The sequence below is a fragment of the Hevea brasiliensis genome, chromosome 16, assembly GCF_030052815.1.
Source record: "Hevea brasiliensis isolate MT/VB/25A 57/8 chromosome 16, ASM3005281v1, whole genome shotgun sequence".
Taxonomy (NCBI): Eukaryota; Viridiplantae; Streptophyta; class Magnoliopsida; order Malpighiales; family Euphorbiaceae; genus Hevea; species Hevea brasiliensis.
In genome coordinates this window covers 44,534,722-44,606,810 of record NC_079508.1, presented here as the reverse complement: position 1 = coordinate 44,606,810, position 72,089 = coordinate 44,534,722, and the positions used below count along the sequence as shown (strand labels likewise).

At 33.0% G+C, this 72,089-nt stretch overlaps 1 non-coding gene and 1 pseudogene across 1 annotated transcript; one reads left to right on the top strand and one right to left on the bottom strand.

Annotated features, from left to right (window-relative positions):
• Positions 1-20,505: 20,505 nt before the first annotated feature.
• Positions 20,506-20,612, top strand: LOC131175060 (small nucleolar RNA R71). The gene has a single exon (XR_009145220.1). It is a non-coding gene; the product is annotated as a small nucleolar RNA R71 (small nucleolar RNA).
• Positions 20,613-56,867: 36,255 nt separating this feature from the next.
• LOC110640907 (probable terpene synthase 6) lies at positions 56,868-59,733 on the bottom strand (annotated as a pseudogene).
• Positions 59,734-72,089: the final 12,356 nt, after the last annotated feature.

Below are 72,089 nucleotides of genomic sequence, written 5' to 3'. Positions count from 1 at the left end.
ATTTTTATGCTATAAGTTTAAAGACGATGGAGAAAATGATGATAGAAAAATTTACGTAAAATTCCGTTTCTAAAATAAATATTAGATAACATTAATTGAATTAAAATTAAAATGTGGTATGACATAATTAATTCAAATAAAATTTAAAAAATAAGAATTCTTGTGCTTTTGTAATTCTTATGCTAATCTCTATTGCCATTTATAACATAATAGAAGTGGGCAACGTCTAAAAAGTTGCAATTTAATTTAAATTACTTTTAAAATATAATTTATAATAAAATTTAAAATTTAATTTATGTTAATAAGTTAATATTTAAAAACCTTTTTAACATATAGTACTAATCAATAAGTAATAAAAATATTAAATAAACACAATTGCAACAATAGTGTCATTTACATATTGAATAAATAGCTGCTAGTTTATCTCAAATTGAATGACTATAACAAATAAAAATAATTGAAGGCTGAGATTGCACAGCTTGTAACACATACATGTTTTGAGGGATGCTGGTCGTTTCGAATTGCTTTCAAGCGATATGAGGCTTACATATCAGGGATGACAACAGTAAGATATTAACGAAAATCGTTCATTAACCTCTCTTCACTGTTACTTTATTAATTAGTTTCTTTTCTTTCTCTTTTTTCTTAGGTTTTAATTATTTTATACATGTCTTTTATATTGTTGTAATTGGGCTATAGAATTTTGATTGAAATTGTGAAATTTATTTATATATTTCTTTATTGAAATTTTACAATTTCTTAAAAAAGTTGTTTATTACAATTAGAACTCTCTCTCTCTCTCTCATTTCCATTGAAATTTTTTTGAGCAATATAATTTCTATTTTGGATTTTTATATGTATATATATTTTATGAGATTGGACTATCGAAACTTGGAGAATTTCTTTGAGATTATTGTTCAAATATTGAAATTAGAGGTAATTGTGATTTTGTCCTTTTGAAAAAAGGAAGAACAAGAAAACAGAAAGAGAGATAAGATATGTGAAGAGAGAGAGAGAGAGAGAGAGAGAGAGAGAGAGATAACACTATGGTGCATGAAAGGTTGAGATAATACTTGAGAAGAGTACTTGGCAATCCAGTGGGCTTCAAGCAATCCTCAGTTTGTGAGGGCTGCTAAGTCATTTTCCTGGCGAGAAATTAACCCACAAGCATTGACAATTTTTGCTTCATTTCTATCCACTCGAGCTCCATGATCATCCCTACAATATTTTCCACTCCGAAGAAGGATGTTGCCGGAAAGCTCCATAACCGCCGGTACTCATCAAATTCTGATATATGTCCATCATTACATCACTGTACCCCAAAGAAGTTCTTTGAACTAATAATACAAAAAAATAAATTTATTAAATTTATAAAATAGATAATCAATTATAATTATGATAGTAGTATTGTCTTTAATTTTTAAAATTAATTTCTTTTTAATAATATATTTATTTATTTTAAAAATATTTTTTATTAAAAAAATATCACCACAAAATTAGGATCCAAGGGGACAAAATAGGAGACTATTCATTTTGTTGTTCCCTATCAAATAATAGTAAATGAAATAAGAGACAAAATAAATTATTGCCCCTAATCAAGTTTTAATTTTTGACGAAATCACTGAGTGATTTTTTAGATAAATATCAACATCAAAAGATGCTTTCACAGTAAAGCAAAATGATATCCACAATTTTATTGTGATAGCATGCATGTGTGATTATTTATTGGAAATTGATATAAAGTTTAATTTGGACTTATAATTTAGAGTAAATTATAAATTAATTTTTGAAGTATGTTAAAAATTATAAGTTAGATTTTATATTTTTATGAGAAAAAATTATTCTCTAAAGTTTGATTCCATTAATAAATTAATTATTGTCATTTAAATTAATTTAATTTGAAATGATTTAATTCCTTAAATTTTATTTTATTAATAAAATGTATAAATAAATAATTATATTTTTTATAAAGTATTTAAATTTTTTATAGTTATAATTATTTAATAGAAAATAAAGTTTATAATTATTTAACTAAAGCTTTAATCTTTTAAATATAATTATTTTATTTTATTGCATTTAAGTTAATAATTAAATTAATATTACATGTACATAATTAGATTAATTATAATATATACCTTTCCATAAAACCATTACTTAATTAAAGATATAAAATATGCATGAAAAAAAATACACAAAGTACATAATTAATATTATTAATACAATAAAGCATTAATAATGCCTATAATACCTTTCCAAAAATAAAAATATAATATTATAAAAAAACTCATTATCTCAGTTGGAGCCAATAATACAAAAGGACTTTTCTAGTAAAAAACTCATTATCTTAGTTGGAGCCAATAATACAAAAGGATTTTTTTTAGTATAGAGCCGATCCACTATATATCTAAAACATAAGATGTATAGTGGAACTTACGAGTCTTACATGTTTATGTCTTGAGTATATAGTAGATTGAGTCTAGACAAGAATTTTTCAATTGAAATAAATAAAATAAAATAAAATAAAACCTATTTTCTTAAGTCGAATCCATAACATGAACAAATACATAAGTTGAATCCATTTTCTTAGAGAGGCGTTTGGTCAAGGAACAATGATGCGATGTCATCTTTCAAACATAAAGCATAGGTGAAGTGATCACCATTCGTATAAACAAATTGTATTGTGCGTGCAAGGATGAGATAATATCTCAATTGGAGCCAATAATATAAAAGGATTTTCCTAGTATAGACTTGGTCTATTCTAGATTTAAACACAAGACGTATAGTAAAACAAGAATTTGTTAGAATTATGACTCAAAATCCTAATGGGATTTGGAGAGAGATCTTTTCCTAATTTGAGTGAGAGAAATATTCCTCAATAGGATGGAGGAATGTTTCCTATAATGAGTAAAACTCTTATTTTAGTACTATTCATAAATTAAGTGGGACTCCTAATCAGATAAGGATTGAGGGAATTAACACTATAAATAGAAGAATGATGGAAAATGTTATTTGGCTTTTACCCATTGAAGAGAATGGCTTTCAGCCCATGGAGTGAGGCTTTCAGCCCATGGAGTGAGGCTATCACCCATTATAGAGAGGGACTTTGCCAAATGCTGAGGATTTGGCTCTGCCCATTGATGAGGGGCACTTGCCCATTGCAGTGGAGAGAGGCTTCAACCTAAAGTGGACTAAGGACATAGAATTCAAGAGGAAGGGATTCTTGTCCATTGATGAAAGGGCTCTTGCCCATATAGTTGAAGACACCCTTTGTGGTGTAGTGTTGTAATAGTAAATATATTAGGTTATGTCTAGAGGAGACTGAGAGGGACTAACTAATATATTTACTATGAGTAGTTTGATGTTGTATGGGTTCTCTTGGGTGTAATTGGATTGATAGGTAGTATAGTTTAAGCTTGTAATTGATGATTTATTATTGATGATAGTAGAAGATGGTATGCCCATGGATATAGCCCTATGTTGAGAGGGTGAACCATGTAAATATTGGTATTTTGTATGTTTTTTTTTTATTTCTTTACAGTTGTGGAGCTGTTACGACAATTAGAAAATCGCATATGTAATAATGGTGGTGGTGGGGAGTTGAAATTGAGGCGGAGCTCTTGATGCAAAATCAAGATGGATGATAAAGTGAAGATTTTTTGAAGAACAAAGCAAGTTACACCCAAGATGAAGATTGAAGAATTGATGATTTGAAGAGTTCAAGCTTAAGCATAAAGATTTGATGATTTGATGACACCCAAAAATTTGAGGTATGCAATGGTTGATGGATTTTGAGTTAAAGTGGAGATTGTTAGAATTATGACTCAAAATCTTAATGGGATTTGTAGAGATATCTTTTTCTAATTTGAGTGGAAGAAATATTCCTCAATAGGATGAAGGAATATTTCCTATAATGAGTAAAACTCTTATTTTAGTGTTATTCCTAAATTGAGTGGGACTCCTAATTAGATAATGATTGAGGGAATTAACACTACAAATAGGAGAATGATGGAAAGGTTATTTGGCTTTTGCCCATTGAAGAGAATGGCTTTCAGTCCATGGAGTGAGGCTGTCACCCATTGTAGAGAAGGGCTTTGCCAATTGCTGAGGATTTGGCTCTGCCCATTGATGAGGGGCACTTGCCTATTGCAGTGGAGAGAGGCTTCAGCCTAAAGTGGACTAAGGACATAGAATTCAAGAGGAAGGGATTCTTGTCCGTTGGTGAAAGGGCTCTTGCCCATATAGTTGAAGACACTCTTTGTGGTGTAGTGTTGTAATAGTAAATATATTGGGTTATGTCTAGAGGAGACTGAGGGGGACTAACTAATATATTTACTATGAGCAGTTTGATGTTGTATGGGTTCTCTTGGGTGTAATTGGGTTGATAGGTAGTATAGTTTGAGCTTGTAATTGATGATTTATTATTGATAATAGTGGAAGATGGCATGCCCATGGATATAGCCCTATGTTGAGAGGGTGAATCATATAAATATTGATATTTTGTATGTTTGTTTTATTTCTTTACAGTTTACACGCTTCCACGATGCATAACAAATTGGTATCAGAGCATGGGGATGAACTTGGTGAGTTTGGTTGAAGGTAGAGTTGTTATGACAAGTAGAAAATCGCACATGCAATAATGGTGGTGGTGGAGAGTTGAAATTGAGGCGAAGCTCTTGATGCAAAATCACGATGGTTGATGAAGTGAAGATTTTTTAAAGAACAAAGCAAGTTACACCCAAGATGAACATTGAAGAATTGATGATTTGAAGGGTTCAAGCTCAAGCATAGAGATTTGATGATTTGATGACACCCAAGAATTTGAGGTATGCAATGGTTGATGGATTTTGAGTCAAAGTGGAGATTGTTAGAATTATGACTCAAAACCCTAATGGGATTTGGAGAGATATCTTTTTCTAATTTGAGTGGAAGAAATATTCCTCAATAGGATGGAGGAATATTTCTTATAATGAGTAGAACTCTAATTTTAGTGTTATTCCTAAATTGAGTGGGACTCTTAATTAGATAATAATTGAGGGAATTAACACTATAAATAGGAGAATGATGGGAAAGGTTATTTGGCTTTTGCCCATTGAAGAGAATGACTTTCAGTCCATGGAGTGAGGCTGTCAACCATTGTAGAGAGGGGCTTTGCCAATTGCTGAGGATTTAGCTCTGCCCATTGATGAAGGGCACTTGCCCATTACAGTGGAGAGAGGCTTCGGCTTAAAGTAGAGTAAGGACATAGAATTCAAGAGGAATGGATTCTTGTCCGTTGGTGAGAGGGCTCTTGCCCATATAGTTGAAGACACCCTTTGTGGTGTAGTGTTGTAATAGTAAATATATTGGGTTATGTCTAGAGGAGACTGGGAGGGACTAACTAATATATTTACTATGAGCAGTTTGATGTTGTGTGAGTTCTCTTAGGTGTAATTGGGTTGATGGGTAGTATAGTTTGAGCTTGTAATTGGTGATTTATTATTGATGATAGTGGAAGATGGCATGCCCATAGATGTAGCCCTATGTTGAGAGGGTGAGCTACGTAAATATTGGTGTTTTGTATGTTTGTTTTATTTCTTTGCAATTTACACACTTCCGCGATGCACAATAGAATCTATAGTGAACTGGATCTGGAAAAGAATTTTCCAATAAAATAAAAAACCCTATTTTCTTATGTTGAATCCATAACACGATCAAATACATAAGTTGAATCCATTTTCTTTGAGAGGCAGTTGTTCCAGGAACAACGATGCGGTGTCATCTTTCAAACATAAAGCATAGGTGAGGTGATCACCATTCATATAAACAAATTGTATTGCGCGTGCAAGGATGAGATAGTATTTGAGCAGAATCCTTGACATAGCAGTTGGCTTCAAGCAATCTTCATTCATGTCTTTCCATGCATTTTCACACATTTTTTTAATTTCTCCAATCGCCTTCTTATTGGATTATTTATTTGTATCGGGTTGTGGATTAGCAATAATCAATTGTTAGACTTATTGATAGATTAAATAATGATATCAAATAATAAGTTTAGTAATTGACTATCTAAATGGATTGGGTCATGTGATTGGACAAACTTGTAATGGGTCAAGCTGTCCATAAGCCCCCTAAGGAAAAGGCTCAAACTCTCAATCCTATATATATATATATATATTCTAATAACCCCATTTAATATCAGATAGAATTTTAAAGTTGTGGATATTAGGAGTTGTGAACCTACTCTTTCGCTTCTTTTTCTCTATTCTTGATTGTTTATAGAAAATCATGAATACAAGCGTATTTCTAGGTACACATATTCTCTAATCATGTAATCTATAACAATTTAATTTTTATATATAACAATTGGTATCGGAGCCTAGTTAGGGATTGCTTTTTTTCTTTTTTGTTAATTTTGTTATTGTATGTTTGAATATTAGTCTTTCATGGTTTGATAAATAGTTTTTTTTTTATGTTATATATATATATATATATATATATATACACACACACACACACACACCGAAATAACAATTGGTCCTTTCATTTGTCGGCCATGATGATCAATTTCATGCTCCCTTCATTTGTCAGCCATGCACCAATCTTATCAATTTCATGCGTAACACTCTCACTGTAGCCATTCCATACATTCTACTGTTCAGGTGATCGGTGTTGGTCCGGACAGCTAGAACGTCTGAAAAAATATTTAGACTAGAGTGAGGAGTCATAAATAACTTAAATATTAATAAGAAAAATTAAGAAAAAATTTTAAAAATAAAATACAATCAAGTTAAATGAGCTGGTGCCCTAGCGATGGGTAACCCAGTGGGAAGTTGTGGTGCTCGCAACTAGGAGCCCTAAACCCGGGAAAAAATTCATAAAATAATTTTTGGGACTCCAGAAAAGAGTCATTGAGATTTCTATGGCATTAGAATGCCAAGAAAAGGCTTAGAAAAATTTTTTGATCGGTATAGACGATTTTGGCTCAATAAGCCAAATAGAGGACATTTTGGTCATTTCGTCTTCAGAGACGATTTTTGACCGACTTGTACAGTTAAGTAAATAATTATTATGACATAAAATATGAATAAATATTGCTAAAAATTGAATTGAAAATGAGTAGAAAAGAAAAGAAAAGAAAAATGAAAGAAATTGGGAATTATAACATCACATGATGTCATTGAAGCACTCCCACCCAATCACATTGTGACACATGTCCATAAACCACTTAAAAAGCATAAAATGGGTAGAAATTAAAGAGAAACAAATCAGTTTCATCTTCTTTCTTCAAAGTGCCGAAACCCATTTCTCCTTCCACCTCCATGGATGCTCATCCTTCTCACTAGATTTCCTTGTAAATACACCATAAAATCCCTACCTTCCTTCATAAAAACTTGATATTACATCTTGAGCAAGTATTTGGCTGCCAAGAAAAGCCAAGAAAGTAAAGGAAAAATTGAAGTTAGTTAAGGGAAAATTCTGCACACAAAGGTTAGTGCACTAAACCTTCTTCCTTTTCTTAACTAGTTGAAGCATGCTAAATTAAGTATAAATTTTATGAAATTAAAAGAAAATTTGGAGTATGTGGGGACTGAAATTTTCAGCAGCCTTGGTGACCATAAGGTCTTGATTATTTTGATTGACTTTACTTTGTTTAGTGATGATGATTAAGGATACTAAGTGTATTAGAAGTTGAATGAAGTGTGTTGCATAAATTGAAATTATTGGAGTTAGGGTTTGGGCACCAAAATTTGGATTTTTGTTTATGTATTGATGAAAAGAGGTTGTAATGGTCAATTAGTAACCATTTGATGAAATTTGACCCTAAATTGGAAGTAATTGTGGCCTTGAAATTGAAAGTGGTATGCTGCCCCCATTGTGCCAGAATACTAGACTTGAGTCCAGTGTATTCCTAGGGTTATAACTTGAGTTATGTTACTCCAATTGGTTCAAGGCCAATTGGAAATGAAACTAGACATAAAATGGCATAACTTTGATGAAGAAACCTGGCTCAAAAAACCAACCGAAGTTGCCCTAAAAATTAACCTAATCCAGGTGACCAATATGCAGTCTTTGGAAAATGACTAAATGAATAGTGTTCTTTCATTTGGTCCTTTAATTTAGTCATAACTTAGTGTAGAAAGGTCTAATTGACCTGAATTTTTACCAGTAGAAGGCTGAGACATAGACCTACAACTTTTATGAAGAAAACAAACCCAAATTTTGACCATAATATGTCCAAAAACTGACCAGTAGTCAGTGTACAAAAACTGCAGAATTGATTCTGCCTAGAAATTCTGGAAAATTGCAATTTGGCCAGTTATGGTGTTTAGGTCATAACTTGAGCTACAAGACTCCAAATGGAATGATTTAAAAAATGAATTGTAACTAGACACAATAAGGAACAACTTTGATGAAGAATATTTGGCCAAATTCTCACTGTAAAATGGCCTCATGGAACAGTGAACTCTAGCACCCAAAACTAAAATTTCTGATTTATTCACCATTGGTTAGAAGTATTGATTGGCAACTAATGCCAACACATTTGAGAACCAAAATGTGCTAAATCTATGTGATTAAAACTCATGTAACTATTATATATGAGAAAATCAATATTTTGACTTAAATGACTAAATGAATAGCAACCTTACATGTTAAGTACAAATATTCAAGAAATAACTTTGTAATATGCCCTAGTAGGCCTAATGTGATTGGTTTGAATAGGTTGGCATGCCAATAGGGTTCTGATAGCAGTACTGCATATGGCTTCATGCCATTCTGTGATATGATAGCCTATGGCTATACTGATTGTGATGTTATACTTGGCTTTATGTCTTATTGCTTTTATGGCTTATTACCCATTATGTTTGCACACCGGGAGACACATTGTGACCGATGGTGTGATGGCCCAAGGCACCTGGTACCTGATGTGACTTATCCGCAAGTATACGGGTCGTCTCAAGTAATAAAGTGATGAATCAAGTATCGTTCCCACGAGGATTTGCTGTTTGATTATTAAACTATGAATGAAGCGATTATTTGGGCTAATGATTAATGAATAAATGGTAAATGTAAATGAGCAAGGTAAATTGATTAATCCAATTGAAATGGCTAAAGAGCAAACAAATAAATTCTAATTCTAGTTCGCAATTAAACTAAAATTAACAATGGGTAATTTAAGCAAAAGTCTAATTATGGTAAAAGTGATTCCAGAGTTGGGGGTTTATGCATAAATTAGTTGGGATTTGTCTTGGGCATTCCAATTTTTAGGGAAAAATAGAGTTTGAAGGAAATTGATTCTAAATCCCTTTGATATCTTTTTCAAGCAAATCAAAGCGTATTCTAAAATAACCAAACCTACTTTCGTATGTATTTGATTATTTTAAAACCCATTAAGTTTTGTAACCAATAATTAATTCCTCTTAAAGTCCTAGTTTATTTCTAAATCTAGGTGATTTTAAGTTCCAATCCATGATTACCTATCAATGACTTTCACCTTTTGGTCCTTCAATCAAAGATTAACACAATACCCAATGGGTACCAACATTAGGCAAGTAAATCAAGCACACAAGGAAGGAATCAAAACTCATATTCATATAAAATAAGGAAATACCCAGTCCAAATCCACAAATTAATCTAAGACATATTTCCCAACTCTGAAATCTAAAGAAATTACTCACTCATGATGGTATTTACAAGAAATATTGATGGAAGAATATAGAAAAACATGATAAAAGGACTGAAATGGGAAAACCCAGGTGGAAGAACCAAGGTCTCTGGTTTCTGGAGCTCCAAACTCGTGCAGCAGCTCCTCTTCCTAGAGAGAATGGCGTCTTCTCTCCCTCTTTCTATATAATTTTCTTTCCTTTTTGTTTTTCCTCCCCTTCCTCTTGTGGCAAAAATAAGGAAATGATGAATTTATATGGTCCCTAAAAGTTGCCCTAAAAGTAAATAAAAGACAAGGAGTGGATAGGAAATGAGGTGTAAAATTATCCAAGTCAGCAGCACTATTCACGTTCTGGGCAGTCTGCTTAGGGTTCGGCTTAACCCTAAGCAGCTTTTTAGCAGATTTCAGCTTCTGGTCGCACTGTCTGCTTAAGGTTAAGCAGACCTTCAGCAAATCTCGGCAGACTTAGAGTAAAATGGACTTTTCTGCTCATGCTTGACTTGTGCTGCACCTTAAGCACTGCCGCTTTACCCTAAGCATGATCTTAAGCAAAGCCTCAAGCAAATTTCGGCTGGTTTGCTTTTTCAAGGTTTGATTTCTTTAACTTTCCTCCATGCTTAAAGAACTCCAAATTTCTTCAAATCACTTCCTATTGCACTCATTGATCTTCGATTTGCCACAAAATCCTATCAAAAACAACAAAATTACAAAAATCACATATAAAGTATTTAAATTTAACAAATAAGCTAAAATAAAGCTAAAAACATAAAATATACTAAAATATAAGGGCAAAATGGATGCAAAACTACCCTAAAATACCTATATGAAATGAGTGTAACAAATTCCCCCAAACTCAAACCTTTGCTTGTCCTCAAGCAAATTTAAAACAATTAATGCAATTTGGGGTACCTTACCTTAAATTTATGAAAATTACTTATCCAAACTCTCAAGCTTACTTTTAGCCACCAATAAACCATATACCCACTTTCAAGATGCAAAGAATTCAATCCTTACCAAAGTTATCACCGCTTAGTCTTGGGTCAATTATCCATATCATCAAGCCCAAACCAATCAATCACAAAGAATAATCATGCCTAAATAGACTATAGGGTAATCTATAAACTAAAGTGTCTCAAATAATGATGGAAGTAAATGGATGGATTTAATGATATCCCAATCCCATAGGCAATTCTCCTATTCCAATCTCCACTAATGTAGCAAAACACCATCAAAAGATCAAAAGGACTTTCAAGGGTCGTAATGGGGCTAAGGGGGTGATAATGTGGCTAACAAGAAAGGGATAAGGGTAACAAAATATGAGAATAATCAAATTATTAAAAGATTAAGACACACAAATTTTTTTTTTTTTTTGAATCATTTGGGAGAAGGAACTTTACAACTATTCACCAATGCTAGCATATAATTTTGAAGCTTTTAGAGGGACTATATAAATAATATTGACTTTGAATTACAATCGTCCCTTTCAATTCACCCCCAAACTCATTTCTTTGTATGCTTGAGTGGTGAATTACTTTACATACCATAATTGAATTTGCTAGCCTTTTTACTTTAGTCACTTCTCCCAACTAATTGTTATACATATATTTTTTTTCTTTTTCTTTTTTTTTTATGTGTATCTATTACTTAAAGGATTATTCTCATGGAGGGTAGGTAAGTGTTTGGGTTTATGGCTAGGTAGTAATGTGGGTTCCAAAGGAATAAGAAGGATAAATGTAGGCTCAAATTGGTTCCAAAGGGAAATTTTTAAGTGAGGTTGGCTAAGGCTAAAATATGGGTTTAAAATTCAAAGAATGCCTAGATCATTTCTTTTTCAAGTGTATGCTATGATTTCGCCTTGAAAGGTTTAGGAAGATTGTTCTAGGATTGGTGAGACATCAATTAGCTACTTCTCACCTTAGAGTTTTCTCTAAGCACTCAAAGTCAATGCAATTGATTGGGTGGCCCTTGGCTAAGAAGATATAAACTAAAGCAAGAATCTAATAACTTTGCACCTATCCAGAACTTTCAATCCATCAAACCTTTCTAAAAATAAGCTTAATTACTCTTCAAAGCAACTCTCAATCCTTTAAGGACAAGGTAAAAATTTATTTTTATGATATGCATGATCCTAAAATGAATGCATAAATTGAATTAAAACTAAGTGTAATCTATATGAAAACTATATGCAAATGTTTGTATATGGGTATAGACATGTGTGTGGTATATGTAAAAGTGTATGGATTATCTATATATGGATGAATGAAATGCAATAAATGAATGAATGAAAAATTTAAAAATTTTGCAAAAATTTTGCCCTCACCCCCAAACTCAAATGAAACATTGTCCTCAATGTCTAAAATGAATGCAAAGATGGGCAAAATTGTGTGAACTAATCAATTAATGAAATATATATAATTGGGGATTAAATCAATGTAAGCTCAAGTATTTCAAAATTAGCTCAAAATGATATTAACAATGAAGCTTTAGAGAGAAAAATTTGAAAAAGTATCCTAAATGTATGAATTTACAATGCTTAAGATGTTGCTTAACCTGTTGCGTAGGGTAAAGCGAAAGCATAAGCATTGGCAACATACCATAGGCTTAACTGGTGTAAGGGAAGCTGTTACCTCCAACTGATGTGGAACAGTTGCGGCTCAAAGAAAATTTGTGCAACTCATCAATGTCAACAAAATTAGGATTGAAGAAAAGATAAAGTGCAAAAATAATGTGCAAGAAAATGGAAAAGTGTAAAGAAATAAAATCTAATAGTTAAATAAAAAATTAAACCAAAAAGCATTCACAGAGTATCTATGTCCATAGCAGAAAATAAAATAGAGTAAACGAAAAGAAGGAAGTGCAGGTATAATCATAAAAACTAATTACCAAAGTATTACAACCATGACCAAAGTTTGAAAATTAAAATAAACAGATTACAAAATAAACCTAAAACAGAAATTAGAACTATTGCTACTGATCAAGCTTTGCTGTCAAGGCTTTGCTGCTGCACCAGGGTGTGCTTCATGTTCTGCAGTAGGTTCATTGTGATCCGAAGCTTCAGAAGCAGTTTCCAAGTTTTCTATTAAGTCTTTCATTTCTTGAAACATGGCTTGGCCCCAATGATATAAATTGTTGTAGGATTGGGCCAGTTTGTTGTAAAGCTCTAGCATTTGAAGTTGATGTTGCTTCAGATTCTATTAAAGAGATAAAAGTCTCTTTTTAAGTTTCTTTTCTAGCTTCTTCTTTTGGTTAACCTGCTCCTGACCCATGGTTTCAATTTTGATTTCTAAGCTCTTCAAGGTAGCAAGAATTTCTGTGGTGTCAGGTGAGGGAACAGATGGTTGGACAGTGAAACTTGCTATTCTGGATTCCAAGGATCTTAAGAGGGATAAAATGTCTGCTGAAAACTGTGGGGTAGAGGTTGGTTGTGGTTCTGCTGGTGCAAAAGTGGTGGGGTCTGCAGTACCAGTGGTATCAGGATGCTGCTGTAACAGAGTATAGGTATGGCCTACTTTCTCACAAACATCCATATGCAGCAACATTATGCTGTCTATATATGATTCCCCAGAAACTGGCAGCAATTTATATAAACTAGCATCAAAGCTAAATGAGTTTGCTATAGCAGTTATATACCCCCCAAAAACAATACTACCTTTAGTATGCTTTGTGACAATTTGGTGCCAATGAGTAGCTATGAAATGGGCTGTGCTTACTTGTTTTCTCTCCTTCATGCACCACAAGAGAAACAAATCCCCAGCACCCACAATACTGTTACTGTGTCCCCTTCCTAAAACAGTGTAAGTAATGAGCCTATGGAGGTATTTCAATACATGGTCAACTATCCTAGAGGCTTTTGCAGTCCTCTGTGTATAATAACCCCCAAAAGGTGCAATATCCTTCCAGAATTGAACAGGGTCATAAACAGTTTGCTGCCACTCAATGTTTTTATATCCTGAATCCTGAAAACCAAAAATTGCATTCATAGCAGCCATGTCTAATTCCCTATCAATTCCAGCACATCGAAAATATATCATATCTTTATGTTCAGGCACTGTTGGTTTGAAACTCAACCTTAGGGAACTCAAAAATTCGAGGGTTAGATCCTTGTACACTGGTTCCCTAATTTTAGCAAAGTCAGTCCATTATGACAAAGATTCAAATAGGCAAATACAGAGTCATAAATGCCTAATTCTTTCAAAATCTGCTCATCCATATACTTGTTTGCCAAAATAGTTTTAGAAACTAATTTCTCATAGGCCTTTTTCATATCCATATCCCTAAAAGCCCAAGGTAATGGAGAAATTACCTCCTCTATAGTATCTGCAGATGACGCAGGTGCTGGAGTTTGCAAGGAAGACTGAGATACTGGTGTTTGGGTCACTGGTGCTGGAGTTTGTGAGGAAGACCTGGTCCTTTTGCTAACTGGTTTAGAGGACAGCTGAGGTGGAGAATTCAGGTCGAAAGGGACAAAGGGTACTCATTTCCATTTTCCGACAGGGGTTTTCTTAAGTTTACTTGCAGATTTTTTTGTTTTGCCTTGGGTTCTCGTTTGAGTAGGCACAGGTTCAGGCGCTGGTTCTGGGGAATGGGTGTCGGGAATTGGTGTTTCATTTTGTGGCTCGGATTGCGGTGAGAGAGGAGTCGGTGGAATGAAAGGTGGTATTTGGCTTGGGGGTGGTGGCGGTGACTGAGGTGGTGGCGATTGAGGTAATGGCGGCGTTTGTGGTGGCGGTGACTGAGGGAGCGGCGGACTGGGGCTGGGGTTAGGGTTTGTGGGTAATGAGGATGGAATACCCATTTTTGATTTGACAGAATGTCGAAGTCCACTGAGTTTGGGTTTGTGGGAAGACCACATTTTAGTTCTTACCATTTTAATGAAAAGGAAGAAACCTTTCGGCTTCCTGTAAAAATTGCCGGAAGAAATGGCGTGAGAAAGGAGTCGATGAGGTTATCGGGAGTGTGGGTGAAGCTTTTGGAAAATTGGCGGAAGTGCTGGGCCTTTTAAAATGTGGGGTAGACATGTGGTATTCTGGGCCATGCTTAGGGTTAGGCATAAGGTTCAGCAGAATTTGCTTAAGACTCTGCTTGACAAGCAATGTCATCAGCAAGTTTCAGCAGGTTTTGGGAAAAATCGTGGTTTTGCTTACCAAAATCAGTCCAAGAGCTATGGAATGCTATTGTGACCCTCAGCAATTACCAAATACACACAAACACCATAAAATTGAGGGATTTAAGTTCATAATCTCTTAAAACTCATCAAACACCATATATTTTCATTTACCTCAAGCAAGCATTTTTTTCAATTTAGGCATCTATTTTAACTACCTTTGTACACATTTAATGAAATGGTCTCCTTTCTTTACTTATACCAAAAGCACATTTTCAGCAGCATTTTGGACAAGTTCCAATCAATCAAGAATTGCAGAAAAGATGTAGAAATTGACCTTTTTAACAGCATGAACAGTAGCGTATACAGTAACCAAAATCTGCAGAATTCAAAAATTAGCAGCAATTCCAAACAAAAGCATGCAAATTCCTATCAGACTACAAAATTATATATACACTAAAAGGTGAAACTTAACAAACATTATTTTTGCACTTCAATAAAGCTCTCATCAGTCCTAAATATCAAAATTGATCCTCATTCAAGTTGCATTTCATAGAATTTACACAAAACACAAAATCAAACATGTGCTATCAAGTAGATTGCAATATCAGCAATTTAGCACAAGTTTAATGGTGTTACTGTTCACAGGCACTGCATAAAGTGCATAATTTTGCTTATACTTGCTTCCCTTCAATTCTTTGTTTTTGCCACAAGTGGAAACTTGCCCCATCTTCATGAATGACCTACAAAAGATAAACAAATGTCACTTTTGAGATTAATGGGGGTGAAAACTGAAATGAAATTAAATGGAAATTAATTACTATAAAAGGATACGCTTGGGTTGCCTCCCAAGAAGCGCTTGTTTAAGGTCTTAAGCTTGACCTTCCACTCCAATTCTCCTAAGTATCCCTGACTGGAGAACCAAGCCATGAAACCTCTACAAACTTTTGCGTGGGTTCTCCAACAATATAGTGTTTTAATCTCTGCCCATTAACTTTGAAAGTCCCTGAGGTCTCATTGCCTAACTCAACAGCTCCATAGGGGTATACTTTTATAACAGTGTAGGGCCCTGACCATCTTGACTTCAATTTTCCTGGAAATAACCTTAACCTAGAGTTATATAGGAGAACAACATCACCTTCTTGAAATTCTTTCCTCCTAATATGCTTATCATGCCATCTCTTAGTTCTTTCCTTGTAAAGCTTGGCATTTTCATAAGCATCCAATCTAAGCTCCTCAAGTTCATTTAGTTGCAGCATTCTTTTTTCTCCTGCAGTTTTTAAGTCAAAGTTCAGTGTCCTTATGGCCCAATATGCTCTATGCTCCAACTCCAAAGGTAAATGACAAGCTTTCCCATAAACCAATCTAAATGGGGTAGTTCCGATAGGGGTTTTAAAAGCTGTTCTATAGGCCCAAAGAGCATCATCTAACTTTAGTGACCAATCTTTCCTTGAACAATTCACTGTTTTCTCAAGAATTCTTTTCAGCTCTCTATTGGAGATCTCCACTTGACCACTAGTTTGTGGATGGTAGGGTGTTGCAACCTTATGCTTCACTCCATATTTTTGCAATAATCTTTCAAATTGATGGTTGCAAAAATGAGAACCTCCATCACTTATAATGGCACGTGGAGTTCCAAATCTTGTAAAATGAACTTTTTAAGGAATTTAATCACAACTCTTACATCATTAGTTGGAGATGGTATAGCTTCAACCCATTTGCTCACATAATCTACTCCAACTAAAATGTATTTGTGTCCCAAAGACGATGGAAAAGGTCCCATGAAATCAATGCCCCACACATCAAATAATTCCACTTCCAATATATTTTGGAGGGGCATTTCATCTCTCTTTGAGATATTACCCATCCTTTGACACCTATCACATGCATTTACAAACTTCCTCACATCCTTAAACATGTGTGGCCAAAAGAACCTTGCTTGAAGAACTTTTTCTGCAGTCTTTGTCACACTCATATGACCCCCATAAAGTGAAGAATGGCAATCTTTGATAACATTCCCTATCTCCTCATCAGCTAAACATCTTCTAATCAGCCCATCTCCACATCTCTTGAACAAAAATGGTTCCTCCCAATCATAATCCTTCACATCAAAAAGAAATTTTTTCTTTTGCTGCCATGTTAAATCAGGTGGAAGGATTCCACACACTAGATAGTTCACAAAATCTGCATACCAAGGTGTTTTTGCATTCATGATTACTAACAGTTGCTCATCAGGAAAATAATCATCTATTGGGGGCTCTTTTCCCAAATTGTCTCCTTGTTCTTGCCTCAATCTAGATAGATGATCCGCTACCACATTTTCTACTCCTTTCTTATCTTTAATTTCCAAGTCAAACTCTTGAAGGAGTAACACCCACCTTATCAATCTAGGTTTAGCCTCTTTTTTCTAAAGGAGATGCTTGATAGCTGCATGATCTGTGTATACTATGACCTTAGATCCCACAAGATAGGACCTGAATTTGTCTACTGCAAATACTACTGCCAAAAACTCTTTCTCTGTAGTAGAGTAATTTATTTGAGCATCATCTAAGGTCCTACTTGCATAGTATATTGCATACACTTTCTTATCTTTCCTTTGTCCCAAAACAGCCCCAATGGCTTAATCACTAGCATCGCACATTAACTCAAAAGGTAATGACCAATCGGGTGGCTGCATAATAGGAGCAGATATCAAAGCTTCCTTTATCCTGCAAAAAGCATTCATACAATTAGTATCAAAATTAAATTCCACATCTTTACTCAATAAATTGGTAAGAGGTTTAGAAATCTTAGAGAAATCCTTGATAAATCTCCTGTAAAATCCAGCATGCCCCAAGAAACTCCTCACTCCCTTCACAGATGTTGGGGGTGGCATTTTCTCAATAATTTCTACCTTTGCTTTGTCCACCTCAATACCCCTGTTTGACACAAGATGTCAAAATGGCACTTTTCCCAATTCAAAACTAAATTGAACTCTTCACATCTCTGCAAAACCTTAGACAAATTAGATAAGCATTCATCAAAAGATTTACCATACACAGAAAAATCATCCATGAACACTTCCATAATATCCTCAATCATGTCAGAAAATATGGACATCATACATCGTTGAAATGTAGCAGGGGCATTACATAGTCCAAATGGCATCCTTCGGTATGCAAAGGTACCATAAGGACATGTGAAGGTAGTTTTATCCTGATCATCTGGGTGAATAGGGATCTGAAAGAACCCTGAATAGCCATCCAAATAGCAAAAATAAGAATGATGAGCTAGTCTCTCAAGCATTTGATCTATAAATGGTAATGGAAAATGGTCCTTTCTAGTTGCCTTATTCAATTTTCTATAGTCTATACACATTCTCCATCCGATTCTGATTCTTGTAGGTATTAGTTCATCATTTTCATTTTTCACTACTGTGATGCCCCCTTTCTTAGGTACAACATGAACTGGACTTACCCAATTGCTGTCAGAAACAGGGTAAATGATACCTGCATCAAGCAATTTCAAGATCTCCTTTTTCACAACCTCTTTCATGTTTGGATTCAATCTCCTTTGTGATTCTCGAGAGGTTTTATGGTCATTTTCCAATAAAATTCTATGCATGCACACAGAAGGATGTATTCCTTTAATATCATCAATGGTATAACCAATTATCCTTCTATGCTTCCTAAGAACTCTCAATAATTTTTCAACTTCACAATCAGTCAATTTAGCACTAACAATCACAGGATATGTAGAATTTTGACCTAGAAAAGCATACCTGAGATTTTTTGGAAGAGGTTTCAACTCTACCTTTGGTGCTTCACTTTTCTCAAGCTTTGATGATGAAGTTGTTTCTTGCTTCAAGTCCCCAATTTTTTCAATATCAACCATAGGCAATGGTGGATTTCCTTCCAAAATTGTAGCATATTCTGCAGCTTCCTCAATCTCATCCCTTTTTTTTGATGTTATGAACCAAACAAACTTCTAAGGGATCTTTAGGATGTTGCTTTTTAAGCACTTCTCTAACCTCTTCATCTATCACATCAACTCTCAAGCATGAGTTTGAATCATCTTTCTTTTTCATTGCTTGAAACAAATTAAATTCAACTTTCTCTTCCCCAACTTCTAATGTAAGTCTCCCATTTTTTACATCAATCACAGCTCCAGCAGTAGCAAGGAAAGGTCTACCAAGAATAATAGGAATGTGTACATCCTCCTCCATCTCCAATACCACAAAATCCACTGGTATGAAAAATTTTCCAACTTTCAGAGGAACATTCTCAACTACCCCAATTGGAAATTTAATAGACCTATCTGCTAACTGTAGTGATATGGTAGTAGACTTCATTTCTCCAATCTTCATTTTCTCATAGATAGACAATGGCATCAGACTAACACTGGCTCCAAGATCGCATAAAGCCTTATCTATACTGATATCCCCAATGTGACATGGTATGGAGAAACTTCCAGGATCCTTCAGTTTGGGTGGAAGCTTATTTTGCAAAATAGCACTGCTTTCTTCCGTGAGAGCTACTACAGATCAAATTCCTCCAATTTCTTCTTGTTAGATAAAATTTCCTTCAAAAATTTGGCATATGAAGGCATTTGTGCTAAGGCATCAGTGAAAGGAATAGTCACATGCAAAGACTTCAATACCTCCAAAAACTTCCCAAATTGTTTATCCAATTTCGCTTTCTGAAACCTTTGTGGGAATGGTAAAGGTGGCATGTAGGCTTTAGGTGCAACATATTTAGGTTCTTCCTCTTTGCTCTTGCTCTCCTTACTTCCTTTTTCTTCCACTGAATTTTCTTTTTCAGCTTCAATTCTAACTTTAACTTCAGTTTGTTCATCTCCTTCTCTGCTTTTCTTTTCTTCAACTTCCTCTTCAATCTTTTTATCTCCATTCTTCAATATTTTTCCACTTCTCAATGTAATAGCCTTACAATGCTCCCTTGAATTTTCTGGTTGGCTAGGAAGCTTCCCAAATGCTTTGTTACTTGAAGAGCTAGCTTGTTGAGCTATTTGATTCTCTAACATCTTGTTGTGTGTTGCCATTTGATCCACTTTAGATGCTAATTGAGAAATCATTTCTTGTTGACTTTGATGGCTCACAAGTAGAGTTTCAATCATAGATTCCAATCTAGCTGTCTTGTCTATTTGTGCTTGTTGTGGTAGAGGTGGATCAGGTGCATTTTGAGGTTTAGAAATTCCAGGAGGGGGGCCCCTATTCTGCTGAAAATTCTGATTTTGTTGATATCCAGAAGGTTGCTGAAAATTCTGATTTTGCCCTTGTCTACCTCCCCAAGAGAAATTGGGGTGGTTTCTCCATGCTGGATCATAAGTCGCAGAAAATGGGTTACCACCTGGCCTTTGATTGTAGTTCCCCACATAATCCACTTGCTCACTTGAAAAATCTTGATTAAGTGCAGAAAAATCTGCTGCACAATTGACATTTGCAGCTCCAACTTCTACTGAATTACTAGAACCTCCGGCTGAAGAATCTACTTTCATGCTCAGCTTGTCCATCTTCCTTGTCAAAGCATCAAACTTAGCATTAATCATATTCATGGCATCAAGCTCAAACATACCAGCTGGTTTCTTGATCTCATTCCTCTCACAACTCCATTGGTAGTTGTTATAAGCAATTTTATCAAGAGCAGAAAAAGCTTCATCTTCAGATTTCTCCATAAGGTCACCTCCAGAAGATGCATCAATTGTACTTCTAATAGCTGGTGAAACTCCATTGTAAAAGTGTTGAACAAGCATCCACTTAGGAATCCCATGATGTGGACATCTCCTTTGCAAATCCTTGTACCTCTCCCATGCTTCATACAAGCTCTCATCATCTCTAGGTTTAAAAGAAGTCAGCTCATTTCTCACCTTTGTCTTGCTTGGTGGAAAATATTGAGCTAAAAATGCTTGAGAAAGTTCATCCCATGTTGTGATAGAACCCGGTGGCAAAGAATGTAACCACTCTCTAGCTCGGTCCTTCAGAGAAAAAGGAAATAATCTGAGTCGAATTGCATCATCAGAAACTCCATTTATCTTCAACATATCACTGATCTCAAGAAAGTGTGCTAGATGCACATGTGGACTTTCACTTGGATTTCCTCCAAATTGTGCTTGTTGTACCATTTGACAGAGTGCAGGCTTCAGTTCAAAATTATTGGCTTCTACTCTTGGTCTTGTGATACTTGGCATGAAATCTCCAATGTTAGGATAGGCATGATCCTTCACAGAGCGGTTGTTATTGTTATTGTTGTTGTTGTTAGCCATTTCTTCTTGTAATTCCTCTTGCTCTTGTGCTCTTTCTTGTTGTTGTTGAGCCTTAATTTCAGCTTTTCTCCTCTTAGATTCTGCTCTTAAAGTTTTTGCTGTCTTCTCTATTTCTGGGTCAAAGAATAAATTGATTTCTTCACTTTTTGTCCTTCTCATAAAATAAAGCACCTGAAAAACAAAAATAAACAAATTCTCAAAGTAAAATGGTAAAAAGAAATAAAATAAAATGCCCAAATTAACCAAACAAACAATTGTTTAATATCAAACAAAAAATCAAATCCCCGGCAACGGCGCCAAAAACTTGATGTGACTTATCCGCAAGTATACGGGTCGTCTCAAGTAATAAAGTGATGAATCAAGTATCGTTCCCACGAGGATTTGCTGTTTGATTACTAAACTATGAATGAAGCGATTATTTGGGCTAATGATTAATGAATAAATGGTAAATGTAAATGAGCAAGGTAAATTGATTAATCCAATTGAAATGGGTAAAGAGCAAACAAATAAATTCTAATTCTAGTTCGCAATTAAACTAAAATTAACAATGGGCAATTTAAGCAAAAGTCTAATTATGGTAAAAGTGATTCCAGAGTTGGGGGTTTATGCATAAATTAGTTGGGATTTGTCTTGGGCATTCCAATTTTTAGGGAAAAATAGAGTTTGAAGGAAATTGATTCTAAATCCCTTTGATATCTTTTTCAAGCAAATCAAAGCGTATTCTAAAATAACCAAACCTACTTTCGTATGTATTTGATTATTTTAAAACCCATTAAGTTTTGTAACCAATAATTAATTCCTCTTAAAGTCCTAGTTTATTTCTAAATCTAGGTGATTTTAAGTTCCAATCCATGATTACCCATCAATGACTTTCACCTTTCGGTCCTTCAATCAAAGATTAACACAATACCCAATGGGTACCAACATTAGGCAAGTAAATCAAGCACACAAGGAAGGAATCAAAACTCATATTCATATAAAATAAGGAAATACCCATTCCAAATCCACAAATTAATCTAAGACATATTTCCCAACTCTGAAATCTAAAGAAATTACTCACTCATGATGGTATTTACAAGAAATATTGATGGAAGAATATAGAAAAACATGATAAAAGGACTGAAATGGGAAAACCTGTGGAAGAACCAAGGTCTCTGGTTTCGAGCTCCAAACTCTCGTGCAAAGACTCCTCTTCCTAGAGAGAATGGCGTCTTCTCTCCCTCTTTCTATATAATTTTCTTTCCTTTTTATTTTTCCTCCCCTTCCTCTTGTGGCAAAAATAAGGAAATGATGAATTTATATGGTCCCTAAAAGTTGCCCTAAAAGTAAATAAAAGACAAGGAGTGGATAGGAAATGAGGTGTAAAATTATCCAAGTCAGCAGCACTATTCACGTTAGGCGCCGCTTAGGGTTCGCTTAACCCTAAGCGACTTTTAGCAGATTTCACTCAGTCGCATTGTCTGATTAAGGTTAAGCAGACCTTTAGCAAATCTCGGCAGACTTAGAGTAAAATGGACTTTTCTGCTCATGCTTGACTTGTGCTGCACCTTAAGCACTGCCGCTTTACCCTAAGCATGATCTTAAGCAAAGCCTCAAGCAAATTTCGGCTGGTTTGCTTTTTCAAGGTTTGATTTCTTTAACTTTCCTCCATGCTTAAAGAACTCCAAATTTCTTCAAATCACTTCCTATTGCACTCATTGATCTTCGATTTGCCACAAAATCCTATCAAAAACAACAAAATTACAAAAATCACATATAAAGTATTTAAATTTAACAAATAAGCTAAAATAAAGCTAAAAACATAAAATATACTAAAATATAAGGGCAAAATGGATGCAAAACTACCCTAAAATGCCTATATGAAATGAGTGTAACAGTACCCAGTGCTAGTTTACCCATTTATCCAGTCCGGTCAATTTGTATAGGTTACTTGGGCATGGAAAAGTATAAATGTAATTGAATTGATTATTAAAGGAAGTAAGGAAATTAAATATCAAGATAAAGAACAAGAATGATTACAATAAAAAAAAGCTCAAAATCATCAAGAAAACGATTAAGAAAATGTTAGAAAATTTAATATCATAAGATATAATTAGCCTTCGACTAAACAATAAGTTAGTAATTATTTATTTCTTATAAGCACAATAACTAGGAAATTTTTACTTTTATTTGTATATTATATTTCCTTTTATTGTTGGCACCACTAAGCTTTATGCTTAGCGCGTCGCTTTTGCAACGCGTAGGTACTGAAGATTTGGACAGAGAGCTTAGTAGACCACAGACTGGGTGAGGCCGTTCACAGTTCTGCATAGTGTCCATATCACTTCACAGACTACAGTGCATTGGTAGGATACTAGGTCCTATTTTGGTATTTTGGTACTGTTTGTATTTTGTAATTAAACTTTTATTTTCTCATGTATAAATTGAAACTCATGTAATATATTTTAGTATTAATGCAAATATTTGTAATTTGTGTTATAAATGAAATTTTAGTATTCATTGATGATTTGAATATGATTATCATGTGAAATGAATGAATGTCAAATAGAAGAAGTTGTGAGAATATTGAGATTATGTTGATACAAATGGAGTTTGAGAATGATTGAAAATGTATTAGAAGTGTTTTTCACAGGTTCTGAAGAACTGTTTTCTCCATTTTTAGCCGGTACTCTACCGGATTTTCTATAAATATTTCAGAACCTCAAATGAATTTATAATTTCAATAAATGACTTAACTGAAATCAGTTTCATAAATTTCACTTAATAATTATAGATAAATAGATCAAGAATGGACAACAATAAATGAGATAAAAGATGGTGTTCTAGCACATTGTGTAGCATATCTTGCTCGGTTACACTTAGACGAGTAAGGGGTGTCACATCATGGCTATATATATATATATATATATTGGTTTTCGAAACAGTACATAATATATTCATATAGTGATTATGATTGAATTTCGTAGCCCATATGAAAACTGCATACTGTCGCATGTAAGTAATTTAACAAAAGCCAAGAGCATAAAATATTTATAATTCTGTTTGGTTATGTGTTTATTAATTATGATAATATTATGTGTTTATTAATAGTTATTGGTTTTGTTAGACTAATTATATTCAGGCATATTGAGAACATATTCATGAGTAGCAACATTATTACTATGTTCATAATATGGTGTCCACAGAAATTCTAATTATGGTAAACACTTTTATGATTATGAGCTCACCTATCGTAGGACTAGTCATAAAATTATTTTGTTAGTTTGTTTAAAAATTTATTCCATGGATTTCAAGAGTTATTTGGATTATATTAATAGTAGATATACCCATCGGTATAACTTTATTAATATAATATGTTATTGTTGGTTGTAATATTATTTATTGATTGTCTTAATATTTTTTAATACCCTATCGGTATAAAAATATTAAAGATGTTGGTTTATATATATATATATATATATTGATGAGTTCAATGAGTTTTTTTGATTTTATTGTAATTCAGGACCTTTAGGCGGGATTATAATAAATAACAGTTTTGTACATAATTGCTTTCTTAGCTAGATCTAAAAGGAAACTTTAGTTTTGTGATTATGTTACATACATAATTCACGTTTTCTGTGTTGTTTTATTTCAGCTGTAGTTTTTATGCAATTATTTGCTGTGAAAACCCTGAATGGCTCCAATTTTGATGATTGGAAAGAGTCTCTGAGGATGTGCCTAGCAATAGCCCACCTGGATTTAGCCTTAAGGGTTGATGCACCTGCTGAACTTACTAATGAATCTACTATTGCCGAAAAGACTTATCATGAGAAGTGGCAAAATTCTAATAGGGTTTGCTTAATAGCGATGAAGTATACTATAGATAAAGCCATAAGACAGGGTATTCCTGATAAGGAGACTGTTAAGGAATTTCTGCAGGCTGTTGCTAAAAAGTTTAAAAAGTTCGACAAGGCTCAAAAGAGTCATTATCTTTCTTTGCTGGAGCACACCCAATATGATGGTGTTAGTGGTGTACGGGAATATATCATGACACTTATAAGTTATTTCAACAAGCTCAAGTCTTTTGATCTTGATTTGGGAGAGAATTTTCTAGTTTAGCGCCTTCCTGAATCTCTTCCACCTCAATTAAAAATTCTCAAGACTTCTTACAACTCTCAACAAGGGGAGTGGACAGTTGATCAGTTGATAGCTATTGTATGCCAAGAAGAGGAATCTATGAGGAAAGGGAATACTCCTTCTGTTAATTATGTTTTTCAAGGGTCTAGTAGCAAGACTAATGAGAAATTTCAGAAGGATAAGAAGCCTAAAGCTAAATTTGAGAACAAGAATGGTGGTAAGCATGATCATAATTTAACAGTTAAGAAGAAGCCCTTCAAAGGCAAGTGCAACTATTGCAAGAAGTTTGGCCATAAGTTAGAGGACTGTTTTAAGCTTAAGAAGAAGCATGAGAAGGAAGGTAATAGTCCAGAACTTGCCCCTCTAGCTCTAGTATGTTTTGAATCAAATGTTGTTGATGTTCCTTCAAATTCTTAGTGGTTGGATTTTGGTGCTACCATTCATGTTTCAAATTCCTTGCAGGGGTTCAAAAATGTGAGGAAGCCAAGTGAAAAGGAAAATACTGTTTTAGGAGTAAATGGAGTTGCAGTAGTAGAACTCATAGGAACTGTTTCTTTGAATTTATCTTCTGGACATGTGTTGAAATTAAATGATATTGTTATGTTCCTTCTTCAAGGGGAAATTTAATTTCCAGTTCTATTTTAGATAAGTGTGGTTATGTGTTTCTTTAAGGTAATGGAAAAATTATTATTTATTTTAAATCTGATATTATTGGTTCTGTTATTTTATGCAATGGTTTATATATGTTGAATTTAAATTCTGTTCCTTTTCAATCTATTGATGTTCTTATCAATGTTGTTATTAGGCACAAACATTAAAGAGTTAATGAGAACTCTTCAATATTATGGCATAGACGATTGGGTCACATTTCTAGGGAATTATTAGAAAGGATGGTTAAACAAGGTGTCTTGCATAGTCTAGATTTCTTTGATTTTGATATATGTGTTGATTGCATTAAGGGAAAATTTCCTGCTAGAGCTAGAAACAAAGGGGCAATTAGGAGTGAATGTCTTTTGAATTTGATTCATACAAATTTCTCCTGTTGCTATGGGAGGTTTTAAATACTACATCACTTTTATTGATGACTATATTAGATATGTTTGGATTGATCTTCTTTATGAGAAGTCTTGTTCCTTAGATGCTTTAAAGCATTTAAGGTCAGAGTTGAACCAAAATCGGGAAGAAGATTAAATGTGTAAGGTCAGATAGAGAGGGGGGGGGGGTTGAGTATTATGATAGGTATATTGAGACTGATAGAAATCCTTGTCCTTTTACTTTTTATTTACAAGAATGTGGGATTGAGGCACAGTACACCATGCCTGGGACCCCACAACAAAATGGGGTTGCAGAGAGGCTAAATAGTACTTTGATGGACATGGTGAGATGTATGCTTAGTCATTCTTCTTTACCATAATTTTTATGGGGTGATGCCTTGAAAATTGCTGTGTAAATTCTCAATTAGGTTCCTAGTAAATCAGCGCCTAAGACTCCCTATGAGTTAATGTTTGGTAAGAAGCCCAATTTGAAAAATTTTCATGTATTGGGTTGTAAGGCAGAGGTGAGGCCATATAACCCTCAGATCAGAAAGCTAGATGCTAAATCTGTTAGCAGTTTCTTTATTGGCTATTGTACAAGTTCTAGAAGTAGTAGATTTTACTGTCCAACTCATTCTACTAGAGTGATTGAATAAGATCATGCTGTTTATTTTGAGAATGAGATGGATAGTGGGAGTCAAATACCTCGAGTTGTCGATCTTAGAGATGAGACTGTTGTCTTTCCTGTGCCTTTGCTGCCTTCCTCAGTAGATTTTAATCCTCCTAAGGGCAATGATGAAGTTCAAAATCCTATTGATGTCAATTTAAAACTATCGGTTGTAGATGCTAAGGGGCCTGATACAGTTGATGAAGTTGTACCTTTGAGGAGATCTCAAAGGATTCGTAGACCTGCAATATCAAATGATTATATGGTCTATTTACAGGAACACGAGTTTGATGGTGCTGATATTTCTGATCCTATTTCTTATCAGGAGGCTATATGTGGTCCTAATTCTTTAGAATGAATGAGATCCATGCAAGATGAACTATCTTCTATGTATTATAATTAAGTCTAGGATCTTATTGAATTACCAGATGGTTGTAAAGCTATGGGTTGTAAATGGGTATTGAAGACCAAACGTGGAGTCAAAGGTGAAATAGAAAGGTATAAGGCTAGACTAGTAGCAAAAGGTTATAATCAGAGGGAATGTATAAATTATACAGAAACTTTTTCCCTAGTGTCCACTAAAGATGCCTTTCATATGTTTATGGCTTTAGTTGCTCATTATGACTTAAAACTCCACCAGATGGATGTTAAAACAGCTTTCTTAAATGGAGACTAGTATAAAGATGTGTATATGGTTCAACCCAATGGTTTTATAAAAGCTGGTAAAGAACACTTAGTGTGCAAGTTGAAAAGATCCATTTACGAGTTAAAACAAGCTTCTAGACAATGGTATCTGAAGTTTGATCAAGTTATGACTTCTCTTGGTTTTGAGGAGAGTGATTCAAATCAATGCATCTTTCAGAAGGTGAGTGGGAGCCATTTCATTATTCTAGTATTGTATGTTGATGACATTCTTCTTGCCAGTAATAGCATTAATCTTTTGAACAAGAAAAAATACATGCTTTCTAGTCACTTTGACATGAAAGATCTTGGTGAGGCCACATATGTTCTAGGTATTCAGATTCACCATGACAGGTCTTGAGGCATATTGGGTTTGTCTCAAGGAACTTATATTGATTGAGTTCTTAAGAGATTTAACATGCACACTTGCTCATCTTCTGTTGCACCTGTTCTTTTAAGTGAGAAACTCTCTAAAGCTTAGTGTCCTCAGGATGACAAGGAAAGGACTGAAATGGAAAAAATTCTACATAGTTGTGCTATTGGGAGCTTGATGTATGCCCAAGTATGCAGTCATCCTGATATAATATTTTCTATTAGTATACTTGGTAGATACTTGAGTAATTCTGGATGAAGTCACTAGAAATTTGCAAAGAAAGTTATGAGATATTTGCAGGGTGCTAAGAATTATATTTTGACTTACAAAAGATCTAGTAATCTGAAAGTTATTGGGTACTCTGATTCTGACTTTACAGGCTGTGTAGATGATAAAAAATCTACTTTTGGTTACATCTTTATGATGTCTGGAGGAGTTATTTCTTGGAAAAGTGCTAAATAGACACTTACCGCTACCTCCACTGTGGAAGCAGAGTATGTTGCTTGTTATGAGGCCACTTGTCAAGCTATTTGGTTAAAGAAATTGATTTCTGGTATGCTTGTTATTGAGAGCATCTCAAGGCCCTTGACCATTTATTGCGATAATGCTCTTGCTATTTGCTTCTCTCAAAATCATAGGAATTTTAGTTGAACTAAACATTTTGTTGTCAAATTCCTGTTTGTTCGAGAGAAGATTCATGAATCACATACTCGAATTAAACATATTACTACGGACCGACTGATTGCAGATCCGTTAATCAAAGCTTTGCCAATTAGTGTTTTTCAGAAGCATGTTGCACATATGGGTGTAGTGAAAACTTTTGATGATGATTTGGCTTAGTGGGTGTAACACCCTAGGCAAATCTCACATCGACAAAACACAGGAGAGATGGCAAATGTAACAGCCTGGCCCACTAGTGATATTGTCCGCTCTAGGCCGAAGCCCTCACGGTTTTAAAACTCGTCACTAGGGGTTACGAACCACTAACTTATAAACCCAGCATCTCTCCCGTGTTTTGTCGATGTGGGATTTGCCTAGAGTGTTACAATCCACCCCCCTTATGGGACTCAGCGTCCTCGCTGAGGTTTGCCCCACCATCGTTCAAGGTTGCACGCGGAGTGGCTCTGATACCACAAATGTAATGGCCCGGCCCACTAGTGATATTGTCCGCTCTGGGCCGAAGCCCTCACGGTTTTAAAACGCGTCATTAGGGGTTACGAACCACCAACTTATAAACCCAGCATCTCTCCCGTTTTTTACCGATGTGGGATTTGCCTAGGGTGTTACAGTGGGAGTCTGTTTTATGTTACATTTGGGTTAGCATTTGTATGGAATACTTAGAACATTGTTTTTGGACATATCTTGTAACATATTCCATTTAAATTCAGTTTTTAGTTTTGAGATTTTGTTGGCACATATATATAATATTATTTTCCCTATCGGATTCAATGTTATTTTGTTTGCTGTTTCATTAACTGGATTTTATAGGTTAAATTACATACTTGTTATTGGATATTGTTTGTATTTTATTAATCTGTTCTTTTATTTTAATAAAATGATTACTGCTATCCAAGTGGAGATTGTTAGATTATTTATTTATATCGAGTTATGGATTAACAATAATCAATTGTTAGACTTATTGATAGATTAAATAATGATATCAAATAATACATTTAGTAATTGACAATATCTAAATAGATTAAGCCATATGATTAGGCAAGCCTGCAATGGATTAGGCTGTCCATAAGCCCACTAAGGAAGAGGCTCCAACTTTCTCTCTCTCTCTCTCTCTCTCTCTCTCTCTCTCTCTCTCTCTCTCTCTCTCTCTATATATATATATATATATATATATATATATATATATATATATATATATATATATATATATATATATATTCTGATAACACCATTTAATATCAGATATAATTCAGATAGAACTTGAAAGCTGTGAATTTTGGGAGTTGTGAAACTAACATTTCGCTTCATTTTCTCTATTCTTCATTGTTTATAGAAAATAATAGATATAAGTTTATTTTCAGGTACACATATTCTCTAATCATATAATCTATCATGATTTAATTTTTATATATAACACTTCTCTATTGATACGCAATGTTCATTCATGTAGCAATCTACATTGGAAGGACCATCTTTCTTCTTTTCATCCTTCAAATTAATGTTGAAGATCACATATAATGTAGTTTAGCACTTAATTAAACATAGAGATACGTTCAATTAGGATATACATATAAGTCAGCCTATCATGCAATCAACATGGTTAATTAAATAAAATGAAACCAAATGAGCTTTAATTTAGCTTATAGAGTTGTCTTTGAGACTTTGAATTCTCGAGTTTCGATTTGAATAAAAGTTATCTTTTATTATATTAATTTTTAATTTACCAGTTATCACATTTACTTTTCAAGACTTATATTTAATTTTCAGAGTCTTATACTCACTTTGCAATCAATCAATCAATCAAAGTATTCTTTCTATTCTTTTGGCATTTTGTTATTCGACATTTCGATATAGTACGTGGGACTCCACAATCATTTTATAGGCAATTGTACCACGAAAATAAGCACATCATAGGAAATTGGGTAAGACTCATGAGTGCTCTTTGGATTCTGATTATCCACCACAACAAACAAACGACTAATTATTATTTTTTCTAAACCTTCTAAATAAAACTCAATATTGGGACCACGAAAATCATCTTATTCCAATTATTGTACCCAAAAAATATTTAAAGTCATTTAACTATATATATTTTAATTAATATATTAAAATTTTCATAATTTTATAAAATTTTTAATTTTTATTTTTTTTAAATATAATATATAAAAATTATAAATATTATTTTACAAAAAATATATATATTTTATATTTAATTAATTATTTATATAAATTAGTTTGAACAATGATATGTAACATATAAAATTTAAATCCAATCTAAATCCATCATAATCATTATTTTTCAAACTCAAACCTGTCACAAATATAATTAATATACTATTTAAATTCATCTCATTTCAAGCACGGGCATCAAATAGTTTGAAAGATGTAACAAGTTTATTTATATATAAATATAAAATTAAATATTATATTTAATTACCTAATTTAAAATATTATAATAATTAATATTAAAATTTAATTAGTTTAGTATAACATATAAATATTTAAAAAGTTTTGATGCCTAATATTATTATTGCTCTAGATAAATTATTCCACATTTTCAAATGTTGTAAAATTGCAAAACAAAATTTCTCTATGTATGATAATTTTTTTTATAATTATATACTAAATATTAACTCAAAATTTTACACATTTTAATATATTTAATATCATATAATTTTATTATATATATATATCATTAGTGATGGTATAAGTCTTTCATTTCTAAAAGAAGATTTTATAATTTTTTTTCGTCACGACTAATATTTTAGTTCCCTAAATGATATTATAAAATGTTAGTAAAAATATAATTAAATCAAATTTTTAGTTATTTATATTATATTATTTACTTGTTATGTTGATCAAAATTCTTTTTCATGTTTTTTTTTTCATATATTTGGTACACGATTTTATGTAATATTTTCAAAATACAATTATTTTAATGTTTCAACTTTTTTAAGTGTTTGAAGTGAATCTATTAGAGTAATTAATTTGGTATTTTTCCTTCATATTAACTTTGAAAAAAAAAAGGATAAAGAAAAAAAATGTAAATTGGAAAAAGACATGAATTAAAAATTTTCAGTGCTATATAATATTAAATTAATAAAAATAATTAAAAAAATACAAAAGTGAAAAAAACCCTTGTTGAATCAATTATTGATGAAATTTTATTTTTATGCTATAAATATAAAGACGATGGAGAAAATGATGATAGAAAAATTTATGCAAAATTCCTTTTCTAAATATATATTAGATAACATTAATTGAATTAAAATTAAAATATGGTATGACATAATTAATTCAAATAAAATTTAAAAAATAAGAATTCTTGTGCTTTTGTAATTCTTATGCTAACCTCTATCGCCTTTTATAACATAATGGAAGTGGGCAATGTCTAAAAAGTTGCAATTTAATTTAAATTACTTTTGAAATATAATTTATAATAAATTTTAAATTTTAATTTATATTAATAAGTTAATATTTAAAAACCTTTTTAACATATAGTACTAATCAATAAGTAATAAAAATATTAAATAAACACAATTGCAACAATAGTGTCATTTACATATTGAATAAATAGCTGCTAGTTTATCTCAAATTGAATGACTATAACAAATAAAAATAATTGAAGGCTGAAATTGCACAACTTGTAACACGTACGTGTTTTGAGGGATGCTGGTCGTTTCGAGTTGCTTTCACGCGATATGAGGCTCACATGTCAGGGATGACAACGAGTAGGATATTAACGAAAATCGTTCATTAACCTCTCTTCACTATTACTTTATTGATTAGTTTCCTTTCTTTCTCTTTTTTCTTAGGTTTTAATTATTTTATACATGTCTTTTATATTGTTGTAATTGGGCTATAGAATTTTGATTGAAATTGTGAAATTTATTTATATATTTCTTTATTGAAATTTTACAATTTCTTAAAAAAGTTGTTTATTACAACTAGAACACGCTCTCTCTCGTTTCCATTGAGATTTTTTTGAGCAATATAATTTCAATTTTGGATTTTTGCATGTATATATATTTTATGAGATTGGACTATCGAAACTTTTAGAATTTCTTTGAGATTATTGTTCTAATATTAGAATTAGAGGTAAGATATGTGATTTTGTCCTTTTCAAAAAAGAAGAACAAGAAAACAGAAAGAAAGATAAGATATATGAAGAGAGAGAGAGAGAAAGAGAGAGAGAGAGAGAGAAAGAGAGATAACAATACTATTTTGCATGAAAGGTTGAGATAATAATTGAGAAGATTACTTGGCATTAAACCCACTATCCATTCTAGAGTGAAAATGAAAAAATATAAGAAAGGAGTTAGCATACATTTAGCGAAGAGAGCAATTAAAAGAGGTTATTTACAGACAGTAAAAGTAAATTCTATCAACTATAGAATCGTGATCTTTTTTATCCTTTTAAGATAAGAAAAACTATAAATATCAGATGAATAGTAACAAAAAAGCCCAACAAATCAATCAAGTCAAATTCTAATAATCAATTTATTTTTTACTATATTAATTTTTAATTTATTAGTTATCACATTTACTTTTCAAGACTTATATTTTATTTTTATAATCTTGTAATCACTTTGTAATCAATCAAGCAATCAAAGTTTTCAAGACTTAATGTTTCAACTTTTTTATGTGTTTGAAGGGAATCTATTAGATTAATTAATTTGGTATTTTTCCTTCAGATTAACATATTAACTTTGAAAAAAATGTGAAATAGGAAAAAGACATGGATTAAAAAATTTCACAGTGCTGTATAATATTAATTTAATAAAAATAATTTGAAAAATTAAAAAAAAAAACTTGTTGAATCAATTATTGATGAAATTTGATTTTTATGCTATAAGTTTAAAGACGATGGAGAAAATGATGATAGAAAAATTTATGTAAAATTCCGTTTCTAAAATAAACATTAGATAACATTAATTGAATTAAAATTAAAATGTGGTGTGACATAATTAATTCAAATAAAATTTAAAAAATAAGAATTCTTGTGCTTTTGTAATTCTTATGCTAATCTCTATTGCCATTTATAACATAATAGAAGTGGGCAATGTCTAAAAAGTTGCAATTTAATTTAAATTACTTTTGAAATATAATTTATAATAAAATTTAAAATTTAATTTATGTTAATAAGTTAATATTTAAAAACCTTTTTAACATATAGTACTAATCAACAAGTAATAAAAATATTAAATAAACACAATTGCAACAATAGTGTCATTTACATATTGAATAAATAGCTGCTAGTTTATCTCAAATTGAATGACTATAACAAATAAAAATAATTGAGGGGTGAGATTGCACAGCTTGTAACACATACGTGTTTTGAGGGATGCTGGTCGTTTCAAATTGCTTTCAAGCGATATGAGGCTTACATATCAGGGATGACAACAGTAGGATATTAACGAAAATCGTTCATTAGCCTCTCTTCACTGTTACTTTATTAATTAGTTTCTTTTCTTTCTCTTTTTTCTTAGGTTTTAATTATTTTATACATGTCTTTTATATTGTTGTAATTGGGCTATAGAATTTTGATTGAAATTGTGAAATTTATTAATATATTTCTTTATTGAAATTTTACAATTTCTTTAAAAAGTTGTTTATTACAATTAGAACTCTCTCTCTCTCTCTCTCTCTCTCTCTCTCTCTCTCTCTCTCTCTCTCTCTCTCTCTCTCTCGTTTCCATTGAAATTTTTTTCAGCAAAATAATTTCTATTTTGGATTTTTATATGTATATATATTTTATGAGATTGGACTATCGAAATTTGGAGAATTTTTTTGAGATTATTGTTCAAATATTGGAATTAGAGGTAATTGTGATTTTGTCCTTTTGGAAAAAAGAAGAACAAGAAAACAGAAAGAGAGATAAGATATGTGAAGAGAGAGAGAGAGAGAGAGAGAGATAACACTATTGTGCATGAAAGGTTGAGATAATACTTGAGAAGAGTACTTGGCAATCCAGTGGGCTTCAAGCAATCCTCAGTTTGTGAGGGCTGCTAAGTCATTTTCCTGGCGAGAAATTAACCCACAAGCATTGACAATTTTTGCTTCATTTCTATCCACTCGAGCTCCATGATCATCCCTACAACATTTTCCATTCCGAAGAAGGATGTTGCCGGAAAGCTCCATAACCGCCGGTACTCATCAAATACTGATATATGTCCATCATTACATCACTGTACCCCAAAGAAGTTCTTTGAACTAATAATACAAAAAAATAAATTTATTAAATTTATAAAATAGATAATCAATTATAATTATGATAGTAGTATTGTCTTTAATTTTTAAAATTAATTTCTTTTTAATAATATATTTATTTATTTTAAAAATATTTTTTATTAAAAAAATATCACCACAAAATTAGGATCCAAGGGGACAAAATAGGAGACTATTCATTTTGTTGGTCCCTATCAAATAATAGTAAATGAAATAAGAGACAAAATAAATTATTGTCCCTAATCAAGTTTTAATTTTTGACGAAATCACTGTGATTTTTTAGATAAATATCAACATCAAAAGATGCTTTCACAGTAAAGCAAAATGATATCCACAATTTTATTGTGATAGCATGCATGTGTGATTATTTATTGGAAATTGATATAAAGTTTAATTTGGACTTATAATTTACAGTAAATTATAAATTAATTTTTGAAGTATGTTAAAAATTATAAGTTAGATATTATATTTTTATGAGAAAAAATTATTCTCTAAAGTTTGATTCCATTAATAAATTAATTATTGTCATTTAAATTAATTTAATTTGAAATGATTTTATTCCTTAAATTTTATTTTATTAATAAAATGTATAAATAAATAATTATATTTTTTATAAAGTATTTAAATTTTTTATAGTTATAATTATTTAATAGAAAATAAAGTTTATAATTATTTAACTAAAGCTTTAATCTTTTAAATATAATTATTTTATTTTATTGCATTTAAGTTAATAATTAAATTAATATTACATGTATCATAAGTAGATTAATTATAATATATAACTTTCCATAAAACCATTATTAATTAAAGATATAAAATATGCATGAAAAAATACACAAAGTACATAATTAATATTATTAATACAATAAAGCATTAATAATGACTATAATATCTTTCCAAAAATAAAAATATAATATTATAAAAAAAAACTCATTATCTCAGTTGGAGCCAATAATACAAAAGGACTTTTCTAGTAAAAAACTCATTATCTTAGTTGGAGCCAATAATACAAAAGGATTTTTTTAGTATAGAGCCGATCCACTATATATCTAAAACACAAGATATATAGTGGGACTTACGAGTCTTACATGTTTATGTCTTGAGTGTATAGTAGATTGAGTCTAGACAAGAATTTTTCAATTGAAATAAAAAAAAAAAAAAAAACCTATTTTCTTAAGTCGAATCCATAACATGATCAAATGCATAAGTTGAATCCATTTTCTTAGAGAGGCGTTTGGTCTAGGAACAATGATGCGATGTCATCTTTCAAACATAAAGCATAGGTGAAGTGATCACCATTCGTATAAACAATTTGTATTGTGCGTGCAAGGATGAGATAATATCTCAGTTGGAGCCAATAATATACAAGGATTTTCTTAGTATAGACTTGGTCCATTATAGATTTAAACATAAGATGTATAGTGAGACAAGAATTTGTTAGAATTATGACTCAAAATCCTAATGGGATTTGGAGAGAGATCTTTTCCTAATTTGAGTGAGAGAAATATTCTTCAATAGGATGGAGGAATATTTCCTATAATGAGTAGAACTCTTATTTTAGTATTATTCATAAATTAAGTGGGACTCCTAATCAGATAAGGATTGAGGAAATTAACACTATAAATAGAAGAATGATGGAAAAGGTTATTTGGCTTTTGCACATTGAAGAGAATGGCTTTCAGCCCATGGAGTGAGGCTATCACCCATTGTAGAGAGGGACTTTGCCAAATGCTGAGGATTTGGCTCTGCTCATTGATGAGGGGCACTTGCCCATTGCAGTGGAAAGAGGCTTCAACCTAAAGTGGACTAAGGACATAGAATTCAAGAGGAAGGGATTCTTGTCCGTTGATGAAAGAGTTCTTGCCCATATAGTTGAAGACACTCTTTGTGGTGTAGTGTTGTAATAGTAAATATATTGGGTTATATCTAGAGGAGACTGAGAGGGACTAACTAATATATTTACTATGAGCAGTTTGATATTGTATGGGTTCTCTTGGGTGTAATTGGATTGGTAGGTAGTATAGTTTGAGCTTGTAATTGATGATTTATTATTGATGATAGTAGAAGATGGTATGCCCATGGATATAGCCCTATGTTGAGAGGGTGAACCATGTAAATATTTGTATTTTGTCTGTTTGTTTATTTCTTTACAGTTGTGGAGCTGTTACGACAACTAGAAAATCGCACATGTAATAATGGTGGTGGTGGAGAGTTGAAATTGAGGCGGAGCTCTTGATGCAAAATCACGATGGATGATGAAATGGAGATTTTTTGAAGAACAAAGCAAGTTACACCCAAGATGAAGATTGAAGAATTGATGATTTGAAGGGTTCAAGCTCAAGCATAGAGATTTGATGATTTGATGACACCCAAAAATTTGAGGTATGCAATGGTTGATGGATTTTGAGTCAAAGTGGAGATTGTTAGAATTATGACTCAAAATCCTAATGGGATTTGGAGAGATATCTTTTTCTAATTTGAGTGGAAGAAATATTCCTCAATAGGATGGAGGAATATTTCTTATAATGAGTAGAACTCTTATTTTAGTGTTATTCCTAAATTGAGTGAGACTCCTAATTAGATAATGATTGAGGGAATTAACACAACAAATAGGAGAATGATGGGAAAGGTTATTTGGCTTTTGTCCATTGAAGAGAATGGCTTTCAGTCCATGGAGTGAGGCTGTCACCCATTGTAGATAAGGGCTTTACCAATTGCTGAGGATTTGGCTCTGCCCATTGATGAGGGGCACTTGCCCATTGCAGTGGAGAGAGGCTTCAGCCAAAAGTGGACTAAGCACATAGAATTCAAGAGAAAAGGATTCTTGTCCATTGGTGAAAGGGCTCTTGCCCATATAGTTGAAGACACCCTTTGTGGTGTAGTGTTGTAATAGTAAATATATTGGGTTATGTCTAGAGAAGACTGAGGGGGACTGACTAATATATTTACTATGAGCAGTTTGATGTTGTATGGGTTCTCTTGGGTGTAATTGGGTTGATAGGTAGTATAGTTTGAGCTTGTAATTGATGATTTATTATTGATGATAGTGAAAGATGGCATGCCCATGGATATAGCCCTATGTTGAGAGGGTGAACCACATAAATATTGATATTTTATATGTTTATTTTATTTCTTTACAGTTTACACGCTTTCACGATGCATAACAAATTGGTCTCAGAACATGGGGATGATCTTGGTGAGTTTGGTTGAAGGTGAAGTTGTCATGACAAGTAGAAAATCGCACATGCAATAATGGTGGTGGTGGAGAGTTGAAATTGAGGCGGAGATCTTGATGCAAAATCACGATGGTTGATGAAGTGAAGATTTTTTGAAGACCAAAGCAAGTTACACCCAAGATGAACATTGAAGAATTGATGATTTGAATGGTTCAAGCTCAAGCATGGAGATTTGATGATTTGATGACACCCAAGAATTTGAGGTATGCAATGGTTGATGGATTTTGAGTCAAAGTGGAGATTGTTAGAATTATGACTCAAAATCCTAATGGGATTTGGAGAGATATCTTTTTCTAATTTGAGTGGAAGAAATATTCCTCAATAGGATGGAGGAATATTTCTTATAATGAGTATAACTTTGATTTTAGTGTTATTCTTAAATTGAGTGGGACTCCTAATTAGATAATGATTGAGAGAATTAACACTATAAATAAGAGAATGATGAAAAAGGTTAATTGGCTTTTCCCATTGAAGAGAATGGCTTTCAGTCCATGGAGTCAGGCTGTCACTCATTGTAGAGAGGGGCTTTGCCAATTGCTGAGGATTTGGCTCTTCCCATTGATGAATGGCACTTGCCCATTACAATGGAGAGAGGCTTCGACTTAAAGCGGAGTAAGGACATAGAATTCAAGAGGAAGGGATTCTTGTCTGTTAGTGAGAGGGCTTTCGCCCATATAGTTGAAGACACCCTTTGTGGTGTAGTATTGTAATAGTAAATATATTGGGTTATGTCTAGAGGAGACTGAGAGGGACTAACTAATATATTTACTATGAGCAGTTTGATGTTGTATGGGTTCTCTTGGGTGTAATTGGGTTGATAGGTAGTATAGTTTAAGCTTGTAATTGATGATTTATTATTTATGATAGTGGAAGATGGCATGCCCATGGATGTAGCCCTATGTTGAGAGGGTAAAGCATGTAAATATTAGTATTTTGTATGTTTATTTTATTGCTTTACAGTTTACACGCTTCCAGGATGCACAACAAATTGGTATCAGGGCATGGGGATGATCTTGGTGAGTTTGGTTAAAGGTGGAGCAGTTACGACAAGTAGAAAATCGCACATGCAATAATGGTGGTGGTAGAGAGTTGAAATTGAGGCAGAGCTCTTGATGCAAAATCAATATGGTTGATGAAGTGAAGATTTTTTTAAGAACAAAGCAAGTTACACCCAAGATGAAGATTGAAGAATTGATGATTTGAAGGGTTCAAGCTCAAGCGTGGAGATTTTATGATTTGATGACACCCAAGAATTTGAGGTATGCAATGGTTGATGGATTTTGAGTCAAAGTAGTGATTGTTAAAATTATGACTCAAAATCCTAATGGAATTTGAAGAGATATATTTTTCTAATTTGAGTGGAAGAAATATTCCTCAATAGGATGGAGGAATATTTCCTATAATGAGTAGAACTCTTATTTTAGTGTTATTCCTAAATTGAGTGGGACTCCTAATTAGATAATGATTGAGAGAATTAACACTATAAATAGGAGAATGATGAAAAAGGTTATTTGGCTTTTCCCATTAAAGAGAATGGCTTTCAGTCCAATGAGTGAGGCTGTCACCCATTGTAGAGAGGGGCTTTGCCAATTGCTGAGGATTTGGCTCTGCCCATTGATGAGGGACACTTGCCCATTGCAGTGGAGAGAGGCTTCAACCTAAAGTGGACTAAGGACATAGAATTCAAGAGGAAGGGATTCTTGTCCGTTGGTGAAAGGGCTCTTGCCCATATAGTTGAAGACACCCTTTGTGGTGTAGTGTTATAATAGTAAATATATTGGGTTATGTCTAGAGGAGACTGAGAGGGACTAACTAGTATATTTACTATGAGCAGTTTGATTTTGTATGGGTTCTCTTGGGTGTAATTGGGTTGATAGGTAATATAGTTTGAGCTTGTAATTAATGATTTATTATTGATGATAGTGGAAGATGGCATGCCCATGGATATAGCCCTATGTTGAGAGGGTGAACCACGTAAATATTGGTATTTTGTATGTTTGTTTTATTTCTTTACAGTATACATGCTTCTAGGATGCACAACAAATTGGTATCAGAGCATGGGGATGATCTTAGTGAGTTTGGTTGAAGGTGGAGCTGTTACGACAAGTAGAAAATCGCACATGCAATAATTGTGGTGGTGGAGAGTTGAAATTGAGGCGGAGCTCTTGATGCAAAATCAAGATTGTTGATGAAGTGAAGATTTTTTGAAGAACAAAGAAAGTTACACCCAAGATGAACATTGAAGAATTGATGATTTGAATGGTTCAATCTCAAGCATGGAGATTTGATGATTTGATGACACCCAAGAATTTGAGGTATGCAATGGTTGATGGATTTTGAGTCAAAGTGGAGATTGTTAGAATTATGACTCAAAATCCTACTGGGATTTGGAGAGATATCTTTTTCTAATTTGAGTGGAAGAAATATTCCTCAATAGGATGGAGGAATATTTCCTATAATGAGTAGAACTCTTATTTTAGTGTTATTCCTAAATTGAGTGGGACTCCTAATTAGATAATGATTGAGAGAATTAACACTATAAATAGGAGAATGATGAAAAAGGTTAATTGGCTTTTCCCATTGAAGAGAATGGCTTTCAGTCCATGGAGTCAGGCTGTCACTCATTGTAGAGAGGGGCTTTGCCAATTGCTGAGGATTTGGCTCTTCCCATTGATGAATGGCACTTGCCCATTACAATGGAGAGAGGCTTCGACTTAAAGCGGAGTAAGGACATAGAATTCAAGAGGAAGGGATTCTTGTCTGTTAGTGAGAGGGCTCTTGCCCATATAGTTGAAGACACCCTTTGTGGTGTAGTATTGTAATAGTAAATATATTGGGTTATGTCTAGAGGAGACTGAGAGGGACTAACTAATATATTTACTATGAGCAGTTTAATGTTGTATGCATTCTCTTAGGTATAATTGGGTTGATGGGTAGTATAGTTTGAGCTTGTAATTGGTGATTTATTATTGATGATAGTAGAAGATGGCATGCCCATGGATGTAGCCCTATGTTGAGAAGGTGAACTACATAAATATTGGTGTTTTGTATGTTTATTTTATTTCTTTGCAGTTTACACGCTTTCGCGATGAACAACAGAATCTATAGTGAACTGGATCTGGAAAAGAATTTTCCAATAAAAAAATAACCCTATTTTCTTATGTTGAATCCATAACATGATCAAATACATAAGTTGAATCCATTTTCTTAGAGAGGCAGTTGTTCCAGGAACAATGATGCGGTGTCATCTTTCAAACATAAAGCATAGGTGAAGTGATCACCATTCATATAAACAAATTGTATTGCGCGTGCAAGGATGAGATAGTATTTGAGCAGAATCCTTGATATAGCAGTTGGCTTCAAGCAATCTTCATTCATGTCTTTCCATGCATTTTCACACATTTTTTTAATTTCTCCAATCGCCTTCTTGTTGGATTATTTATTTGTATCGGGTTGTAGATTAGCAATAATCAATTGTTAGGCTTATTGATAGATTAAATAATGATATCAAATAATAAGTTTAGAAATTGACTATCTAAATGGATTGGGTCATGTGATTAGACAAACCTGTAATGGGTCAAGCTGTCCATAAGCCCACTAAGGAAGAGGCTCCAACTCTCAATCCTATATATATATATATATTTATATATATATATATATATATATATATATATATATATATATATATATATATATATATATATATATATATATATATATATATATTCTAATAACCCCGTTTAATATCAGATAGAATTTGAAAGTTGTGGATATTGGGAGTTGTGAACCTACTCTTTCGCTTCTTTTTCTCTATTCTTGATTGTTTATAGAAAATCATGGATACAAGTGAATTTTCAAGTACACATATTCTCTAATCATGTAATTTATAATGATTTAATTTTTATATATAACAATTGGTATCAGAGCCTGGTTAGGGATTACATTTTTTTTTTGTTAATTTTGTTATTGTATGTTTGAATATTAGTCTTTCATGGTTTGATAAATAGTTTTTTTTTTACGTTATATATATATATATATATATATATATATATATATATATATATATATATATATATATATATATATATATATATATATATATATCTGTATGTTGGTTTTCGAAACAGTACATAATATATTCATATAGTGATTATGATTGAATTTTGCAGCCCATATGAAAACTCCACACTGTCACATGTAAGTAATTTAACAAAAGCCAAGAGCATAAAATATTTACAATTCTGTTTGGTTATGTGTTTATTAATTATAGTAATATTATGTGTTTATTAATAGTTATTGGTTTTGTTAGACTAATTATATTCAGGCATATTGAGAACATATTCATAAGTAGACACATTATTACTATGTTCATAATATAGTGTCCATGAAAATTCTAATTATGGTAAACACTTTTATGATTATAAGCTCACCTATCGTAGGACTAGTCATAAAATTATTTTGTTAGTTTGTTTAAAAATTTATTCCATGGATTTCAAGAGTTATTTGGATTATATTAATAGTGGATATACCCATCGATATAAATCTATTAATATAATATGTTATTGTTGGTTGTAATGTTATTTGTTTATTGCCTTAATATTTTTTAATACCCTATCGGTATAAAAGTGTTAAAGATGTTGGTTTATATATATATATATATATATATATATATATATATATATATATATATATATATATATATTGATGAGTTCAATGAGTTTTCTTGATTTTATTGTAATTCAGGACCTTTAGGCAGGATTATAATAAATAACAGTTTTGTTCATAATTGCTTTCTTAGCTAGATCTAAAAGAAAACTTTAGTTTTGTGATTATGTTACATACATAATTCACGTTTCCTGTGTTGTTTTATTTCAGCTGTTGTTTCTATGCAATTATCTGCTATGAAAACTCTTAATGGCTCCAATTTTAATGATTGGAAAGAGTCTCTAAGGATGTACCTAGCAATAGCCCAACTGGTTTTAGCCTTAAGGGTTGATGCACCTGCTGAACTTACTAATGAATCCACTATTGCAGAAAAGACTTATCATGAGAAGTGGCAAAATTCTAATAAGGCTTGCTTAATGGTGATGAAGTATACTATAGATAAGGCCACATGACAGGGTATTCCTGATAAGGAGACTGTTAAGGAATTTTTGCTGGTTGTTGCTGAAAAGTTTAAAAGTTCGACAAGGCTCAAAAGAGTTATTATCTTTCTTTGTTGGAGCACACCCAATATGATGGTGTTAGTGGTGTACAAGAATATATCATGACATTTATAAGTTATTTCAACAAGCTCAAGTCTTTTGATCTTGATTTGGGAGAGAGTCTTCTAGTTTGGCGCCTTCCTGAATCTCTTCCACCTCAATTCAAAATTCTCAAGATTTCTTACAACTCTCAACAAGGGGAGTGGACAGTTGATCAGTTGATAGCTATTGTATGCCAAGAAGAGGAATCTAAGAGGAAAGGGAATACTCCTTCTGTTAATTACGTTTTTCAAGGGTCTAGTAGCAAGACTAATGAGAAATTTCAGAAGGATAAGAAGCCTAAAGCTAAATTTGAGAACAAGAATGGTGGTAAGCATGATCATAATTTAACAGTTAAGAAGAAGCCCTTCAAAGGCAAGTGCAACTATTGCAAGAAGTTTGGCCATAAGTTAGAGGACTGTTTAAGCTTAAGAAGAAGCATGAGAAGGAAGGTAATAGTCCAGAACTTGACCCTCTAGCTCTAGTATGTTTTGAATCAAATGTTGTTGATGTTTCTTCAAATTCTTAGTGGTTCGATTTTGGTGCTACCATTCATGTTTCAAATTCCTTATAAGGGTTCAAAAACGTGAGGAAGCCAAGTGAAAAGGAGAATACTGTTTTAGGAGTAAATGGAGTTGTAGTAGTAGAACTCATAGGGATTGTTTCTTTGAATTTATCTTCTGGACATGTGTTGAAATTAAATGATATTGTTTTGTTCCTTCTTCAAGGGGAAATTTAATTTCCAGTTCTATTTTAGATAAGTGTGGTTTTGTGTTTCTTCAGGGTAATGGAAAAATTATTATTTATTTTAAATCTGATATTGTTGGTTCTATTGTTTTATGCAATGGTTTATATATGTTAGATTTAAATTCTGATCCTTTTCAATCTGTTGATGTTCTTATCAATGTTGTTATTAGGCACAAACATCAAAGAGTTAATGAGAACTCTTCAATATTATGGCATAGACGATTGGGTCACATTTTGAGGGAATTATTAGAAAGGATGGTTAAAGAAGGTGTCTTGCATAGTCTGGATTTCTTTGATTTTAATATGTAACACCCTAGGCAAATCCCACATCGGCAAAACACGGGAGAGATGCTGGGTTTATAAGTTGTTGGTTCATAACCCCTAGTGACGCGTTTTAAAACCGTGAGGGTTTCGGCCCAAAGCGGATAATATCACTAGTGGGCCGGGCCGTTACATTTGTGGTATCAGAGACGCTCCGCGTGTAACCTTGAACGATGGTGGGGCAAACCTCAGCGAGGACGCTGAGTTCCATAAGGGGGGTGGATTGTAACACCCTAGGCAAATCCCACATCGACAAAACACAGGAGAGATGTTGGGTTTATAAGTTGGCGGTTCGTAACCCCTAGTGACACGTTTTAAAATCGTGAGGGCTTTGGCCCAGAGCGGACAATATCACTAGTGGGCCGGGCCATTACATTTGTGGTATCAGTGTAACGCTCTCACCGTAGGTAGTCCATACATTTTACTGTTCCGACAACTAATGTCTATTCGGACAGTCAGGATGTCTGGAACTACACTTAAACTATAGTGAGGAGGCATAAATTAATGAAATAAATATTAAAAAAAAATATATGAAAAATTTTGAGAAATAAAATAAAATTTAGAGAATTTATTAATTGGTATAAAAAAATAAAAATAATCCGATGAGCACCATGAAAGGCATTTTAGTCATTTTACCCCTAGAGGTAAATTTTGACTTAAATGTCAAATTAAAATTTGGAAATAGAATAATTAACATAAATTAATTATATGAATTTGAATTTGGAAAATGGAAAGAGCAAGAAAAGAAAAGGAAAGAAAAGAAAAGAAAGGAAAATAAAAAGACTTATGGCATTTAAAGAAAAGAAAAAAATAAGCTTATGAAAATTTAAAACAAAATTAAGTACAATAAAAAAATAAATATATAAAGCACAAGAGACAAAACCCACCTACTTTTCTCTCCATCTTCTTCCCCACTCTCCCTCTCTCTTGCCGTCCACCCTTGTGCTCCCTCTCCACCATTTTTGTCAAGCTTTCAAGCTTGATTTTCCAAGCTTCCACACACCAAAACTCATAGCTCCCTTTACAAAAAATACTCCCTACACCCTAAGGAAGCTTTAGATACCCATTTGAAGAAGAGAAATTGAAGTTTGGTAAGACACCCAAAAAGGTTAGTGCACTAATCCCTCTTCTTCTCTTTATTAAACATGAAAAGCATGTTTAGCTAAGCATAAATACCATTAAAACAAAAAGAAAATCTAGAGGAAAGAACCCTTGAATTTTTGGCAGCCATGGAACTTGAAATTTATTGCTTTTAAGTGATGAAAAATGGTTCTATGAGAATGTGTAATTAGTTGAAATGTTTGGGTGTTTGATTGTGTAGTGTTTGTGTAAATTTGAAACTTTGAAAAATAGGGTTTGTGTAAATGTTGAGGACTTTGTGTAAAATGTTGAAATTGATCTATTGGGATGAGATTGTTGCTTATAGAAGTGTATTGCATGCAAATTGAAGTAAGGAAGTTGGAGGAGATTGAGTTTTGGAAGTGTCAATTTTCTGCAGGTTGTGTTTGTTGAGGGCAGTGTACATTTTAGGCCATAAATAAAATTGTGTGACCCCAATTGGTATGAGGCCAATTGGAGGTGAAACTAGACCCAAAATAGCCCATTTTCCATGAAGAAACCATGCCCAAATTCTGTCCAAAACTTGACCTAAATACTGCCCAAATTCGGATTTCCCTGCAACCCAACCCAGAAAATGACCAAATGAACAGTACGTGTTCATTTGGTCATAACTCTCTCTATACTGGTCCAAATGACCTAAAATTTTAACCATGGAAAGTTTAGACATAGGGCTACACTTTTCATGAAGACCACTTAACCCAGTTTTGCCTTTAATCAATTCAAATTGTTAGCAAAATTGGGTCACTGAAACTGCCAACCCAGAAAATGACCAAATGAACAGTACGTGTTCATTTGGTCATAACTCTCTCTATACTGGTCCAAATGACCTAAAATTTTAACCATGGAAAGTTTAGACATAGGGCTACATTTTTCATGAAGACCACTTAACCCAGTTTTGCTTTTAACCAAATCAAACTGTTAGCACAAGTTGAGTCACTAAAACTGCTAACCCAGAAATTGTCCAAAATACTGTTCCTTTGGTATGCTTGACCAATTTTGGCAAAAATGCCATAACTTGGTCTCCAAAGCTGCAAATTGAGTGAAACTAGTGCCAAAAGTTTTATAAGACATAGCACAACAATTTTTATGTTTTGACCAAGCTCTAGAAACCATTGCATCCTAGGGAAAATATTAGCCAAAATTAGGAATTGAAATCTGGAAAATGTTAAGTTGAACCCAGAATGCCATTTGATACCCGTGTGTTCATTTGGCCATAACTCCCACTAGGAAATTCCATTTGAGATGTGCCAATATGATATGGAAACATGATACTTAGGGCTACAATATTGATTTAGACACCTTTGCCAAATTCCAAGTGTAAAGACCCTAAAAAGAGGGTCAAACATACTGCCCTGAAGTTAGTTTTTGCCCTTATAGGACTGAGAGTCTAGGTTAATACATTGACCATAACTCACTATACCAAGCTTGAAAAATTATGAAATTGTATCTGGGAGTCCCTAAGACATAGAGGAACATATCTTGTGAAGGAAGCTAAGTCTAAAAATGACCATAAAATGATCAAATGACTGGTCAAAGTTTATTGACCAGGAATTGTAAATTCTGGACAGCTTAGAGGCAAAGGGACCAGTTATGGTATTTTGACCATAACTTGAGTTCTATAACTCCAAATTCAGTGATTCAAAAACTGAAATTCAAGTTTAAACATAGAGGAGCAATTGTTATGAAGAAAGTGTGACTAAATAGACATCCTAACCTAGTCAAATTCTTAGATAAAGATAACACATCAATATGAACCTAAAGAAAGGTTCATGGGAAAAATGCTATATATGATAATTAAAATACTCATAAGGATAATTAAATATTAAAAATGATATGAATATGTAAATTGGGACTAATGTCCTATTAATATGAAATTTATGGTACTAATTAATAGTACCAGAAAATAGTAACAGTGAATAGTACTAAAATAATTAAAAATGTTTAATTGCCCATAGTATACCTAGACTTATTTATTTAGTTTGGATAAATTGGTATACCAATTAGGGACCACAGATAGCAGTACTGCTTACAGAGCAAATCATGAACTGGCAATATATGTCTGGTGTGATTGTTCTACAGGCTATATGCCTACTTACTGGCCATTGTGCCTACTTTATTTCTGGCTTTACAAGCCTGACAATGGTCTCGTGTCTGATACCGACCTCGTGCTCGATGGATGTATACAGTGGTAGACATATGGTCGTCTAACCCGTATACTCCCGTGTATCCAGCTTTTATAATTTGTTATAGGTTTCATGGGCATTGATAATAATTAATTAATACTGAATATACAATAAGTAAACAGGAAAGATCCCAATAATGTTAATTGTTTCCAAAGAGCAATAAAAATGTAAAAGACCCAGAAATTATGATTTGTAAATATCAATTCAATTGTTTAATTATTGTTATTATAAATTATGCACCACTAAGCATTATGCTTAGCGCGTTGGTTTTCCATCGCGTAGGTACTGAAGATCAACAGTCGCCACAGTAGTATTTGGACAGAGTTCCGACCAGATCTGCCACCGATCAGAGTCACCTCACCGGTCTGTTGTATTTTGGTAGGGCCCATGTGTAGACTAATATTTTAGTTCATTATGTTTAGTCATGATGTATTTCATTTTGGACTTGTAATTAAACTTTGAGATTGAAATGAAAACTTGTAATTTATTATCTATGAATTTCTATATGAATGCAATAGATGACACTTCATTTTTAGATCTCATAAATAATTGTAAATGATATGATACAAGAGAATATGATATGGAAATGTGTGAAATGAATATGGACATGTTAACAAGTGATTAGTGGAACCCGCCAGATGCTAATAAAACAGGGGAGGCTCTGCAGGTCTCCAGAAATAAGATATAAAAAAATTCTACACATAAATTACCCGACTTAAATGACATTAAAATTTACAATAGACATGACAAGACAAGATAGGGTGCTCCAAGACCGAATGTGGCACTTCTTGCTCGGCTACACAATAGACGGGTGAGGGCGTCTTACAATCGAGCGCTCGCGTGCAACCTTGAGCGATGGTGGGGCAAACCTCGAGACGCCGAAGTCCCATAAGGGGTGGATTGTAACACCTAGGCAAATCACATCGGCAAAACATCGAAAGATGCTGGGTTTATAAGTTGGTGGTTCAGAACTCATAGTGACGCTGCGTAAATCGCGAGGGCTTGGTCAGAGTGGATAATATCACTAGTGGGCCGGGCCATTACATTTGATACCACAAATGTAACGGCCCGGCCCACTAGTGATATTATCCGCTCTAAGCCGAAGCCCTCACGGTTTTAAAACGCATCACTAGGAGTTACGAACCTCCAACTTATAAACCCAGCATCTCTCCTGTGTTTTGCCGATGTGGGATTTGCCTAGGGTGTTACAATCCACCCCCCTTATGGGACTCAGCGTCCTCGCTGAGGTTTGCCCCACCATCGCTCAAGGTTGCACGCGGAGTGGCTCTGATACCACAAATGTAATGGCCCGGCCCACTAGTGATATTGTCCGCTCTGAGCCAAAGCCCTCACGATTTTAAAACGCGTCACTAGGAGTTACGAACTGCCAACTTATAAACCCAGCATCTCTCCCGTGTTTTGCCGATGTGGGATTTGCCTAGGGTGTTACATAATATATGTGTTGATTGTATTAAGGGAAAATTTCCTGCTAGGGCTAGAAACAAAGGGGCAATTAGGAGTGAATGTGTGTTAAATTTGATTCATACAGATATCTGTGGACCCATTTCTCTTGTTGTTATGGGAGGTTTTAAATACTACATCACTTTTATTGATGACTATTCTAGATATGGTTGGATTGATCTTCTTTATGAGAAGTCTTGTTCCTTGGATGCCTTTAAAGCATTTAAGGCTGTAGTTGAACTAAAAACTAGGAAGAAGATTAAATGTGTAAGGTTAGATAGGGGAGGTGAGTATCATGATAGGTATATTGAGACTGGTAAAAATCCTGGTCCTTTTACTTTGTATTTACAAGAATGTGGGATTGAGGCACAGTACACCATGCCTGGGACCCCACAACAAAATGGGGTTACAGAGAGGCGAAATCGTACTTTCATGGACATGGTGAGATGTATGCTTAGTCATTCTTCTTTACCATAATTTTTGTGGGGTGATGCCTTGAAAACTGCTGTGTACATTCTCAATCAGGTTCCTAGTAAATCGGTGCCTAAGACTCCCTATGAGTTAATGTTTGGTAAGAAGCCCAGTTTGGAACATTTTCATGAATGCGGTTGTAAGGCAGAGGTGAGGCCATATAACCCTCAGATCAGAAAGCTAAATGCTAAATCTGTCAGCAGTTTCTTTATTGGCTATTGTACAAGTTCTAGAGGTAGTAGATTTTACTATCCAACTCATTCTACTAGAGTGATTGAATCAAATCATGCTGTTTATTTTGAGGATGAGATGGATAGTGGGAGTCAAATACCTCGAGTTGTCGAACTTAGAGATGAGACTTTTGTCTTTCCTGTGCCTTTGCTGCCCTCCTCAGTAGATTTTAATCCTCCTGAGGGCAATGATGAAGCTCAAAATCCTATTGATGTCAAATTAAAACCACCGGTTGTAGATGCTAAGGGGCCTGATACAGTTGATGAAGTTGTACCTTTGAGGAGATCTCAAAGGATTCGTAGACCTATAATATCAAATGATTATATGGTCTATTTACAGGAACACGAGTTTGATGGTGTTGATATTTCTAATCCTATTTCTTATCAAAAGGCTATATCTGGTCCTAATTCTTTAGAATGGATGAGATCCATGCAGGATGAACTATCTTCTATGTATCATAATTAAGTCTAAGATCTTGTTGAATTACCAGATGGTTGTAAAGCTTTGGGTTGTAAATGGGTCTTTAAGACCAAACGTGGAGTCAAAGGTGAAATAGAAAGGTATAAGGCTAGACTAATAGCAAAATGTTATAATCAGACGAAATGTATAAATTATACAGAAACTTTTTCCCTAGTGTCCACTAAAGATGCCTTTCATATGGTTATGGCTTTAATTGCTCATTATGACTTAAAACTCCACCAGATGAATGTTAAAACAGCTTTCTTAAATGTAGACTTGTATAAAGATGTGTATATGGTTCAACCTAATGGTTTCATAAAAGCTGGTAAAGAACACTTACTGTGCAAGTTGAAAAGATCCATTTACGGGTTGAAAAGATCCATTTACGGGTTAAAAAAGGCTTCTAGACAATGGTATCTGAAGTTTGATCAAGTTATGACTTCTCTTGGTTTTGAGGAGAGTGCTTCAGATCAATGCATCTTTCAGAAGGTGAGTGGGAGCCATTTCATTATTCTAGTATTGTATGTTGATGACTTGAGCCATTTCATTATTCTAGTATTGTATGTTGATGACATTCTTCTTGCCAGTAATAGCATCAATCTCTTGAATGAGACAAAATACATGCTTTCTAGTCACTTTGACATGAAAGATCTTGGTGAGGCCACATATGTTGTAGGTATTTAGATTCACCATGATAGGTCTCAAGGCATATTGGGTTTGTCTTAAGGAACTTATATTGATTGAGTTCTTAAGAGATTTAAAATGTACACTTGCTCATCTTCTGTTGCACCTGTTCTTTCAAGTGAGAAACTCTCTAAAGCTTAGTGTCCTCAGGATAACAAGGAAAGGACTGAAATGGAAAAGATTCTATATAGTTGTGCTATTGGGAGCTTGATATATGCCCAAGTATGCAGTCGCCCTGATATAGCATTTTCTATTAGTGTCCTTGGTAGATACTTGAGTAATTCTGGATGGAGTCACTGGAAATCTGTAAAGAAAGTTATGAGATATTTGTAGGGTACTAAGAATTATATGTTGACTTACAAAAGATCTGGCAATCTGAAAGTTATTGGGTACTGTAATTCTGACTTTACAGGCTGTGTAGATGATAAAAAAAATCTACTTTTGATTACATCTTTATGACGCCTGGAGGAGCTGTTTCTTGGAAGAGTGCTAAAGAGACACTTACTGCTATCTCCACTGTGGAACCAGAGTATGTTGCTTGTTATGAGGCCACTTGTCAAGCTATTTGGTTAAAGAAATTGATTTCTAGTATGCTTGTTATTGAGACCATCTCAAGGGCCTTGACCATTTATTGCGATAATGCTCTTGCTGTTTACTTCTCTCAAAATCATAGGAATTTTAGTCGAACTAAACATTTTGATGTCAAATTCCTATTTGTTCGAGAGAAGATTCATGAATCACATACTCGAATTAAACATATTACTACGGACCGAATGATTGCAGATCTGTTAACCAAAACTTTGCCCATTAGTGTTTTTCAGAAGCATGTTGCGCCTATGGGTGCAGTGAAAACTTTTGATAATGCTTTGGTTTAGTGGGAGTCTATTTTATGTTACATTTGGGTTAGCATTTGTATATAATACTTAGAACATTGTTTTTGGACATATCTTGTCACATATTCCATTTAAATTTAGTTTTTGGTTTTGAGATTTTGTTGGTACATATATATAATATTATTTTCCCTATCGGATTCAATGTTATTTTGTTTGCTGTTTCATTAATTGGATTTTATAGGTTAAATTACATACTTGTTATTGGATATTGTTTTATATTTTATTAACCTGTTCTTTTAGTTTAATAAAACGATTACTGCTATCCAAGTGGGAGATTGTTGAATTATTTATTCTAATCGAGTTGTGGATTAACAATAATCAATTGTTAGACTTATTGACAGATTAAATAATGATATCAAATAATAAGTTTAGTAATTGACAATATCTAAATAGATTAAGCCATATGATTGGGCAAGCCTGCAATGGATTAGGCTGTCCATAAGCCCACTAAGGAAGAGGCTCCAACTCTCAGTCCTCTCTCTTTCTCTCTCTCTCTCTCTATATATATATATATATATTCTGATAACACCATTTAATATCAGATATAATTCAGATAGAACTTGAATGCTGTGAATTTTGGGAGTTGTGAACCTAACATTTCGCTTCATTTTCTCTATTCTTGATTGTTTATAGAAAATCATAGATACAAGCGTATTTTCAGGTACACATATTCTCTAATCATGTAATCTATAATGATTTAATTTTTATATATAACACTTCTCTCTTGATACGCAATGTTCATTCATGTAGCAATCTACGCTGGAAAGACCATCTTTCTTCTTCTTTTCATCCTTCAAATTAATGTTAAAGATCACATATAATGTAGTTTAGCACTTAATTAAACATAGAGATACGTTCAATTAGGATATACATATAAGTCAGCCTATCAGGCAACCAACATGGTTAATTAAATAAAATGAAACCTAATGAGCTTTAATTTAGCTTGTAGAGTTGTCTATGAGACTTTGAATTCTCGAGTTTCAGTTTGAATAAAAATTATCTTTTATTATATTAATTTTTAATTTACCAGTTATCACATTTACTTTTCAAGACTCATATTTAATTTTCATAGTCTTATACTCACATTGCAATTAATCAATCAATCAATCAAAGTTTTCTTTCTATTCATTTGGTATTTTGTTATTCGACATTTCGATATAGTACGTGGGACTCCACAACCATTTTATAGGCAATTGTACCACGAAAACAAGCACATCATAGGAAATTGGGTAAGACTTATGAGTGCTCTTTGGATTCTGATTATCCACCACAGCAAACAAACTGCTAATTATTATTTTTTTCTAAACCTGCTAAATAAAACTCAATAATGGGACCATGAAAATCATCTTATTCCAATTATTGTACCTAAAAAATATTTAAACTCATTTAAATATATATATTTTAATTAATAATTAATATATTAAAATTTTCATAATTTTATAAAATTTTTAAATTTTATTTTTTAAAAATATAATATATAAAAATTATAAATATTATTTTACAAATATATATATATATATATATATATATATATATATTATATTTAATTAATTATTTATATAAATGAGTTTAAATAATGATATGTAACATATAAAATTTGAATCCAATCTAAATCCATCATAACCATTATTTTTTAAACCTAAACCTCTCAGAAATATGATTAATATACTATTTAAATTCATATTATTTCAAGCATAAGCATCAAATAGTTTGCGAGATGTAACTAGTTTATTTATATATAAATATAAAATTAAATATTATATTTAATTACCTAATTTAAAATATTAAAATATTATAATAATTAATATTAAAATTTAATTAGTTTAGTATAACATATAAATATTTAAAAAATTTTGATACCTAATATTATTATTGCTCTAGATAAATTATTCCACATTTTCAAATGTTGTAAAATTGCAAAATAAAATTTCTCTATGTATGATAATTTTTTTATAATTATATACTAAATATTAACTCAAAATTTTATACATTTTAATATATTTAATATCATATAATTTTATTTTATATATATATATATATATATATATATATATATATATATATATATATATATATATATATATATATATATATATATATATCATTAGTGATGGTATAAGTCTTTATAATTTTTTTTTCATCACGACTAATATTTTAGTTATTTAAATAATATTATAAAATGTTAGTAAAAATATAATTAAATCAAATTTTTAGTTATTTATATTATATTATTTACTTGTTATGTTGATCAAAATTCTTTTTCATGTTTTTTTTTTCATATATTTGGTACACGATTGTATGTAATATTTTCAAAATACCATTATTTTAATGTTTCAACTTTTTTAAGTGTTTGAAGTGAATCTATTAGAGTAATTAATTTGGTATTTTTCCTTCATATTAACTTTGAAAAAAAAAAGGATAAAGAAAAAAAAATGTAAATTGGAAAAAGACATGAATTAAAAATTTTCACAGTGCTATATAATATTAAATTAATAAAAATAATTTAAAAAATATACAAGTGAAAAAAACCCTTGTTGAATCAATTATTGATGAAATTTGATTTTTATGCTATAAATATAAAGACGATGGAGAAAATGATGATAGAAAAATTTATGCAAAATTCCTTTTCTAAAATATATATTAGATAACATTAATTGAATTAAAATTAAAGTATGGTATGACATAATTAATTCAAATAAAATTTAAAAAATAAGAATTCTTGTGCTTTTGCAATTCTTATGCTAACCTCTATCGCCTTTTATAACATAATGGAAGTGGGCAATGTCTAAAAAGTTGCAATTTAATTTAAATTATTTATAATAAATTTTAAATTTTAATTTATATTAATAAGTTAATATTTAAAAACCTTTTTAACATATAGTACTAATCAATAAGTAATAAAAATATTAAATAAACACAATTGCAACAATAGTGTCATTTACATATTGAATAAATAGCTGCTAGTTTATCTCAAATTGAATGACTATAACAAATAAAAATAATTGAAGGCTGAGATTGCACAGCTTATAACACGTACGCGTTTTGAGGGATGCTGATCGTTTCGAGTTGCTTTCACGCGATATGAGGCTCACATGTCAGGGACGACAACGGGATGACAACGAGTAGGATATTAACGAAAATCGTTCATTAACCTCTCTTCACTATTACTTTATTAATTAGTTTCCTTTCTTTCTCTTTTTTCTTAGGTTTTAATTATTTTATACATGTCTTTTATATTGTTGTAATTGGGCTATAGAATTTTGATTGAAATTGTGAAATTTATTTATATATTTCTTTATTGAAATTTTACAATTTCTTAAAAATGTTGTTTATTACAACTAGAACACGCTCTCTCTCATTTCCATTGAGATTTTTTTGGGCAATATAATTTCAATTTTGGATTTTTGAATGTATATATATTTTATGAGATTGGACTATCGAAACTTTTAGAATTTCTTTGAGATTATTGTTCTAATATTAGAATTAGAGGTAAGATATGTGATTTTGTCCTTTTGAAAAAAGAAGAAAAAGAAAACAGAAAGATAAGATATGTGAAGAGAGAGAGAGAGAGAGAGAAAGAGAGATAACAATACTATTTTGCATGAAAGGTTGAGATAATACTTGAGAAGATTACTTGGCACTCCAGTAGGCTTCAAGCAATCCTCAGCTTCTGAGGGTTGCCAAGTCATTTTCCTGGGGAGAAATTAACCCACAAGCATTGACAATTTTTGCTTCATTTCTATCCACTCAAGCTCCATGATCATCCCTACAATATTTTCCATTCTAAAGAAGGATGTTGCCGGAAAGCTCCGTAACCGCCGGTACTCATCAAATACTGATATATGTTCATCGTTACATCACTGTAACCCAAAGAAGTTCTTTGAACTAATAATAAAAAAAATAAATTTATTAAATTTATAAAATAGATAATCAATGATAATTATGATAGTAGTATTGTCTTTAATTTTTAAAATTAATTTCTTTTTAATAATATGTTCATTTATTTTAAAAATATTTTTTTATTAAAAAAATATCACCACAAAATTAGGATCCAAGGGAACAAATGAAATAATAGTAAATGAAATAAGAGACAAAATAAATTATTGTCCTAATCAAGTTTTAATTTTTGATGAAATCACTGAGTGGTTTTTTAGATAAATATCAACATCAAAAGATGCTTTCACAGTAAAGCAAAATGATATCCACATTTTTATTGTGATAGCACGCACGTGTGATGACTTGTTGGAAGTTGATATAATGTTTGACTTGGACTTATGTGTTGGAGTAAATTATAAATTAATTTTTGAAGTATTTTAAAAATTATAAGTTAGATTTTATATTTTTATGAGAAAAAATTATTCTCTAAAGTTTGATTCCATTAATAAATTAATTATTTTCATTTAAATTAATTTAATTTGAAATGATTTAATTTCTTAAATTTTATTTTATTAATAAAATATATAAGTAAATAATTATATATTTTATAATGTATATAAATTTTTTATAATTATAATTATAATTATTTAATAGAAAATAAATTTTATAATTATTTAACTAAAGCTTTAATCTTTTAAACATAATTGTTTTATTTTATTGCATTTAAGTTAATAATTAAATTAATATTACATGTAAATAATTAAATTAATTATAATATATAACTTTTCATAAAACCATTAATTAATTAAAGATATAAAATATGCATAAAAAAAAAACAAAGCACATAATTAATATTATTAATACAATAAAGCATTAATAATGACTATAATATCTTTCCAAAAGTAAAAATATAATATTATAAAAAAAAAACTCATTACCTCAATTGGAGCCAATAATATAAAATGATGTTTCTAGTATAGACCCGGTTCACTATATATCTAAACACAAGATGTACAGTGGGACTTTTGAATTTTACATGTTTATGTCTTGAGTATACAGTATATTGAGTCTAGACAAGAATTTTCCAATTGAAAAAAAAAAAACCTATTTTCTTAAGTCTAATCCATAATACGATCAAATACATAAGTTCAATCCATTTTCTTAGAGAGACATTTGGTCCGGGAACAATGATGCGATGTCATCTTTCAAACATAAAGCATAGGTGAAGTGATCACCATTCGTATAAACAAATTGTATTGTGCGTGCAAGGTTGAGATAGTATTTAAGTAGAATCCTTGACACTGCAGCTGGCTTCAAGCAAACTTTATTCATGTCTTTCCATGCATTTACACATATTTTTTTAATTTCTTCTATCGCCTTCTCTCTTGATACACAATGTTCATTCATGTAGCAATCTACACTTGAAGGACCATCTTTCTTCTTCTTTTCATCCTTCAAATTAATGTTGAAGATTATATATAATGTCATTTAGCACTTAATTAAACATAGAGATACGTTCAATTAGGATATACATATAAGTCAGCCTATCATGCAATCAACATGGCTAATTAAATAAAATGATACCTAATGAGCTTTAATTTAGCTCATAGAGTTGTCTCTAAAACTTTGAATTCTCAAGTTTCAATCTTAATAAAAGTCAATTATTAAAATAAATAAATAAATAAAACAATAGTGAAAAGTACATTTTATTACATTATGATTTGCGTGTTTTATTAATAAGGATATGACTTTTTTTTTATTATTATTATTTTACATTTAAAAGCCTATGTTACTATGATGTTAACACTTAAGGACAAAGTTACTAAACAGTATCAAAGTATGTTGTTGTGACAAGCCTCCCAATACTCTTATAAGCTAGTGTTATATACTAGTCTGTCCATTGATTTTCTCACAATAGGGAGCAAATGTTAACATGTTTGTTTTGTCTCATTTTTCTTAAATTTAGCACCAAATAGATGATATGACTATATACAACTAAATATGTGAGATCTACTTGCCAAGCTAATCTTATAGCATTAAGAGACTTGCTACGTCAATAGAAATTGACACTCTTTAGTAATTGTCCTTAAGTATAAACAATATAATAATACAAGCCCTTAAATAAATAAAAAAAAAAAATTCTTAGACCCCTATTAATAAAACACGCAAATCATAGGTACTAAAATATATATTTTCCAAAACAATATCATACCTCGCGAGTTACTCTATCATTTCTTAAAAGCAGTAGGACCTCACCATTTATTTCAACTACCATCACGAAAAATTTTTGTGCTTAAATTCAACAACTAATTAAAATTCAAATAAATTTTAATCTAAAGGAAGCCTTGGGAAAAGTCTTACCATTTCCTTCACATAGCAAGTATTGCAGCCATCATTTTCTATTTCATAATAAAAGCTGAAGGTAAACTTGTAAAGAGCTTCCATGTATTCTGGCAATCATCAATGGCACCAATATTTAACCTTAAAATTTAGAGTAGAAGGAAAAAAAGAGTGTTAAGAGATACACGTTAATATTTATTTATTTTTAGCAGATAAGGGTTCTCATTAAACACTGGCTAGACTGCTAGAGATAGCCTAACAAACTCTATCATATTATCAGTTGTATGTGTATTTAAGCGCCCATCTTGTAACAACAAACTAAGCAAATTACAGAAACTATTGAGCCTTTACATAAGCCATTGGCAGTTAATTTGCTTTCTTGATGATAACTATCCTGAATTTAATTCTATTTAGCCAACCTCTCAATTGCAGCAGTAAAACGTTGAAGTTCATCGATTGTAGCATATCCATCGTATGTGTCATCTATTATTGTTATGATTCGCCACCAGCATCCGAGAAAGAGAATACTAAGGCTCAAAATGATATCCAACTGCCCATATATAGGCCTCCACAATTCTATCCCTTGAGTAATCAAGATTTTCTGCTACATCCGAGTTCTTCCACCCTCTGAAACATATGTTATGAAGAGGTTATGAAGAGATTCCAAAGTCTGTAAGTACACAATATGAGATAAAAGCTGAAAAAATTGCTTTAAGAAACAAAATATTAAAATATATACCATGAGAGTGAGGCTAGCTCTTGTCTGTATAATAATTGCAGTCGATTTGTAATCCAACTTTGCAAACCTGAGCAGATTTTCATCCCGAGACTCCTCTCCTTCATAGAAGGCTATGTACTTCTTAGCCCCTACTCTTTCTATGCTATGGTGGAATGGTTGCAGCAAAGCATTTCTTATATAATTTGCATGGGGAGGGCTTGATTGTGCGACTAAGGTTTCTAAATACTGCCTAGTAAAAACAAGAGCTTCATCTAAAATATATTCTCCATGTGCACTAAAAAAGTTAGCTTCGTATAAGCTAAGGAGGCCTTTCACATCACTGGTGATGGTTTTTTTGAACTCTCCATCAGTGTCTTTGAATTGTTGAACATAACTGATTCATGACCATAATAATTAAGTGTCAACCTTCTTTTACTTGACTACTATACATGTATTTAATTTAAAGGAGCAATGTAATAAGTTTTTATGCATGCAAAAACTCACCATAAGACATTTTGTATCCATATTGTCTTAAAACTTGAAAGAGAGTTGCCACGGTATGGAGGTCATTGTCATTATTGTCATGAAGAAGCTTAGGAAAAGTGATGAAAATTTGATTAAGTTGTTCGTCAATTTCGTTCTCAAAATGATATGATACACCAAATCGGCATAATAAATTGATGAACTCAATTTCTTGGTTAGCTCATGGGTTGATTGCATTAAAATATCTTCCACCTTTTCTTTAAGTTTTTCTATCTGTTTAGTGTATAATTCAAATTCCTGCACATATTTGACCGATGTTAAATTAAAATCACAATGGAATATATCATTTACATACCAAATCTTGAGAGACTAGCTACTCACCGAAGCTTGAGGAGAAAGTGAAGCAAAGCTGCAGTCCCACACGGTTTGGGGATAGTTTACCAATAGACGAGTAGTGCCTTGCTCGTATCTCTCTTCCACAGCCATTTTCGAATGCAGCTTATTATATTAAAGCAATTGATCACTTGTTTTGGTTAGCGAACTCCCCAAGAACGTGTCCATATTTATATATATAGTATATACAAATTATATTCAAATATACAAGAGCGAAATAAATGTCTTGACTTGGGACAAGAGAATATTGTGCTAAAAGCAAGAGAGGTAAGGGCAAAATACATCACTCTGTAGCCAATATTTTCCACGGATATATGAGCTATCACCTTCACCTATATACGTATTTTTCTTGCATGCGCCACTCTGTAGTCGTTATTCTGCGCAAGAACACAAGAAGTGTACAAGTGGCTGCCCACTTCTATGCTTGCAAGTTTCAGTTTTATTCCTCCTCATTTATATGAATCTTATTAGGATATCAAGGATCTCTTTATCTTTTTGTATCTCATCTTTGAATTTTTCAAACTGTTACCATGACGTGCTTCTTGTATTGTTTATGTTGTAATTTTCATATTCAAGTACCCTTTCATAGTTAATTGAAAGATTCATTATTTACCTATTTGAAGTATGCTCAAGTTCATTATATATATTTTACGGTGAGGTTAAGTTTTATGTAAATTAATTAGTTAATTGTACTAATTTTTAATATATATATAAATATATGTGTGTTTATATGTAATGTCACATGTTAATTTTTCATTTTTATATTGTTTAAGTTAAAATAATACTAAAGATATAAAAAAATATTATAATCTTTCTTTAAAATAAATTTTATGGAAAAAATGAAGAATAATTTTATTTTTTAACTAAGCTAATTTCCAGGATGAAAGATAATGTTATGGACAGGAATAGCATCCTCTCAATAAATATTACATTACATTACATTATATTATGGGCTAAATAATAAAAAAAATTAAATTATTATATTTTTTTCTATTTTAGTCAAAATTTTTGTATAATTTTATTAATTTAATTCTAAACATTTCATAGTATTTTCAATTTTAGCAAAATGTTAATTAAAACAATTAAATTGATGAAAATAATTTAAATCTTTTCATTCATTATCAATTTTAGTCATTTTTTTAATTTTATTAATTTTTAAATAATTTTTAATATTTTTATTAATTTTAACAAATTTTATATTGATAAAAAATATTTAATATTATTATTTTAAATTTTAAATTTAATTATAACTTTCAAAACGATTAAAAATCACATTAAATATTAATAAAACTTTACAAAATATTTAATTAATGTTTTGAGTAATTATATAAATTGTATAGTGCTTTTGTGCTAATTATTTGTTTTATTGATTTTACTCAACTCAACTCAATTAAACCTTTATCCAAAAAATTTGGGGTCGATTATATTAATTCTTCTTCTCCACTCTAAACGACTTTGGGTTAAGTTTTCGGAAATGTGTAATGCTTTTAAGTCATGTTGTACTACTTTCATCCAAGTCAGTTTAGGTCTACCCCTACTTTTCTTTCTATCCTCTAACATAATGTGCTCTACTTGTCTAACTGGAGCCTCTGTATGTCTACACTTCACATGACCAAACCACCTCAATCTCCCTTCTCTCAACTTATCCTCAATTGACACCACTCCTATCTTTTCTCTAATATTCTCATTATAGACTTTATCTAGTATAGCATGACCACTCATCTACCTTAACATTCTCATTATGCAACTCTTATCTTAGACACATACGATTCCTTTAGTGCCCAACACTCACTACCATATAATATGGCCGGTCGTATAGCTGTACGATAAAATTTTCCTTTCAACTTACTGCGAATTTTGCGATCACATAAAACTCTCGTGGCACGTATCCACTTCAGCCATCCGGCTTTAATTCTATAACTAACATCCTCCTTATATTCCCCATCTACTTGAAGGATTGAGCCAAGATATTAAAATAATTACTTTGAGGTAGTACTACTCCATCTTAACTAACTCATTCCCTATCACTAGTTCGACCTTCACAAAATTTACAATGCATGTATTCTATCTTTGTTCTATTTAATTTAAAACCCTTTGACTCTAGAGTGCTTTTCTAAAACTCTAGCTTTCTATTGATTTTAACAAGTTTTTAATAATTTTAATAAATCTTACTTTTATTTACTAAAAAAATAAATTTTACTTTGTTAATTTAAATAAATAAATTTTACTTTTGTTATTTGATGTTGCTTTTGTCTTTATATGTTTCTTATATACTCATTTTTTGCTTCATTGAATTTTGGCCATGAATTTGCCTTTCTCCAACTTGTGTAATTTTCATGGGAATCAATCTTTGGCCGGTGCTTCATGTGTCAGGCAGGGACCTGAAATTGCAGGCTGAGGTTGCACTGCATGTAACACGTTCGTGTTTTTAGTAATGCTTGGTCGTGTTTCGAATTGCTTTGCCGCGTTGTGAGGCCCACATGCCTACTTGCAGATCAGGCCATGTAATTTCATTAAATCCGTGCTTTGAGCTTATGATGGCGTGTAATCCCAGTCCACCCCATGTAGCAGCTTTAGGTGTGCTCTTGATTGTTTGGGCCGTGTTTTGTGAAAGTGAAGCGTCCAGACCCATGTTGGTCTCTTGCGGCCACAGAGTTGGGCCTAATCACGAGAAATTTTATTCGGAAATCATCGGGGCTTTGGGGACGGCTTTGCGTGCGTATTTGGGGACGACAAATACGCAGCCTAGCCGACGGGACAAAATTGAAAGACAAGAACTCCTGAAGAATTGAAAGTGGGGAAAGGAATCACCAGCTTCTATTGGAGGACTCAGAGTTGTTTTTATTCTTTCCCTTGCTCATTTTGGTTTCAATTTCTAAGCTATATTGTTACAATAATATTTTTTAGATTTTGGATCCATTAAGAATGTGGTTGATTTCTTCATTAATTAATATTTTTGATATATCTAGGGTGAAAATATCAAATAATTTAAGATTATTCTTCATTGCATTAGATATTTCAAAATGGACTGTCAGTCAAGTAAATTAAATTGGGATTGCTAAGGTGAAATCAATATTACCCTAGTGCTCATTATTATTGGTTAACTGACAGAGGGAAGAGAGGGGAAAGACAGATGGGTGGAAGAGAGGGAGAGGAACTAGTTAGGGGGAGGAATTAGTTATGAACATTTATTAACAGAATAACAGTAAGAATCAAATGTTAGGGATGTACTAATGAATTTCTCAAAACAGAAGGGACTAATAAATAAATAATCGCAATATCTAAGAATATGAGAGTAATTCACAATTTTTCTGTTTTAATTATAGCTAGAAATATATTAGAAATGAAAAATGTCTATTGTTGAAATTTTCGTTTCTAATCCGCAGAGTTTAGTTCGTCGCTAATGCCTTGACTTCTTCCCTCCCCCATTGCTTTATTAATTTTATGGGTTCGTTAGTTTCTTTTCTTTTTTTCTTTCTTAATTCTTAGTTAATTTTATATATGTCTTTCATTTTGTTGCAATTGGGCTTTAAAATTTTAAAAAGGGTGTTCATTGAAATTGTAGAATTTATTTATGTATTTCTTAATTAAAATTTTACGATTACGTAAAAACTTTATTTATTATATATGGGTAGAACATGCTCTCTCTCATTTGCATTGAAATTTCTTTTAGCAATTTCTATTTTGTGTTTTTATTTGTATATTTTATGAGATTGGACAATGGAATTTCTTTTAGAAACATAAAGCTAAAAGAGATTGTTAAAATATTAGAATTGGAAGCACAAAGAGTAAAGTCTTCCAAAACATGAAATTGATTGGAGATAATAATCTCCATCTTATTGACACATGCGAAAGCCTCAAATACACAGAAAACAAAATCGTGATCTAACACGATCAAAACAAGTATATATGATAAAGCATCTCGAAATACCACAAGCCAAACCTTACAAAGAACCTCTAATTCTTACATTTGCAGTTGTTGGAGGATCAATGATGTGATGCCATCTTTCAAACTTGAAGAGTAGGTGTAGCAATCAACATGCCTATAAAGCAATTCTATTGTGCGTGAAAGGTTGAGATAATACTTGACAAGAGTCCTTGAGACTGCGGTTGGCTTCAAGCAATCCTCATTCATGTCCTTCCATGCATTTCGCACATTTTTTCAATCTTTTCAATCGCCTCCTCTCGTGATACACCATGTTCATTCATGTAACAATCCACACTTGAAGGACCATCTCTCTTCTTTTTCTTATCCTTCAAATATTTATGACAATAACGGTACATATATATAGTTTAGCTCTTAATTAGTTAGAAAGATGTTTCAGGTAACAAAACTACAAAAATATATAAATTTCAATAATCAAATTATGATAAAGTAAAAATATTCTTGGATCCAATCATTAAATTAAAAAAAAAAAACCCATAAATTTTTAGAAGTGTGTCATGTTACATGTATAAAACTATTTTTAGAATCTTCAACTATAAGTTTACGTTTTCAGGTTAAGTAGTTTCTTAATATGGTGTCAGAGTCTCATAAGCCAAAAGACATCACTATAAGAAAATACCAAATATCAAAAATGAATTTAGTGGTGGATTAAAAGTTCGTCGCAAAAATACTATTAGCATTGTATTAGCGACGAATCAGTGATAGATTCATCGTCACTGATACTTCACTAATCCATCGTTGATACTTTAGCGATGATGGTTTCAGTGACAGACTAAAATCCATTACTAAAAGTCAATTATTTGAATTAATGATGAATTATGGTCGTTACTGAAAATCTCATTACTAATGCGTTTTAGCAACGGAATTACGATGAATGAGTGATGGATATGTTACCAACCTATATTATTGCGATGGATTTGCAACATATTTTACAACAGATCTATTAATCCCTCACTGACTCTATTTTTCTTTTTTGTAATGTATAGAGTTCGAATCTTGACAATTCTTATTTATTAATTAAAAATTTTAATACAAAGATAAAGTAGCCTGTGTTTATTCACGCTTCAAGTCTATCGAACATTTACGTGTAGGTGTATATTAAAAATATAAAACTATTTTTTAGAGCACTCATTTACAAGCTTATCTTTTAAGTTGAGTGATTTCTTGATACATTCAATTAGCATGATTAAATAATAACTAATTTATCAATAAGTTTTAACTCAATTGTTTGCAAAGTTTAAAATTCGAATCCCAATCAAAACTAGTTGTATAATAATAATAATTAACGTGATATTATACCTCGCGTTTTGCTAAGTCATTTTTCAGGCGAGAAATCAACCCAGAAGCGTTGACAACTTTTGGCTTGCTTTCTACCCACTCGTGTTCCTTCATCCCTACAATATTTTCCATCCCAATGAAGGATATTGCCGGAAGTGCTCTATAACCACCGGTAACTAATCCGTTGCGCATGTGTTCATCAAACACTGGGATAAACCAATCGTTACAACACTGTGCCTCAAGGAAGTAAGAATTCACCATTTCGTTGAACTAATAATACCAATATATATATATATATATATATATATATATATATATATATATATATATATATATATATATATATATATATATATATATATATTAAACTGATAAAATAGATACCCGATCATGCATAATTATGTTAATAGACATTATTGTCTTTAATTTTTAAAATTAATTTCTTTCTAATAAATATATTTATTTATTTTTAAAAAATCATTTTTATTTTAACGTATCACTACAATTAGTGATCTAAGGAAACAAAATAGGAGATTATTATTTTTTGCTGATGCACTATTAAATAATATTAAATGAAATAGGAGACAAAATAAATTATTGTCTTTATATAAAATTAAGAAATAGGGACCAAGTTTTTAATTTAAAAGGATATGTAACATTTAAATAAATTAGTAAAAAATGATTATGGTCCCAATGCTAAAAATTTAGTTAATTAGGAGACATGTACACGTTGTTGTCCTTTTTTTAATTTTTTAATTCTTAAATTAAAATTTAATCATATATATGTATAATTTAGCTAACCTTTTTATAAAAAAATTAATTAATAAAAAAAAAAAGACAAAATTTGACATAAAGGAATAAAGCAAGGAGAGTATTACGATTTAGTGTTTATTTATTTATTTATTTTTTATGTTCTAATGGGATCTAAATATGAACAAACCCCAAAGTCATATAGTGCAATACGAAACTAGTATTTTGTGAGATGTATGGTTGTAGTATCATACTCTTATAATCAGAGATACGCATGCTCTACACTTGCCTCTTTAAGAGGATCCTGTGTATTAGAAATATCTTTGTTATGATATCAAGTGCGACGGTCCCGTTATCATATGTATAATGTACAAAAGGGCACAGCTAGTGAGTACCTATGGAGAGGGAATAGGCATAGCATGAGTACATTATATGTATGGTAAGGGCTCCCGACTTATTTTGGTATCAGAGCCTGGTTATACTTGTATTATACATCCTTCACTGGTGAGTAGGGGAGAAATTTTCAAACTCTGATATTTCTCTTAATCTCTGTATCACTATTTTCTGCCATCTTCTCTTATTTTGGTATATCGGCTTGAAACTAGTAACTGTTTGATTCCTTCCTAGAAGATAGAGCGATCTCTAGCCACAACGCCACGTACCAAAACATGGCTTGTCAAACACTTAACCCTGTTATTGAAACTCATCTCCAGACCCCTTCTCCCTCTGAAATTGTTAATCTCACCTCTTTTCTTTCTTTCTCTTCACCACTTCGAAGAACACTATCTTCCAGAATTGATAATCTCGTGGAAATATCTACTCTACCTGAAGATGCTCAAGTTGGAGAATCTCTCTTACCTCTTCTCAGTCCCTATAATATCTACAGACAATCTGGATCTCTAACCAGATCTATCAGATCTCTCATTTCTTCCAGAAGATCTTTATCAAAAGAATATGTCCAGGCCTCCAGAATGGATCAATGCTCTCTTTAGAGTTCATCTGCTGAACAGTATGTGACCTTAGAAATCCCTCCTCAGCTCATTCCCAAATGGAGACAAGAAGGATTTTCTCACCTCCACTTTGGAGCCGTTAGACTTATCCTCAGTCTACATGGAAGACGAGGCCCTCCAGTGACAGCAAGAGTATCACTCCTGGATACGAGATTCTTACAGTATGAACATGCAGTGATCGGAACATGTCTTACCACTTTGCATGTTAGAAGTGTGGTACTGACATTCTTCCCGAACTACAATCTTTCACTCAGGGATCCACATCTCAGCACCGCTTTAAAAGTCCAAATCCAACTCACTGGTGCGGCACAAGTCACATCCTCCATGATGGCTACGTTGCACTGTCAGATTATCTACAGGCTGCAAGATCATGCAGTAGATCTATCCTAGCCATCCGTATCAAATGATGCTCTGCTCGTATTAGCAGACACTGAGACCACCCCAACAATTGTTCAGATACCTAGGCAACTGCCTAGAAATGAGCTTGAACAACTTATCCCAAAGGATTGGTTAACCAATTATGAAAGGCTCCATTCAACCTCTCAACCAATCTAGATCACGGAATCCTCTTTCAGGAGAAATCCTGACGGTACAGTACAGACTTCCTTCCAGCCACCACGGCATTCTACAGGATCCTTACCTGTATTCCAGACCATGATGGTCTAGCCATTAGAAAAGGAGTAAGAAGATTTTCCCATTGGAGCAGTAACACCTGACAACCATTACATCTATCCTCAGAAGATAGATGGTCACTGTCCCTGGGATCTCCCAGGATCTGGAATGTGCGATGAAGATTGTGACTGTTGTGATAACTACTGGGAAAATGAATATGACCATCCCTTGTCTGATAAAAACTGGAGGAAGCTTACCAAAAGAACGAGGAAAGCCTCTTGCAAGCCTCAACAAATTCTCAGAAGAGACTATCCTGATAATAGCCCATGGATTGGTATCCATGAGGAAACTAAGCAGAAGAAGCCTCTCCCCATCTATGAGCTTGCCCCCTTGAGATCATCAGAAAAGAAGGAAAGAAACTGCCCCCTCTTAAACCACTTTCTTCCCCTCCTCCTGCACTTCCTTTGGTGCAACCCTGTATGATGTTTTCACCTGCCTCTTATGAAGCAGATTTTCCCCCATTAGCACAACAGATAGACCAGCAAACCAAAATCTCCACCAGGCCTTTCATTCACTCAACTAAGGTTGATAGTGAAGGTCAGATAACCCCGATCACTCAAGCTGAAGAAGTTCTAAATTGACAGACAAAGAATGCAGCTGTCCAGAATAAAACATTACAACGAATTGACTCCAAGATTGATCAAGTCCTCACCAGGACTCAGCATATAGATCAGAAGGTTGATTCTTTCACTGCATTTGCCCAGAACATGTATAGAGATTTGCAAGGTAGAATTGCCCAGCTTGACAAGGATTTAAGATCCTTGATCCAGCAAAGGAGATTTGGAGTGGAGTTTAACTAGAAGGAATAAGAAATCAGAAGGTTAAGAAAACAGTTAGCCAAAGTTGAAGCAGACCTGCGTAAGCCAACAGAGGCTCCTGTTTCTTATAGCCCATTTTCCACTCCAATGGCCCATAATCCTTTCCCTCCTACTCCTGAACCTGCATACTCTCCTTTCGGCCCTTTTAACTACTCATATGAACCACCTCCAACCACATATCACCCATCCCCTTTGTTCAGACCCAATCCTACATCTACCAGATATGAGCCGGAAAGTCCTTCTTCCTCAGAAGAATCTCATCATCCAAAAAGGAAGATTGATAAAGGAAAGGACAAAATGTACCCTGATCCTCCTCAGCATATGATGTTTATACCCTCTGAACCAGAAGATGACTCTTCTGATAACTCATCTGATGACAGTGAGGATGGACGAATGGATATCACGATATTGCTCATGGCTGATCCCCAACCAACTGCATCTCAAACAGGCCCTTTACTAACTACAGATTCTACCAGTGGCACTACAAGCCCTCCCACTAGGCCTCCTCAAGCCCAAAATTCACATGTGGAAATGCCAGAAGATGATCCAATCCTGGATTTTAATCTCCCAGGTGCCCCACATCAATCCAGGCCCAGCTCAGGCCCATGTTTTACATTGGACGACATTCCCCCCTCAAAATGGAGGGATCGTCTTGCAGAATTTAAAGCTTGGCTTGATGTTCAGATGCTTCGAGAAGATGCTGATTCTCATACTGTTCTCAGAGAATTTATCTCTCGAACTACTGGCACATTACAAGACTGGTTTGCCTCCATTGGAGAATATAATAAAGCCCAGTTTTGTCACCTGAATGTTATATAGGCTATCAATGCTATTTTGCTGAGTTCCTTGGTGATGCATCTTGATATAGCGAATAGCTACGACAGGAGTTTTTTGACATGTGTTGTTGCTTTTTAAAAAGAACAGATATTGAAAAGCATTACCAGTGCATGGCTCAGCGCTACTATTTACTAAATGGGTATAATGATGTCAACCTCAGGCATACATACATTGCTTCTCTCCTAGAAGTATTACAACCTGAACTCCACATGAGCATCACTGCTATCAGAAGAGCAATGAATGCCATCACTATTGGAGAAATCCATCAGATGACTTTAGCCTTTTTAGATAAGATGTGCGGGCAACAGAAATTGTTCAAGGACATCATTGACAATAGCAAAGCCTTGAAGAATATCTGTCAGAAGTCCCACCTTGCTATCAAATGCAAGGAAAAGAATTGTGAATGCAAGCCAAAGAAGAAAGGGCATTACAAGAAGTATTCCTCCTGGTTCAAACCCCCTTTCAAGCAGAAGAAAGGAAGAAGACCAATCAGATACTTTCAAAAGAAAAGAACGGGTACAAAGAAGTCTGATAGGTGTTACATCTGTGGCAATCAAGGTCACTATGCCAAGAACTGCCCTAAGAACCCCAATAAGGCAGTTAAGCTTTTACAACACATACAGCAGGCTTCTCACATCTCTCTGGAGCATGATGATGTTGAATTCCTGTTCTCTGAACAAGACGAACCAGATGAAGATACAGTCTTTGCCCTTGGAGCAGATACTGGCTCAGACCAAGACCACTCTTTCTCTTCAGAAGAATCCAGTTCAGATACTGAAGCCCATTACCCGTCCTACCTGGCCCAATATATCCAATCCTCCTAGTCAACTTACGGCCCAGACAATATTCCAATTCCTTTAGTTCCGCTTCGTATTCTTCCCAGCAAATATGAATGGCCCATTAGTGTCATTGGTTTCCTAGATACCGGGGCTCACAAAAGCATAATGAACCTAGCCATCATACCTTCAGAATACTGGCTCCCCCATGAAGAATACTTCAAGGCAGCAGATGGAAATGTTTTCAAGACTAGCCTCATCACCAAGCATCCCATTGGGATTCAGTTCTTCCCTACCTGTATCTTCTGGACCAGGGTCATCGGGTCAGATCTTCCTGAGAAGGATCTACTAATAGGCTTTGACTTGTATCAACAGGCGAAGCATTTGAAGATCCTCCCCACAGGATTAAAATATAAGAGGAATTTTCAGCCATTCACCTCTGTCCCAAGGTTATATTCTTTGGCTGCTGCTTCAGCTGAATTTCAAGAACACTAGGAGCTCCTCTTAAGATCCTGTGCTGATTCCCATGCACACTTTCACCATCATTACCCCCTGTGGAAGAACCTAGATTTCTTTGTCAATCTCCCATTCAAACTCAATGAAGATATTAACCCGACAAAGGCATCACACCAGGGGATGAACCCTACAGACTTGGCTCTAGCCTAAGAAGAGTGCAAACAGCTTCTCCAACAAGGCCTTATAGAACCCACTTCCTCTCAATGGGCCTGCCAGGCCTTTTATGTTGAAAAAAGATCTGAGCGATTAAGAGGAAAGAAAAGACTTATCATTGATTACAAGCCCCTCAATCATTTCCTTCAAGATGACAAGTTCCCACTACTAAAACCTGAAGCCTTGTTCACTCAACTCCACGACGCCCATGTCTTCTCCAAGATTGATCTTAAAGCTGAATTTTGGCAATTGGGTATTAACCCCTCTGATAGGCCCAAAACCGCTTTCTGCATTCCCACGGCCCAATACCAATGGACAGTCCTTCCATTCGGCCTTAAGACGGCCCCATCAGTTTTTCAAAAAGCCATGACAAGGATATTCGAGCCCATACTTCACAGTGCTCTTATTTACATAGACGATATCCTTCTCTTCTCTAAAAATGTTACGGCCCATAGAACACTTCTCTCTACATTTCAACAATTGGTGGATTCCTATGGAATTATGCTATCAGAAAAGAAGAGCTCATTGGCCCAAACTGATATTGACTTCCTTGGAATGAAGTTCAAGGATGGAAAATACCAACCGGGACCTCACCTTACAGAAGAATTACTGAAGTTCCCTGATAAGGACTTGACGGTAAAACAAATACAGCAGTTCCTTGGTATTATCAATTATATCAGGAAGTTTATTCCCTATGTGGCCACCCACACCTGCCAGCTGTCAAAGATGCTTAAAAAGAATGCCCCACCTAGGAAAGAAGAGCAAACATGTGCAGTCAAGGCGCTAAAAGAAGTGGCTTTGAATCCGCCACCTCTGAAGATCCCGAGCATTGGACATCGGATCCTTCAGACTGATGCTAGTGACACCCACTGGGGTGTAGTCCTCATTGAAGAGATATAAGGAGAAAAGCATATCTGCGGACACGCTAGTGGAGAATTCCTAGAGCCTCAGAAACATTATCATTCAGTCTATAAAGAAATATTAGCTGTCAAAAATGGGATAAAGAGATTCGAATTCCATCTCATTGGCCACCATTTCACTGTGGTCATGGACAGCTCATCCTTCCCAAAGGTTCTAGACTTCAAAAACAAGTCTCTTCCTGAACCACAATTACTGAGGCTAAAGGACTGGTTCGCCAAGTATAAATTCACAGTCCAGCATATCAAAGGGAAACACAACTTAGTTCCTGATCTTCTATCCAGGCCCAAAAACCTCCATCTGATTCAATCTTTCTCTACACTCCCTTTGATCCTTATGGAATCATCATCATCCTCTCCACATACTCCTTCTCCAATGCACAATTTCCTAGTTCCTACGCCATACAGTTTTCCTCCCGGATGCTCACCAAACTAGCCTATCACAAAAATGGCTAAGTTTGCAAGGGATCATCTGTTCCACTACCTAAGTGCCAGAAACACTCTGAGAGGGTTACTCCCATCCTCATCTATCTTTATCCCTGATAACCCTTTCCTCACCTGTTTCAGTATCCACCCTGACAGAGAACTCATCCTGGAAGAACTATGGCTCCTCTGGTGCATGGTTACTCTCTATTCCACAGGGATAGAGTTCCCACTCATGGCCCTATACTAGTATGTCATGTGTAACACCAACAGGACTCTCCTGTCCAGATTCCTGGAATGGTTCAAGCCCATTTCAGCATAGCACTACAGTCTGAAGCGCATCATAGACACCC